The sequence below is a fragment of the Populus trichocarpa genome, chromosome 17 (genome assembly GCF_000002775.5).
Source record: "Populus trichocarpa isolate Nisqually-1 chromosome 17, P.trichocarpa_v4.1, whole genome shotgun sequence".
Classification (NCBI taxonomy): Eukaryota; Viridiplantae; Streptophyta; class Magnoliopsida; order Malpighiales; family Salicaceae; genus Populus; species Populus trichocarpa.
Window position 1 is genome coordinate 5,907,743 of NC_037301.2, and position 60,948 is coordinate 5,968,690.

Sequence of the window (60,948 nt, forward strand, 5' to 3'; positions counted from 1 at the left end):
TCAGGGAACTGATACGCGGAACAGAGACTCGTTAGTGGACTGATTCGATGCACCACTCAACCTTGTCACCAAACTTATTCGCTAAAGTACAAACTACTCAGGGAACTGATTTGCGAAGCGCAGACTCCTCAGCGAATGAATTCGGTGATGCATATGCTCGTCAGCGAACTGATTCCTTACTCCACACAACCTCGTCAGGGAAGTGATTCGCTGAAGCACAGACTCGTCAGCGAACTGATTTGATGCACCACAAAACCTCATTAGCAAACTGATTCGCTGAAGCACCAACTCGTCAGGGAACTGGTTCGCTGAAACATGGACTCGTCAGCGAAATGATGCGCTAAAGTACAGACTAGTTAGGGAACTGATCGGCGAAGCGCAGACTCCTCAGCGAATGGATTCGGTGATGCACATGCTTGTCACTGAACTGATTCCCTACTCCACACAACCTTGTCAGGGAAATGATTCACTAAAGCACAAACTCGTCAGCGAATTGATTTGATGCACCACACAACCTCCTCAGCGGACTGATTCGCTGAATCACTAACTCATCAGCGAACTGATGCGCTAAAGCACCGACTCGTCGGCGAACCGATTCCCTAGACCACACAACCTTGTCAGGGAAATGATCGGCGAAGCACAGACTCGCCAAAGAACTGATTCGGTGATGCACATAATCGTTAGAGAACTACTTCTCAAGACCACACAACCTCGTCAGCGAACTGATTCGCTGAAGTACATACTTGTGACCGAACTGATTCGCTGAAGCACAGACTCGTCAGCGAACTGATTCCCTAGACCTCATAACCTCGTCAGGGAACTACTTTGCTGAAGCACACACTCGTCAGCAAATTGATTCCCTAGACCTCACAACCTCATACGCGGAAGCAAAGACTCGTTAGTGGACTGATTTGATGCACCACATAACCTCGTCACCGAACTTATTCGCTGGAGCACAGAGTTGTCATCGAACGGATGCGGTTAAGCACAGACTAGTCAGGGAACTGATCGTGGAAGCGCAGACTCCTTAGCGAACGGATTCGGTGATGCACATGCTCGTCAGTGAACTGATTCCCTACTCCACACAACCTCATCAAGAAAGTGATTCGTTGAAGCACAGACTCATCAGCGAACTGATTTGATGCACCACAAAACCTGATTAGCGAACTGATTCGCTGAAGCACCGACTTGTCAGGGAACTGGTTTACTGAAACACGAACTCGTCAGCGAACTGATGCGCTAAAGCTCTGACTCGTCGGCGAACTGATTCCTTAGACCACACAACCTTGTTAGGGAATTGATTGGCGAAGCATAGACTCGTCATTGAACTGATTCGATGATGCACATAATCGTTAGCGAACTCCTTCCAGACACCACACAACCTCGTCAGTGAAATAATTCGAAGAAGCACATACTTGTGAGCGAACTGCTTCCCTGAAGCACAGACTCGTTAGTGAACTAATTCGATGAAGCACAGACTTATGAGCGAACTGATTAGGTGAACCACAAACTCGTCAGTAAACTCATTTGATGCACCACACAACCTCGTCAGCGAACTGATTCGCTGAAGTAGAGACTCGTCACCAAATTGATTCCCTACTCCATACAACGTCGTTAGGGAACTGATTCGCTGAAGCATAGACTTGTGACCGAACTGATTCGTTGAAGCACAGACTCGTCAGCGACCTGATGCCCTAGACCTCATAACCTCATCAGGGAACTACTTTGATGAAGCACACACTCGTCAGCAAATTGATTCCCTAGACCTCACAACCTCATACGCGGAAGCAGAGACTCGTTAGTGGACTGATTCGATGCACCACACAACCTCGTCACCGAACTTATTCGCTGAAGCATAGAGTCTTCATCGAACCGATGCGCTGAAGCACAAACTAGTCAGGGAACTGATTTGATGCACCACATAACCTCCTCAGCGAACTGATTCCCTACTCCACATAACCTCATCAGGGAAGTGATTCGTTGCAGCATAGACTCATCAGCGAACTGATTTGATGCACCACAAAACCTCATGAGCGAACTGATTCACTGAATCACGGACTCGTCAGCAAACTGATGCGCTAAAGCATCGACTCGTCTGCGACGAGATTCCCTAGACCACACAACCTCGTCAGGGAATAGATCGGCAAAGCACAGAATCGCCAAAGAACTGATTCAGTGATGCACATTATCGTCAGAGAACTACTTCGCGACACCACACTACCTAGTCAGCGAACTAATTCGATGAAGCACAGACTTGTGAGCGAACTGCTTCGCTGAAGTACAGACACGTCAGCGAACTAATTCAATGAAGCACAGACTTGTGAGCGAACTCCTTCGCTGAAGTACAGACACGTCACCGAACTAATTCAATGAAGCACAGACTTGTGAGCGAACTGCTTCGCTGAAGTACAGACATGTCAGCGAACTAATTCAATGAAGCACAAACTTGTCAGCGAACTGCTTCGCTGAAGCATAGACTCGTCAGCAAACTCATTCGATGAAGCACAAACTTGTGTGCGAACTGATTCGCTGAAGCAGAGACTCGTCACCGAACTGATTCCCTACTCCACACAACGTCGTTAGGGAACTGATTCGCTGAAGCATAAACTTGTGACCGAACTGATTCGCTGAAGCACAGACTCATCAGCGACCTGATGCCCTAGACCTCATAACCTCGTCAGGGAACTACTTTGATGAAGCACACACTCGTCAGCAAACTGATTCCCTAGACATCACAACCTCCTCAGCGAACTGATTCGCTGACGCACCGACTCGTCAGGGAACTGATTCGTTGAATCACGGACTCGTCAGCGAATCGAAGCGTTGAAGCACCGACTCGACGACGAACTGATTCCCTAGACCACACAACCTCGTCAGCGAACTAATTCGCTGAAGCAGAGACTCATCACCAAACTGATTCCCTACTGCACACAACGTCGTCAGGGAACTGATTCGCTGAAGCACAGACTCGTCAGCGAACTGATTCCCTAGACCTCATAACCTCGTCAGAGAACAACTTTTCTGAAACACACACTCATCAGCAAACTGATTCCCTAGACCTCACAATCTCGTTAGGGAACTGATACGCAGAAGCAGAGACTCATTAGTGGACTGATTCGATGCACCACACAACCTCGTCACCTAACTTATTCGCTGAAGCACAGAGTCATCATCAAACTGATGCGCTGAAGCACAAACTAGTCAGGGAACTGATTTGATGCACCACATAACCTCCTCAACGAACTAATTCGTTGAAGCACGGACTCGTCAGGGAACTGATTTTCGACACCACACAACCTCGTCAGCGAACTAATTCGATGAAGCACATACTTGTGAGCGAACTGCTTCACTAAAGCACAGACTCGTCAACGAACTAATTCGATGAAGCACAGACTTGTGAGCGAACTGCTTTGCTGAACCACAGACTCGTTAGTTAACTGATTTGATGCACCACATAACCTCGTTAGCAAACTGATTCGCTGAAGCAGAGACTCGTCACCGAACTGATTCCCTACGACACACAACGTCATCAGGGAACTGATTCGCTGAAGCACAGACTTGTGACCGAACTGATTCGCTGACGCACAGACTCATCAGCGAACTGATTCCCTAGACCACATAACCTCGTGAGGGAACTACTTCGCTGAAGCACACACTCGTTAGCGAACTGATTCCCTAGACCTCACAACCTCGTTAGGGAACTGATTCGCTAGATCACATAACCTCGTAAGGGAATTGATAGGCAAAGCACAGACTCGTCAAAGAACTGATTCGGTGATGCACATAATCCTCAGCGAACTACTTCCCGACACCACACAACCTTGTCAGCGAACTAATTCGATGAAGCACAGACTTGTAAGAGAACTGCTTCGCTGAAGCACAGATTCGTCAGCAAACTGATACGCTAAAGCACTGACTCGTCGGTGAACTGATTCCCTAGAGCACACAACCTCGTCAGGGAATTGATTGCCAAAGCACAGACTCGTTAAAGATTTGAGTCGGTGATGCACATAATCGTCAGCGAACTATTTCCCGACACCACACAACCTCGTCAGCGAACTAATTCAATGAAGCATAGACTTGTGAGCGAACTGCTTTGCTGAAGTGTAGAATCGTCAGCAAACTACTTTGATGAAGCGCAGACTTCTAAGCGAACTGATTCGCTGAACCACAAACTCGTCAGTATATTGATTTGATGCACTACACAACCTCGTCAGCGAACTGATTCGCTGAAGCAGTGACTCGTCACCAAAGTGATTCCCTACTCCACACAACGTCGTCAGGGAATTGATTCACTTAAGCACAGACTTGTGACCGAACTAATTCGCTGAAGCACAGACTCGTCAGCGAACTGATTCCCTAGACCTCATAACCTCGTTAGGGAACAACTTTGCTAAAGCACACACTCGTCAGCAAACTGATTCCTTAGACCTCACAAGCTCGTTAGGGAACTGATACGCCAAAGCAGAGACTCGTCAGTGGACTGATTCGATGCACCACACAACCTCGTCACCGAACGTATTCACTGAAGCATAGAGTTGTCATCGAACTGATGCGTTAAAGCACAGACTAGTCAGGGAACTAATTTGATGCACCACATAACCTCCTCAGCGAATTGATTCGCTAAAGCACTGACTCATCAGGGAACTGATTCCCTGAATCACGGACTCGTCAACGACTTGAAGCGCTGAAGCATTGGCTCATCGACGAACTGATTCCCTAGACCACACAACCTCGTCAAGGAATTGATCGGGAAGCACAGACTCGTCACTGAACTGATTTGAAGATGCATATAATCATGAGCGAACTAATTCCCGACACTACACAACCTCGTTAGTGAACTAATTCGCTGAAGCACAGACTTGTGAGCAAACTGCTTCGCTGAAGCACAGACTCGTCAGCGAACTCCTTCCCGATACCACACAACCTCGTCTGCGAACTAATTCGATGAAGCACAGACTTATGAGGGAACTGCTTCGTTGAAGCACGCACTCGTCAGCGAACTACTTCGCTGAACCACCGACTTGTCAATAAACTGATTTGATACACTACACAACCTCGTCAGCGAAATGATTCCCTAGACCTCATAACCTCGTCAAGGAAATACTTCGCTGAAGCTCGGACTCATCAGTGAACTGATGCGCACACAACCTCGTCAGCGAACTACTTCGATGAAGCACATACTTGTGAGCGAACTGCTTCACTGAAGCACAAACTCGTTAGTGAACTAATTCGATGAAGCACAGACTTGTGAGCGAACTGATTCGGTGAACCACAAACTCGTTAGTAAAGTTATTTGATGCACCACACAACCTCATTAGCGAACTGATTCGCTGAAGCAGAGACTCATCACCGAACTGATTCCCTACTCCACACAACATCGTCAGGGAACTGATTCGCTGAAGCACAGACTCGTCAGCGACCTGATGCCCTAGACCTCATAACCTCGTCAGGGAACTACTTTGATGAAGCACACATAAGTTAGCAAACTGATTCCCTAAACATCATAACTTCCTCAGCGAATTGATTATCTGACGCACCGACTCGTCAGGGAAATGATTCGTTGAATCATGGATTCGTCAGCGAACCGAAGCGCTGAAGCACCGGCTCGACAGCGAACTGATTCCCTAGACCACACAACCTTGTTAGCGAACTAATTCACTGAAGTAGAGAGTCGTTACCGAACTGATTCCCTACTCCACACAACGTAGTAAGGGAACTGATTCGCTGAAGCACAGACTCCTCAGTGAACTGATTCCTTAGACCTCATAACCTCATAACCTCATCAGAGAACTACTTTGCTGAAGTACACACTCGTCAACGAACTGATCCCTTAGACCTCACAACCTCATTAGGGAACTGATACACGAAAGCAAAGACGCGTTAGTGGATTGATTCGATGCACCACACAACCTCGTCACCGAACTTATTCACTGAAGCACATCGTCGTCATCGAACGGATGCGCTGAAGCACAGACTAGTCAGGGAACTGATCGGGGAAGGGCAGACTCCTCAGCGAATAGATTCGGTGATGCAAATGCTCGTCAGTGAACTGATTCCCTACTCCACACAGCCTCGACAGGGAAGTGATTCGCAGAAGCACAGAATCATTAGCGAACTGATTTGATGCACCCCACAACCTCATCAGCGAACTGATTCGCTGAAGCACCGACTCGTCAGGGAACTAATTTGCTGAATCACGGCCTCGTCAACGAGTTTATGCGCTAAAGCACAGACTCGTCGGCGAACTGATTCCCTAGACCACACAACCTTGTTAGGGAATTGATCGGCGAAGCACATACTCGTCACTGAACTGATTCGATGATACACATAATCGTCAGGGAACTACACCTCCCGACACCACACAACCTTGTTAGGGAACTGATACGCGGAAGCAGAGACTCGTCAGTGGACTGATTCAATGCACCACACAACCTCGTCACCGAACTTATTCGCTGAAGCACAAAGTCATCATCAAACCAATGCGCTGAAGCACAAATTAGTCAGGGAACTGATTTGATGCACCACATAACCTCCTCAGCGAACTGATTCGCTGAAGCACAGACTCGTTAGGGAGCTGATTCCCGACACCACACAACCTCGTCAACGAACTTATACCCGACACCACACAACCTCGTGAGCGAACTAATTCCCGACACCACACAACCTTTTCAGTGAACTAATTCGATGAAGCACATACTTGTAAGCGAACTGCTTCACTAAAGCACAGACTCGTCAACGAACTAATTCGATGAAGCACAAACTTGTGAGCGAACTGCTTCGCTGAACCACAGACTCGTTAGTTAACTGATTTGATGCACCACACAACCTCATCAGCGAACTGATTCGCCGAAGCAGAGACTCGTCACCAAACTAATTCCCTACGATACACAACGTCGTCAGGGAACTGATTCGCTGAAGCACATACTTGTGACTGAACTGATTCGCTGACACACAGACTCATCAGCGAACTGATTCCCTAGACCTCATAACCTTGTGAGGGAACTACTTCGCTGAAGCACACACTCGTCAGCGAACTGATGCGCTAAAGCACTGACTCGTCGGCGAACTGATTCGCTAGACCACATAACCTCGTCAGGGAATTGATAGGCGAAGCACAGACTCATTAAAGAACTGATTCAGTGATGCACATAATCGTCAGCGAACTACTTCCCGACACCACACAACCTTGTCAGCGAACTAATTCGATGAAGCACAGACTTGTAAGAGAACTGCTTCGCTGAAGCACAGATTCGTCAGCGAACTGATACGCTAAAGCATTGACTCGTCGGTGAACTGATTCCCTAGAGCACACAACCTCGTCAGGGAATTGATCGGCAAAGCATAGACTCGTTAAAGATTTGAGTCGGTGATGCACATAATCGTCAGCGAACTATTTCCCGACACCACACAACCTCGTCAGCGAACTAATTCGATGAAGCATAGACTTGTGAGCGAACTGCTTTGCTGAAGCGTAGAATCGTCAGTAAACTGATTTGATGCACCACACAACCTCGTCAGCTAACTTATTCGTTGAAGCAGAGACTCATCACTGAACGGATTCCCTACTCCACACAACATCGTTAGGGAACTGACTCGCTGAAGCAAAGACTTGTGACCGAACTGATTCGCTGAAGCACAGACTTGTCAGCAAACTGATTCCCTAGATCTCATATCCTTGTCAGGGAACCACTTTGCGGAAGCACACACTCCTCAGCAAACTGATTCCCTAGACCTCACAACCTTGTTAGGGAACTGATACGTGGAAGTAGAGACTCGTCAGTGGACTTATTCGATGCACCTCACAACCTCGCCACCGAACTTATTTGTTGAAGCACAGAGTCGTCATCGAACTGATGCTCTAAAGCACAGACTAGTCAGCGGCAAAGCGCAGACTCCACACCGAACGGATTCGGTGATGCAAATGCTCGTCAGCGAACTGATTCCCTACTCCACACAACCTCTTCAGGGAAGTGATTCGCTGAAGCACAGACTCATCAGCGAACTGATTCCCTAGACCTCATAACCTCGTCAGGGAACTACTTCGCTGAAGCACAGACTCGTCATCGAACTGATGTGATGAGGCACCTACTTGTCCGTGAACTTATTCCCTAGACCACACAACCTCGTCAGGGAATTGATCGGCGATGCACATACTCGTCAACGAAGTGATTCGGTGATGCAAATAATCATCAGCAAACTAATCCCTGACACCACACAACCTCGTCAGCGAACTCATTCGATGAAGCACAGATTTGTGAGCAAACTGCTTCGCTGAAGCACAGACTTGTCAGCGAACTGATTCGATGAATCACAGACTTGTGAGCGCACTGATTCGCTGAACCACAGACTCGTCAGCGAACTGATTTAGTGATGCACATAATCGTCAGCGAACTAATTCACGACACCACACAACCTCGTCAGAGAACTGATTCCCTACTCCACACAACCTCGTGAGGAAACTGATTCGCTGAAGCACAGACTTGTGACCGAACTGATTCACTGAAGCACATACTCGTCAGCGAACTGATTTGGTGATGCACATAATCATCAGTGAACTAATTCCCGACACCACACAACCTCGTCAGTGAACTGATTCCCTACTCCACACAACCTTGTCAGGGAACTTATTCGCTGAAGCACAGATTTGTGACCAAACTGATTCGCTGAAGCTCCGACTCATCAGCGAACTGATGCGCTTCAGCACCGACTCGTCAGCAAACTGGTCGGCAAAGCATAGACTCCTCAGCGCATTGCTTCAGGGATGCAAATATTCATCAGTGAACTGTTTCCCTAGACCTCACTACCTCGTCAGGGAATTGATTCCCTACTCCACACAACCTTGTCTGGGAAGTGAGTCGCTGAAGCACAGACTTGTCATGGACTTGATGCTCTAAAGCACAGACTAGTCGGGGAACAGATCGGCGAAGCACGGACTCCTCAACGAACTGATTCGGGGATGCACATACTGTTGCGATGTCACGGTCGCACAAATTAATTACCCTAGCTTCAAACACAACACACAAGATAGTATAGAGCAAGCAAGGGGTCGATCCCACAAGGAAGATTCAAGTCAGATTTTTATGCTAGATGATATGCAATTTGGGGGGGGGGGGTTGGACGTTATCTAGGCTAAAGTAAAAGAAAACAAAAATTTATCAAACAAAATTTAATAAAATCAGAAAATTATCAAGACAACAAACCTTGGTTGCAAGTACACATGCACCTACAGAAATCAGAACTGATCATGGAAACGAAACATCAATTTATATTCTGAATATTTATCTCTTCTTAACATTGGTTAATTAACGGATCCGCCGTATAACTAACCCTAACCATCAAACAACCACAGTGTCCGCGCTAGTAATTTAATTCAATGGAAGCCTTAAGAACTAGATAAGTTGATTAATCAAGAAAACATAACTGTCCGTAGTCTATGTTTGATTTGATTGAATGTTCTCCCTAAGATTACTAACGTAGATTCGCCACAATTATTAAACTCAGTTGCTTCACAAGTTCATATACCACAACCCCGGTTTTGATATTAAACTTAGCAATATATTGTCTACAATAATAACTTAGAGTCCGCTCTAGCAATTAAAATAAACAATCATAGGAAAAATAAGCATAGGAGAACAAACATATTCATCATATAAACTGAAAAGAAAAGGTAAAATAAATCTCACAGTTCTTGAAATCCGAAGGTTTCCGTGTCCTTGCAACCAAGAAAAAGAGTTTAGCCTTGCATGTTTGTTGAACAACTAAAAAAGAAGGAGGAATGCATAATTTCGAGTTTCTTAGAGGAGGGGGGGTGTTTTTCTCCTCTTGGCTGGCTGCCCCCCTTCTCTTCTCTCATTCTTTTTATATCCTAGGAAACCCTAGTCTCTATTTTACAAAATAGTCCTCCCTTAAGTAGACTGTTTACATTTAAGTACTTCAATAACTATTTTCCTAAAAAAGAAGAAATAGCCTTGCATGAAATCTTCAAACTTTGACTTAGAGGAGCTAAATTGCTAGAATAAAAACTTGGATATCAGTTTAGATGCTTCGGAACATAATTTGGACTCGTTTCTTCACGAAACCTGTTTGCTGGCAGAATTTAGTTGTCATCTTTGAAAAATCATATCTCCCTCATATGACATCATTTTGGTATGACAATTTGAGCGTTTATAGGCCTTTGATTCAGTAATCCAAAAACATTGAGTTTGCATCAATTGGACTTCTGTAGCTTCAGATATTCAAGTTGGAATGACCAAAGGTCAACACTGGCAAATTGCAAGATTTGACTTTGAAGGCTACGATTTCCATGCTCTTTCTTATTTTATTTTCTTGCCTTAGATGTCCAGAAAGGTATGGGTGTTATCTTTTTAATGCCACTGGAATCACTTCATTTCAACCTCTAGAGCTCACGCTCTGCACAAAACATCGACTGAAGGTCAAATCTGCCAATTATCTCTAATTTACTTATTTTTGCATATTTCATCCAAAAGTGCCTTCAAAACATAAAACAAAGAATATGAAGGCATTTTATATATAAAACATAGGCAAAACACTAGTTAAATGTGGGTGAAACTATCGAATAATATGGTTGCATCATATACCCCCACACTTAGCTCTTGCTCGTCTTCGAGAAAGGATAGGTAAAATCAAATAGAAAATAACTATGATCAACCTCTTAATCCCCCATAAAATTTCCAAGAATTTATGCATTATAAACAAGAATACAATCAAGAAGGATAAAGAGTATAAATTCTCATGAATTTATTTACATGCAAACTTCAAAACTCAATTAATCGTTAGGATTCAAATGAAATCTATGTCATGCCAAAGTGATAGGTCCTCTCATTGATATACACTCCAACACTCACGTGTTTAAGGCTTATGTGTTTAAATCTCTCAAATTCAATCAATGAATATGTTCTACCATAAGCTTGCTCTTCAATCTCATCTCCATTACTAACATATTACAAACAATGCATGAATCAAAAGGTCTTATTTTCTAGTTGTAATAGGGCTAAGGTTAAGGTGAGGTAAAAGAGAGTAAAAGAAAAGGTTCAAACCAAATAAAGTAGAGCATTCTGAAAAAATAATATTTCAAACAAGATATTCCATCAAAGCACATAAATTTTCCATCTTTAATCACCAATGCTTAACTTCTTTTGATTTCAAGCTTTTTCAACATAAAATCTTAAGAACATAAAGGAACACTTTTTTCTTTTTTTCTTTTTTTTTACCTTTGGCAACTTTGCCCATCTTTTCATCAAGCATCACTTCTTCTTTCTTTTCACATAATTTCCAACCATAATTCCATGAGATATCATAAGTATATGCTCTACTAATCCTTGGCCAGGGGAAAAGGAAAACATATATAAAGTTAAGGCTTATACATGGATAAAACAAATAAAAGATAAACAAGCTCAAAAGGGGCTTACTAACGATAATATGCTTTAGGTTGGCTTTTTGGCTCAAGTGGTTAAAATTTCTAATGCCTTTATCATCTTCATGTATATATGTAATGCGAATGTAATCTCAACAAGATATGAAGCAAGTTCTAGAGATACATATCATTGAAAGAATGCACAATCAAAGAATATAATGTTGAAGGCTCAAAAGCTTGCATTGGTATAACACTATAAAGTCAACATGACATATTCTCAAAGTCAATCCCTAAACCAATTAAACCTTAAAACTTGCATGCACACTCCTTCATTCAATTCATATCTCCATCTATCTCAATTAATTCTCATATGTAATACTCACATTCTCATAAACCAATAGGAGTTCAAAAGATCAAACATAGAAATTTTTTTTTTTTTAACAACAAAAAAAACCAAAATAAGAAAACCAACATTCTCCCAATACCCCCACACTTAAAATACAACATTGTCCTCAATGTTGAAATAAAAGAAAAGGAATATAGGAGAATGACAAAAATAAAGTAAAATGCGAAAAATAAAAGATAAGGGAAAAAGAAAGCAAATCTGTTTTTTTTGTGTGCTGGGTTGCCTCCCAGTAAGCGCTTTTGTTTTATGTCATTGGCTCGACATGTTGCATGCTCATTCTTCATAGATTGGTTTAGCTAACTCCGCAGAAGCGGTGAGTTCTGTCGTCCAACCTTCATAGAAAGGTTTCAAGCGATGCCATTGACCTTGAGTACTTTGTTGGTTTTTAAACTTGTAATTTCAACTGCACCATAAGGAAAAATATTAGAAACAACAAAGGGTCCAATCCAACAAGAGCGCAACTTTCCAGGAAAAAGTTTCAAACGTGAATGATAAAGAAGGCCTTTGTCTCCAACATTAAACTCTTTTCTTGTAATCATTCGGTCATGAAGACTTTTGATCTTTTCTTTGTAAATCCTTGCATTCTCATAAGCATCATTTTGTATTTCTTCCAACGCAATTCCAATCTTTTTGGGCAGCAAGAGGATAGGCGCCACCCATTCACTATCCATGATGGGGTGAATGACTCCTGCATCATAGGGAACAATTTGCAAAGCTTGCAAAGCCAATGCTGATTCATGCACGTTTTGGGGAACACCTATATGCCTCTCCATCTCTTCTATCTTGGTAAAATCATAGCCATAGCTCAAAGTTATGCTTAATCCATCCTCACTATCAAAATCACAAACTTGCTGCACACACTTATCAACTTGGTCATAACATGTGATAGAATAAACATTGCTATAAGGATATGTCATTGCATCATGAAAATTAAATTCAATTTTTTCATCTCCTACCTCCATAGACAAAGTATCCTTACCATAATCAATTTTTGTATTGGCAGTTTTCAAGAACGGTCTCCCAAACAATATAGGAGTGTTGTTTGATGAATCACAAGAATCATGTTCCATATCAAGAATATAAAAGTCACATGGAATGACCAAACTATCAATCTTGACTAGGACATCTTCTATCACACCAAGTGGGTAAACAAAACTACGATCCGCAAGTTGTATTACAATGCTAGTTTTATTCAAAGGCTCAAGACTAAGAGAATCATAAACATGTTTAGGCATAACACTAATGGATGCACCTAAATCGCACAAGGCCCTTTTGAAACCAGCATTACCAATAACACATGGGATAGTAAACGCACCTGGGTCTTTTTGCTTCAAAGGCATATTCTTTTGAACAATAGCAGATACAACTTCACCCATACTTACCATTTCATGACCTTTTAGTTTGAAAGCTCTCTTGGTAGTACACAACTCCTTCAAGAATTTGGCATACTTGGGAATTTGCTTGATAGCATCAAGCAAAGGAATGTTAAGTTCTACTTTCTTGAAAACCTCTAAAATCTCTTTTTCTTTGTCCACTTTCTTTGACCTAGAAGAACTCACAGGAAAGGGTGGAATTGTTTTAAAACTGGAATTCATTGAGTGAGGAGTTACCTTTGGAGTGTTGGTCGATGTTTCAGTTTGTGGAGGAGGAGGATGTTCCTTCTTTGTAATCAATTCGGTTTCTATCTCTTCTTCTTTCTCCATCTCAATTTGTTTCGACCTTTTCTCTTCAAATTCTTTCCCACTTCGTAGCATGATCACACTAACATTCTCTATTAGATTCAATGCTTGGGAGGACAATTTTCCATTCATTTGTGCTTCTAATTTCCCCACACTTGAAGCTACTTGCCTCATTTGCTTCTCCAAGTTGTGAATACTTGACCTTGTTTCTTGTTGAAAAGTCATGACATTTTGCTGCAAGGTCACAGTGTTAGAGGCCAAAGTTTTCATCATCTCACGAAGATCATCATTGGATGACGACCCCTTAACATTGGAGTTTGTGAATGGAGGGGGCTGTCTCGCTTGATAATTCTGTTGGGGCTGAAATCCATGGGGATGGAACTGTCGGCCTTGATTGCCTTATTGAAGTGGGTTCCCATGACATAAGTTTGGATGATCTCTCCATCCGGGATTGTACATGTTGGAAAAGGGATCATATTTACACTGGGACTGTCCGTTGAATCCTCCATCAACTGCATGAACCTGTTCAATGTAATCTTCTTGCATTGTTGGGCACATATCTGAGGTATGTCCTTGTAAGGAACATATGATACAAACTTTCACCTGCTGTACATTTCCACAAGCCAAAGAACGCACAAGAGAAGTAAGATCATTAACTTTATTTTCAAGGTTAGAAATACTTACCTCATTTACTTGTTTTTTTACAAAGTCTCCACGCGTGCCAAATTGTTTCGAGTTGGCTGCCATGTTTGAGATTAATTGACGTGCAGCCTGGGGTGTCTTATCTACCAATGCCCCTCCACTTACAGCATCAATGATACTACGGTCAGTAGGCATCAATCCTTCATAGAAATATTGAATGAGCAGCTGATCGGGTATTTGATGATGAGGGCATTGAATGCACAGTTGCTCAAATCTTTCCCAATACTCGGAAAGTGTCACTCCATGAGATTGTCGAATCCCACATATTTCTTTCCTTATGTTGGCAACTCGAGATGCTGGGAAATACTTTTCAAGGAAAATCTTCTTCATGGCATTCCAAGTTCCAATGGAACCTGGGAGAATAGAGAAAAACCATGTCTTTGCTGCCCCTTTTAAAGAGAAAGGGAAAGCTTTCAACTTAACCTGTTCTTCGTCAACTCAATTCGGTTTCATGCCACCACAAACCATATGGAACTCCTTAAGATGAGTATGAGGATCTTCACCTGCAAGACCATTGAATGTTGGTAGCAAATGTATAAAACCAGATTTGAGCTAGAAGTTTACATTATAATTGATGTTGATGCACAATGGTTGATTTTCCACGTTAGGAACAGCAAGCTCCTTGAGTGTTTGTTGTCGTTCAACAGCCATGGTGTTGACGCGAGCTTCCTTTCGTAACCTACGTAAAGTGTTTACCTAATTCCACCAAAAAATCTGTTTTGAACAGTATCGCTGCCGTAAATGAACAGTACTGCAGCAAGTAAAAATTCTATTTCTTTTTTTTTAGAAAAATAAATAATAATCACAGCAAATAAAAATAATAGCACAAGAATTAACTAAAATTACTTCCCCGGCAACGGCGCCAAAATTTGTTGCGATGTCGCGGTCGCACAAATTAATTACCCTTGCTTCAAACACAACACACAAGATAGTATAGAGCAAGCAAGGGGTCGATCCCACGAGGAAGATTCAAGTCAGATTTTTATGCTAGATGATATGCAATTTGGGGGGGGGGGTTTGGACGTTATCTAGGCTAAAGTAAAAGAAAACAAAAATTTATCAAACAAAATTTAATAATATGGGTGAAACTATCGAATAATATGGTTGCATCACATACCCGTCAGCAAACTGATTCCCTACTCCACACAACCTCATCAGGGAAGTGATTCACAGAAGCATAGACTCGTCAGCGAACTGATTTGATGCACCACACAGCCTCATCAGCGAACTGATTCGCTGAAGCACCGACTCGTCAGCGAACTAATTCCTTACTCCACACAACCTCATCAGGGAACTGATTCTCTTAAGCACAGACTCGTCAGCAAACTGATTCCCTAGACCTCATAACCTCGTCAGGGAACTACTTTGCTGAATCACAGACTCATCAGCGAACTGATTCGATGCACCATACAACCTATTGAGGGAACTGATTCGGTGAAGCATAGACTCGTTAGGGAACTGATTCGCTGAAGCTGGGACTTGTCAACGAACTGATTCGCTGAAGCTCGGACTCGTTAGCGAACTGATGCGCTTAAGAACCGACTCGTCATGGACTGGTCGGCAAAGCATAGACTCCTCAGCGAACTACTACAAGGATGCACATACTCGTCAGCGAACTGATTCAGAGACGCACAACCTCGTCAGGGAACTGATTCATTGAAGCACACACTTGTTAGCAAACTGATTCACTAGACCTCACAACCTCGTCAGGGAACTGATACGCGGAAGCCGAGACTCGTCAGTGGACTGATTCGATGCACCACACAATCTCGTCAGCGAACTGATTTGATGCACCACACAACCTCATCAGCAAACTGATTCGCTGAAGCACCGACTCGTGAGGGAACTGATTTGCTGAATCACAGACTCGTCAGCGAACTGAAGCGCTGAAGCACCGACTCGTAGGCGAACTAATTCCTTAGACCACATAACCTCGTTAGGGAAGTGATCGGCGAAGCACAGACTCGTCAACGAACTGATTCGGTGATGTACATAATCGTTAGCGAACTATTTCCAGACACCACACATCCTCGTTAGAGAACTAATTCGATGAAGCATAGACTTGTGAGCGGACTAATTCGCTGAAGCACAGACTCGTCAGCGAACTGTTTCCCTAGACCACACAATCTCATCAGGGAACTGATTCGCTGAACTACAGACTCGTCAGTGAACTGATTGGATGCACCACACAACCTCGTCACCGAACCGACTCCCTATTCCACACAACCTCGTCGGCGAACTAATTCGATGAAGCACAGACTGTTGAGCGAACTGATTCGCTGAAGCATAGACTCATCAGCGAACAGATTCGCTGAAGCAGAGACTCGTCAGCGAACTGATTCCCTACTCCACAGAACCTCGTCGGGGAACTGATTCGCTGTAGCACAAACTTTTGACCGAACTAATTCGCTGAAGCATAGACTCGTCAACGAACTGATTCCTTAGACTCCTCAGCGAACTGATTCGATGTACCACACAACCTATTTAGTGAACTGATTCGCTGAAGCTCGGACTCGTCAACGAACTGATTCGTTGAAGCGCGGACTCGTCAGTGAACTGATGCGCTTAAGCCCTGACTCGTCAGCGGACTGGTCGGCAAAGTATAGACTCCTCAGCGAACTGTTTCAAGGATGCACATACTCGTCACCAAACCGATTCAGGGATGCACAACCTCGTCAGCGAACTGATTCATTGAAGCACACACTCGTCAGCAAACTAATTCGCTAGACCTCGCAACCTCGTTAGGGAACTGATACGCGGAAGCAGAGACTCGTCAGTGGACTGATTCGATGCACCATACAATCTCGTCACCGAACTTATTCGCTAAAGCATAGACTCGTCATCGAACTGATGCGCTGAAGCACAAACTAGTTAGGGAACTGATCGGGGAAGCGCAGACTCCTTAGCGAACTGATTCAGAGATGCACATGCTCGTCAGTAAACTGATTCCTTACTCCATACAACCTCATCAGGGAAGTGAGTCGCTGAAGCACAAACTCGTCATCGACCTGATGCTCTGAAGCACAGACAAGTCAGGGAACTGATCGGCGAAGCGCTGACTCCTTAGCGAACTGATTCCCTACTCCACACAACGTGGTCAGGGAACTGATTCGTTGAAGCACAGACTTGTGACCGAACTGATTCACTGAAGCACATACTCGTCAGCGAACTGATTCCTTAGACCACACAATCTCCTTAGGGAACTGATTCGCTGAACTGCAGACTCGTCAGTGAACTGATTTGATGCACCACACAACTTTGTTAGCGAACTGATTCGCTGAAGCACAGACTCGTCAGCGAACTGATTCCCTACTCAACACAACCTCGTCAGGGAACTGATTCGCTGAAGCACAGACTTGTGACCGAACTAATTCGTTAAAGCATATACTCGTCAACCAACTGATTCCCTAGACCTCATAACCTCGTCAGGGAACTACTTTGTTGAATCACAGGCTCGTCAGCGAACTGATTCGATGCACCACACATCCTATTTAGAGAACTAATTCGCTGAAGTTCGGACTCGTCAGCGAACTGATGCGCTTAAGCACCGACTCGTCAGCGAACTGGTCGGCAAAGCATAGACTCCTCAGCGAATTTCTTCAGGGATGCACATACTCATCAACGAACTGATTCAAGGATGCACAACCTCATTAGTGAACTGATTCGTTGAAGCAAACACTCGTCAGCCACTTGATTCGCTAGACCTCACAACCTCGTCAGGGAGCTGATACGCAGAAGCAGAGACTCGTGAGTGGACTGATTCGAGGCATTACACAACCTCGTCACCGAACTTTTTCGCTAAAGCATAAAGTCGTCATCAAACTGATGCGTTGAAGCACATACTAGTCAGGGAATTGATTGGCGAAGCATAGACTCCTTAGCGAACTGACTCGGTGATGCACATGCTCGTCAGCGAATTGATTCCCTACTTAACACATCTTCGTCAGGGAAGTGAGTCGCTGAAGCAAGGACTTGTGAGCGAACTGATTTGATGCACCACACAACCTCGTCAGTGAACTGATTCGCTGAAGTACCGCCGCATTAGGGAACTGCTTCTCTGAATCATGGACTCATCAGCGAACTGAAGCACTGAAGCACCGTCTCGTCAGCGAACTGATTCAGTGATGCACATATTCGTTAGTGAACTACTTCCTGACACCGCACATCCTTGTTAGAGAACTAATTCGATGAAGCATAGGCTTGTGAGCGGACTGATTCGCTAAAGCATAGAGTCGTCACCAAACTGATTCCCTAGACCAATGAAGCATAGGCTTGTGAGCGGACTGATTCGCTGAAGCATAGAGTCGTCACCGAACTGATTCCCTAGACCACACAATCTCATCAAGGAACTGATTTGCTAAACCATAGACTCATCAGGGAACTGATTTGATGGACCCCACAACCTCGTTAGTGAACTAATTCGTTGAAGCAGCGACTCGTCAGCGAACTGATTCCCTACTCCACACAACCTCGTCAGGGAACTGATTCGCTGTAGCACAGACTTGTGACCGAACTGATTCGCTGAAGCACAGACTCGTCGGCGAATTGATTCCCTACTCCACACAACCTCGGCAGGGAACTGATTTGATGCACCACACAACCTCATTAGCAAACTGATTCGCTGAAGCAGAGACTCGTCAGCGAACTAATTCCCTACTCCACTCAACCTTGGCAGGGAACTGATTCACTGAAGCACAGACTCGTTAGAGAAATGATTCCTTAGACCTCATAACCTCGTTAGGGAACTACTTCACTGAAGCACAGACTCGTCAGCGAACTGATTCGCTAAAGCAAAGACTCGTCAGCGAACTGATTCCCTACTCCACACAACCTCTTCAAGGAACTGATTCGCTGAAGCACAGACTTGTGACCGAACTAATTCGCTGAAGCATAGACTCATTAGCGAACTGATTCCCTAGACCTCATAACCTCGTCAGGGAACTACTTTGCTGAACCACTGTTGCGATGTCGCGGTCGCACAAATTAATTACCCTAGCTTAAAACACAACACACAAGATAGTATAGAGCAAGCAAAGGGTCGATCCCACAAGGAAGATTTAGTTCAGATTTTTATGCCATACGTTATGCAATTGGGGGGGTTTTGATTTGTGATGATCTAAACTATGGAAGAAATTAAACTAGCAAACAAAATCAATTGAAACCAAAATTTATCAAGAAAACAAATCTTGGTCGCAAGCACACATCCACCAACAGAAATTAGAACCGATCCTTGAAACGAAACTTCAATTTATATTCTGAATTTTTATCTTTTCTTAATGTTGGTTACTTAACGGATCCGCCGTATAACTAACCCTAACCAACAAACAATCACAATGTCCGCATTAATGATTTAGTTCAATGGCAGCCCTAAGAACTAGATAAATTGATTAATCAAGAAAACATAACTCTCTGCAGTCTATGTTTGATTTGATTGAATGTTGTCCCTAAGATTAATAACGTAGATCCGCCACAATTATTAAACTCAATTGCTTCATAAGTTCATATACCATAACTCCGGTTTTGATATCAAACTTAGCAATAGATTGTCTACAATAATAACTTAGAGTCCGCTCTAACAAATAAAATAAACAATCATAGGAAAAATAAGCATAGGAGAATAAACATATTCATCATATAAACTGAAAAGAAAAGGTAAAATAAATCTCACAGTTCTTGAAATCCGAAGGTTTGTTGTGTCCTTACAACCAAGAAAACGAGCTTAGCCTTGCATATCTATGGAACAACTACTCTTAAAGATAGAAGAAAGCATTATTTCTGGTTTGTAGAGAGGAGAGTTTGTGTTTCTTCACTTCTGGCTGCTGCCCCCTTTCTGCCCTCTTTCCCTTCTCTCTTTCTTTTTATATGCTAAGAAACCCTAGTCCCTATTTTACAAAATAGTCCTCCCTTAAGTTGACAGTTTACATTTAAGTACTTCAATAACTATTTTCCTAAAAAGGAGAAATAGCCTTGCATTAAATCTTCAAGCTTTGACATAGAGGAGCTAAATTGCTGAAATAAAAACTTAGATGCAGGTTTAGATGCTTTGAAACGTAATTTGGACATGTTCCTTCACGAAACCTGTTTGCTGGCAGAATTTAGCTGTCATCTTTGAAAATTAATATCTCCCTCATATGACATCGTTTTTGGCTGACATTTAAAGCATTGATAGGTCTTTAAGGCAGGCATCCAACAAAATTGAGTTTGCATCCATTGGACTTCTGTAGCTCCAGATATTGAATTTTGAATGGACAAAGGTCAACATTGGCAGAATGCGAGATTTGACTTTGAAGGATGTGATTTCCATGATCTTTCTCCTTTTATCTTTCTTGCATTAAATTTCCAGAAAGGTATGGATGTTTTCTTTTTAGTACCACTAGAATCACTTCATTTTGACCTCTAGAACTCACTCTCTGCACAAAACATCGACTGAACATCAAATCTACCAATTACCTCCAATTTACTCCTTTTTGCATCTTTCATCCAAAAGTGCCTTCAAAACATAAAATAAGGAATATCAAGGCATTTTATATATATAACATAGGCTAAACACTAGTTAAATGTGGGTGAAACTATCGAATAATATGGTTGCATCAATCACAGACTCGTCAGCGAACTGATTCGATGCACCACACAACCACTTCAAGGAACTGATTCGCTGAAGCTCGGACTCGTCAGCGAACTGATTCGCTAAAGCTCAGACTCGTCAGCGAACTGATGTACTTAAGCACCGACTCGTCACCAGACTAGTTGGCAAAGCATAGACTCCTCAGCGAACTGATTTGGTGATGTACATGCTCGTCAGCGAACTGATTCCCTACTCCATACAACCTTGTCAGGGAACTGATTCAATGAAGCACAGACTGTTGAGCGAACTGATTCGCTGAAGCATAGACTCGTCAGCGAACAGATTCGCTGAAGCAGAGACTCGTCAGCGAACTGATTCCCTACTCCACAGAACCTCGTCGGGGAACTGATTCACTGTAGCACAGACTTTGAAACGAACTAATTCGCTGAAGCATAGACTCGTCAACGAACTGATTCCTTAGACTCCTCAGCGAACTGATTCGATGTACCACACAACCTATTTAGTGAACTGATTCGCTGAAGCTCGGACTCGTCAGCGAACTGATTCGTTGAAGCGCGGACTCGTCAGTGAACTGATGCGCTTAAGCCCTGACTCGTCAGCGGACTGGTCGGCAAAGTATAGACTCCTCAGCGAACTGTTTCAAGGATGCACATACTCGTCACCAAATCGATTCAGGGATGCAAAACCTCGTCAGCGAACTGATTCATTAAAGCACACACTCGTCAGCAAACTAATTCGCTAGACCTCGCAACCTCGTTAGGGAACTGATATGCGGAAGCAGAGACTCGTAAGTGGACTGATTCGATGCACCATACAATCTCGTCACCGAACTTATTCGCTAAAGCACAGAGTCGTCATCGAACTGATGCGCTGAAGCACAAACTAGTTAGGGAACTGATCGGGGAAGCGCAGACTCCTCAGCGAACTGATTCAGAGATGCACATGATCGTCAGCAAACTGATTCCTTACTCCATACAACCTCATCAGGGAAGTGAGTCGCTGAAGCACAAACTCGTCATCGACCTGATGCTCTGAAGCACAGACAAGTCAGGGAACTGATCGGCGAAGCGCTGACTCCTCAGCGAACTGATTCCCTACTCCACACAACGTGGTCAGGGAACTGATTCGCTGAAGCACAGACTTGTGACTGAACTGATTCGCTGAAGCACAGACTCCTCAGCAAACTGATTCCCTAGACCTCATAACCTCGTCAGGGAACTACTTCGTTGAAGCACAGACTCATCAGCGAACTGATTCGCTGAAGCAGGGACTCGTCAGCGAACTGATTCCCTACTCCACACAACCTTGTTAGGGAACTGATTCGCTGAAGCACAGACTTGTGACTGAACTGATTCGCTGAAGCATAGACTCATCAGCGAACTGATTCCTAAGACCTCATAACCTCGTCAGGGAACTACTTCGCTGAATCACAGACTTGTCAGCGAACTGATTCGATGCACCACACAACCTATTCAAGGAACTAATTCGCTGAAGCACAGACTCGTCAGAAAACTGATTCACTGAAGCTTGGACTCGTCAGCGAACTGAGGCTCTTAAGCACCGCCTTGTCAACGGACTGGTCGGCAAAGCATAGACTCCTCAGCGAACTGCTTCAGGGATGCACAACCACGTCAGCGAACTGATTCGTAGAAGCACACACTAGTTAGCAAACTGATTCGCTAGACCTCACAACCTCGTCAGGGAACTGATACGCCAAAGTAGAGATTCGTTAGTGCACTAATTCGATGCACCACCCAACCTTGTCAACGAACTTATTTGCTAAAGCACAGAGTCGTCATCAAACTGATGCGCTGAAGCACAGACTAGTCAGGGAACTGATCGGCGAAGCGCATACTCCTCAGCGAACTGACTCGGTGATGCACATGCTCGTCAGTGAACTGATTCCCTACTTAACATAACCTCATCAAGGAAGTGAGTCGCTGAAGCAAGGACTTGTCAGCGAACTGATTTGATGCACCACACAACCTCGTCAATGAGCTGATTCACTAAAGCACCGACTCGTCAGGGACCTGATTCGCTGAATCACAGACTCGTCAGCGAACTGAAATGTTGAAGCACCGATTCATCGGCGAACTGATTCCCTAGACCACAGAACCTCGTCAGCGGACTGGTCGGCAAAGCATAGACTCCTCAGCAGAATGCTTCAGGGATGCACAACTCGTCAGCGAACTGATTCACTGAAGCACACACTCGTCAACAAATTGATTCCCTAGACCTCACTACCTCGTCAGGGAACTGATACGCAGAAGTAGAGACTCATCAGTGGACTGATTCGATGCACCACACAACCTCGTCACCGAACTTATTCGGTGAAGCAAAGAGTCGTCATTGAACTATTGCGCTGAAGCACAGACCAGTCAGGGAACTGATCGGCAAAGTTCAGACTCCTCAGCGAACTGAGTTTGTGATGCACATGCTCGTCAGCGAACTGATTCTGTAAACCCCCGTAAATAAAAAAACAAATAATAATAATAATAATAATAAAACACATAGGATCGAAGTAATGGGGTTTCGACGAGTAATGGATATTCGGTATGAAAGAAATGAATAAATAGTAGGAATGACAATAAATGTGTCATGTGAGAGAGAGAATGATCTTCATAAACAAATTTAAAGGTATTGTTGAAGTCGAAAAGAGAGTCATGATTTTTAGTTTAAAACTTGTAACGTTGGCGAAACCAATGACGAGTTTCAATGGATAAAAGAATAAGAAAAAAAACCAGAAGATATGTAAACCCTGGTCAAAAAACTTATTTTGACAAATTAATGATAAATGTGGTAATATTGAATTTAATGAGTATAAATTAAGGGGAAATGTCATGAGGATCTAAGTAAATAAATTAATGCATGAAATTTAGATTTTAGCGTAAAAGACACTAATTGTCTAGTTTTACGGTATCGATGATATATCTCAATCTGACCATTGGATTGGGCTGAAATTTTATAAGAAATCTCCAGACATATTGTTTTATATGAGGTTAAAATTGCATGTCAATCGGAGTTTGGAAAGGCTTTACGAGAATACTGAAAATTGAGTAAATTGAAGAAGATGACACAAGGGGCATTAATAAAGGCATTTTTGTAATTTTATCAAAACAAATACTCTCCTCTCCTCCTTTAAAGACAGAGCACGTCCTCAGTAAAAGGAAAAAACAGGAGGGAGACCGTTTGTTTTGTCCCATTTTCTTCATTTTCTCTTCATTTCTTCAAGCTAAATCAAAAGGGAGTGTTCTTAGAAGGATTTTATCTAAGAAAAATAATTAAGTGACAACTTAGAGAGTTATAGAGCTTGAGAGAAACAAAGAGAAGAAGTTGGAAATTGGAAGAGGAGGACATGATTTTTGTAAATTTTTGCAAGAATTCATTGAAATAAGTTAAAGTAGCAAAGGTAAGCAACATACCCTTTAGTAATTTCATTTTTCTCTCTTGTTCTTGCATGAGGAGAAGAAAACCTCCAAGTTTAAAATTCTAGGGTTCATGTAAATATTTTGGGGGAGTAATTGTTCTTGTGAATTTGAAGATTAATTGCATGATAATGGCTTGATTTGCTGAAAAATAGAAGGAATAAATTGATTTGAAACTATGGGTTTTGGGATTGCAACAAGGCAGGAACTTCGACAGCCATATTTTGACTTTCCACCGCTGGATTAGATTGATTTTTGGATATATTATTATTCTCAATGTCACCTACATTCTGACCGGAGGGATTGTCAATAGCAGACTTCGTTTGAGGGCTGTCACCGGAGGAACATTTCTGGAAAATCAAATTTCAAGACAGCCTTGTTCGTCGGCCGTTTTATCATCTTTTCACCGTTGGATTGGTCTGGATTTTGGATACGTTGTTCATACCGATGTGATATAAATGCTGAATGGCTAAGATCGGAAAAAAAACACGCCTACCAGAAATTGTACTTCCCGAACAATAGGTCTCCAAATTTCAGGTCAATCCGGTATTGTTCTGATATCGGGAGATTTAACCGTTGGATGTATGTTAATTTTGGATATGTTATTCTAATGATGATTATGTATAATTCCACTGTTTGGATTTATTGAATTCTAAATTTACATAATGATGTTTTAAGTTTGGTTTGAGAAATATTGAATGAGAATATGAGGTTTAGCATAAAAAGTAGGTTTTGGGACTAAGGATAATGACAATGGGTTTAATGATGATGGTTGTATTTGTGTTGTGTTTGAGCCATGTTTGATGTGTTGATAAGTGATGGTATAGTTAAATTCTATAAAGAATAGTGATTGACTAATACTTTGGTTGTGTTGGAATGGGAAATCATGGTAAGGGATGTTGTAAGTTGAATTATGATATAAGGAATCATTTTGAGTGTGCTTTTGGAAAAATTTGGCATGTGTAGTCATTGATGAAATTTAAGTTAAATTACATTGTTTGGTGATAGATTAAATGTCTTGGGACATTAGAAAATTGGTGACAAGAAAAAAAAAGAAAAAAATAATAAAATCGGTAACGAAAAGTCATGCCCTTTGGACATTGAAAATCATTGATGAAGAATTGAATTAAATGGACGTTTAATGTTAGTGTAAATAAATTCTAATGTAAATGAATTTAAATGACAAGTAAGAAAATAAAATACATTCATGGAAATTGTTTACGGAAGTAGTTGATCTTGTGAATTTATGAATATTATGAATAAATCGAGAAGATTCAAATATTGATTCAGGATGTTACATTAAAAATGTAGGAGAAGCATTCACTCGACTTCTCAGGAGCTCGTATAGTAGGAGCTTAAGGAGGGACTGCAGGAGGGGCACAACAACAAGAAGGAAGAGCAAGTTGAGCTTCTGCAGCTGGTAGGTGTTCTATACCTACACTTTTTACGTAGCGTTAATTCACTAACTTATTAAATTCTTGGTCTTTGTGTCTATGGGTGAAACCACAAAGAGAAAGGATAAAGTGAAATAAACGAGAAATTAAAAATGGATTTGAGTACTCGATTGGGTTAAGAATATGAATTACATTAATAGACTTCGTTGATGATCGTTCCACGAAACTTGATTGGCCGATCCCGAATGCGGAGGCTAATGATGTTAGTAAGGTTTACTAACATCGGCATAATCATCCCTGAAAATGAGGGATGTTGAACTTGATTAACTATTCGGGTGAGAATAGTTAATGATATCGACTGGTGGTGTCGATATCGGCAATCACACGAAACTTGATTAGCCGATCCCGAATGCGGAGGCTAATGATGTTAGTGAGGTTTACTAACATCGGCATAATCATCCTTGAAAATGAGGGATGCTAAACTTGATTAACTATTCGGGTGAGAATAGTTAATGATATTGACTGGTGGTGTCGATATCGGCAATCACATGAAACTTGATTAGCCGATCCCGAATGCGGAGGCTAATAATGTTAGTAAGGTTTACTAACATCGGCATAATCATCCCTGAAAATAAGGGATGCTGAACTTGATTAACTATTCGGGTGAGAATAGTTAATGATATCGACCGGTGTTGTCGATATCGGCAATCACACGAAACTTGATTAGCCAATCCCAAATGCGGAGGCTAATGATGTTAGTAAGGTTTACTAACATCGGCCTAATCATCCCTGAAAATAAGGGATGCTGAACTTGATTAACTATTCGGGTGAGAATAGTTAATGATATCGACCGGTGTTGTCGATATCGGCAATCACACGAAACTTGACTAGCTATTCCTGAAGTGAAAGCTAATGATGTCAAGAATCTTGACATCAACATTTCCAGAAATATTCCAAGGTATTATGGAAAGAAAAATATGATTGGCTATTTCAGGTTAGAAATAGTCGATGACATCAATCAGTGGTATTAATTTTGACATTTACAATGAACTTGATTAACCGGTCTTGATATGAGAGACTAATAACACTAATGAAAATTTATAGTGTCAGCATTCCCTTCCAAGTTTAGGGGAGAGGTATTATAATGACATTTTTGATAGGGAATACTTAAAAATATTAATGAAATAGGGATTGACATCTTGATAGGATTATTCATTCGACCTTGAAGAGGCGGATATTGATTGGAAATTATGGAATAAGATGGGCGGAGGAACTAGTTACCCGGTGATGGGCTAGTGGCATCAATTTTGTTTTCTAATGACCAGAATATGCAACTTAAGTTAAACTTACTTGTATGGTGTTAATATTGTCGAGATGACTGACTTGTCAGATTATAAATGGAATGTTGGATGATACCTAACTGTTAAACAAAAATGGTAATTTTTGTTTATGCTATGGATTATTGAAGAAAAAAAACAGAAAAAGAAACTGATGAAGACCTAATTCTTGTGAAGGATGGAGGCAAATATCGTATTGCTTGGTACGTGAGAATAGAAGTTCATTAACCATGGTAGGTGTTATACACTTAAGGAATGCAATGCTATATATATATATATATATATATATATATATATATATATATATATATATATATATATATATATATATGATGTATTTTGAATTAATTGATGAATTGTAATTGATATAATTTGAGAATCATGCACTGCGCACATGGAGGATGTCAAAGAAATTATGACTAATAATGTAAATATGTTGTATTAAGGTTTTGTGTTGTTGCTGGCATGATAAGAATTTGATGATAATTATAATAGTGTAATAAAATGCCAATAATAGTGATAGATAATGAAATTTGGCCTTAATTATAGTGGTCGAATGAGATTGTTGATGAATTAAATAGAATGATGTATGTATGGTATTCATATTATTTAAAGATGGATCGGATGTGAATATTGTGAAAATGATGGTAGGCTCCATGATAATGAGAGATTTTACTGAAAATCTAAAGAAACATTGGAATGTGTCGAAATGGGCACAAGAAATATGTAAGTTGAATATATTTATAAACTAAAATTGGACCGAAATCATGACGAGTTTGACAATTTATATGGAAAAGCCATAATGAGTATAATAGATGTTGGGATTGAAATTGATATAAAGAGATAGAGTACGAGAGAGAGAAATCACATGGTAGATATTATAACGAATTAAATGCGCTCATGAGGTGAAACAAGACACAAAATGAAAATGTTGAATGATTCTAGGAAGGATGAATAGAGATGTAATAATGGAAGGATAAATGAGAATTTCAAGGAACTATGATTGCATATCGTTGAATATATGTTTAATTACTTGTGCATGTATTGTGTGATTTTCCTTTTATGCTATATTTATTATATACATTATGAAATTGCAGGTCCTTCAGATTCACGTTAGGAGTAGCGTTTTAGGTCCTCTAGTCTCCTTTTATATGATTGAATAAGAAGATGAACATTAATGTATTTTGTCTTTAAGGAATTAAATGACTTAATATGTAATGGTACTCCTTTTACATTAAGTGTCGGGACACAAAAATGTACTATTCTGTAATTATAATATTAGTTTGTTTACTTACAATTATTATGAATTATGTGTGTTCATGGGAAAGAAATGAACATGCGAAATGTGAGGCATGTACCATGAATGATGTGCTGTTGAGGTTCTACATGATTATGATATGATTGAGAAATGAGTAACTGTACAGGATGATTGTCGATAACTTGGGACCTCCAGGTATAAAGGAAACTCTGCTGAAATTTCATTGGGAATTTCGGCAAGTCTCAGATAAGTTTGGTGGGAGAAAAAAAAATACCCATTTTTTTAAAAGTTAAGGCTCAAAGTTCTTTTATGAATGTACTAAATTACAGGGTGTTACAGATTCCCTACTCCACACAACCTCATCAGGGAAGTGATTCGCTGAAGAACAGACTCGTATGCGAACTAATTTGATGCACCAAACAACCTCGTCAACGAACTGATTCGCTGAAGCACCGACTCGTCAGGGGACTGATTCGCTGAATCATGAAATTGTCAGCGAATTGCACCCGTGAGGAGGATAGCAGAGCGATGGCAAGCGTCGCGGCGGTTCGAGCACCGCCGCAGAGGGGTGCCAGCTCGGGGAAGCGTGACCGGGACCCCGGAGAGGGCCGGTTCGCGCCAGGCAAGAACAACGGCTCAAAAGAGCCATAACCCGCGATCCGACAGTCAGATCGCGCCCATATTTTATAGCAAAGTCTGTTTCCCTTGTAGCAGCAATGGAATCGCTATGCCGACCGCCGGATCTTTAGATCTTGACGTCCTCGCCCCGGAGCCATGGGCCTTTCACTCTTTTGCCCTGTCCCTTGCTCCTCTCGGGTGAATCACCGCGCTCCTCCCCTCGGCGGGCAGGGGATGCCGTGCGGGAAAGGAAAGGTGAGGAAATGAAGGGTAGGGGAGTAGGAGACCAAAAAAAGAAAGAAAGAGAGGGGAGGGGCGGGTCGGGGAACTGGCAAAAAGAAAGGGTGCAACACGAGGACCTCCCAGGAGATCACCCATCCTAATACTACTCTCGCCCAAGCATGTTTGCCTGCGGAGTTCTGATGGGATCCGGTGCATTAGTGCTGGTATGATTGCACCCGTCAACCCATGCACGCGCAATTCCAATAAGCGATTTGAAGGTGCCCGCGAGGAGGATCGCAGAGCGATGGCAAGCTTCGCGGTGGTTCGAGCACCGCCGCAGAGGGGCGCCGGCTAGGGGAAGTGCGACCGGGACCCTAGAGCGGGCTGGTTCGAGCCAGGAAAGAACAACGTCTTAAAAGAGCCATAACCCGTCGGATCGCGCCCAGATTTTTACAGGAGCTTCCGAAGTCTGTTTCCCTTATTGTAGCATGGAATCGCTACGCCGACCGCCAGATCTATAGATCGTGATGTCCTCGCCTCGGACCCATGGGCCTTTGACTCTTCTGCCCTGTCCCTTGCTCCTCTCGTACGAATCACTGTGCTCCTCCCATCGGCAGCAGGGACGCCGTGCGGGTAAGGAAATGTGAGGAAATGAAGGGTAGGGGAGCAGGAGACCAAAAAAAGAAAGAAAGAGCGGGTCGGGTCGGGGAACTGGCAAAAAGGAGAGGTGCAACACGAGGACTTCCCAGGAGGTCACCCATCCTCATACTACTCTCGCCCAAGCACGTTTCACTGTGGAGTTCTGATGGTATCCCGTGCATTAGTGCTGGTATGATCGCACCCGTTAGCCCATGCACATGCAATTCCTATCAACGCTTCGAAGGCGTCCGGGAGGAGGATCGTAGAGTGATGGCAGGCGTCGCGGCGGTTCGAGCCCCGCCGTAGAGGAGCGCCGACTAGGGGAAGCGCGACCGGGACCCCAGAACGGGCCGGTTCGAGCTAGGCAAGAAACGCAGCTCAAAAGGGCCATAACCCGCGATCCGACTGTCGGATCGCGCCCAGATTTTTACAGGAGCTTACGGAGTCCGTTTCCCTTGTAGTAGCACTGAAATCGCTAAGCCGATCGCTGGATTTTTAGATCTTGACGTCCTTGCCCCAGAGCCATGGGCCTTTCACTCTTTTGCGCTGTCCCTTGCTCCTCTCAGGCGAATCACCACGCTCCTCCTCTCGGCGGGCAGGGGACGTTGTGCGGGACAGGAAAGGTGAGGAAATGAAGGGTAGGGGAGCGGAAACCAAAAAAAGAAGGGTTGGAGCAGGTCGGGGAACTGGCAAAAAGGAGGGGTGCAACATGAGGACTTCCTAGGAGGTCATCCATCCTAGTACTACTCTCGCCCAAGCTCGTTTAACTGCAGATTTTGATGGGATCCAGTGCATTAGTGTTGGTATGATCACACCCGTTAGCCCATGCACACGCAATTCCTATAAGCGCTTCAAAGGTGCCCGCGAGGAGGATCGTAGAGCGATGGCAGACGTCGCGGCGGTTCGAGCACCACCGGCTTGGGGAAGCGCGACCGGGACCCTGGAGCGGGCTAGTTCGCTCCATGCAAGAACACTAGCTCACAAAGGCCATAACCCGTCGGATTGCGCCTAGATTTTTACAGGAGCTTCTGGAGTCCGTTTCCCTTATAGTAGCATGGAATCGCTACGCCGACCGCCAGATCTTTAGATCTTGACGTCCTCGCCCCGGAGCCATGGGCCTTTCACTCTTCTGCCCTGTCCCTTGCTCCTCTTAGGCAAATGATCACGCTCCTCCTCTCGGCGGGCAGGGGATGCCGTGCGGGAAAGGAAAGGTGAGGAAATGAAGGGTAGGGGAGCAGGAGACCAAAAAAAAAGGGTTGGGGAACTGGAAAAAAGGAGGGGTGCAACATAAGGACTTCCCAGGAGGTCACCCATCCTAGTACTACACTCGTCCAAGCACGTTTAACGTGTGGAGTTCTGATGGGATCTGGTTCATTAGTGCTTGTATGATCGCACCTGTTAGCCCATGCACGCGCAATTCCTATAAGCGCTTCGAAGGTGCCCGCGAGGAGGATCAGAGCGATGGCAGGCATCGCGGTGGTTCGAGCACCGCCGGCTCGGGGAAGCGTGACTAGGACCCTGGAGTGGGCCGGTTCGTGCCCTGCAAGAACACCGGCTCAAAACAGCCATAACCCGCGATCCGACCATCGGATCGCGCCCAGATTTTTACAGGAGCTTCTGATGTTCGTTTCCCTTATAGTAGCCATGGAATCGCTACGCAGACCGCCGGATCTTTAGATCTTGACGTCATCGCCCCGGAGCCATCGGCCTTTCACTCTTCTGCCCTGTCCCTTGCTCCTCTCGGGCGAATCATCGCGCTCCTCCTCTCGGCGGGCAGGCGACTGATGCAACCATATTATTCGATAGTTTCACTCACATTTAACTAGTGTTTTGCCTATGTTTTATATATAAAATGTCTTGATATTCTTTTTTTTTATGTTTTGAAGGCACTTGTGGTATATGAACTTGTGAAGCAACTGAGTTTAATAATTGTGGCGGATCTACGTTACTAATCTTAGGGAGAACTTTCAATCAAATCAAACATAGACTGCGGACAATTATGTTTTCTTGATTAATCAACTTATCTAGTTCTTAAGGCTGTCATTGAATTAAATTACTAGTGCGGACACTGTGGTTGTTTGATTGTTAGGGTTAGTTATACGGCGGATTCGTTAACTAACCTATGTTAAGAAGAGATAAATATTCAGAATATAAATTGATGTTTCGTTTCCATGATCAGTTCTGATTTCTGTAGGTGGATGTGTGCTTGCGACCAAGGTTTGTTCTCTTGATAATTTTCTGATTTTATTAAATTTTGTTTGATAGTTTTTTATTTTCTTTTGCTTTAGCCTAGATAACGTCCAAACCCCCCCCCCCAAATTGCATATAATCTAGCATAAAAATCTAACTTGAACCTTTCTCGTGGGATCGACCCTTTGCTTGCTCTATACTATCTTGTGTGTTGTGTTTGAAGCTAGGGTAATTAATTTGTGCGACCGCGACATCGCAACAGGGACGCCGTGCGGGAAAGGAAAGGTGAGGAAATAAAGGGTAGGGGAGCAGCAGACCAAAAAAAGAAGGGTCGGGGAACTAGCAAAAAGGAGGGGTGCAACACGAGGACTTCCAAGGAGGTCACCCATCCTAGCACTACTCTCACCCAAGCACGTTTAACTGCGGAGTTCTGATCGGATTCGGTGCATTAGTGCTGGTATGATCGCACCCATTAGCCCATGCACGTGCAATTCCTATAAGCGTTTCGAAGGCGCCCGCGAGGAGAATCGCGGAGCGATGGCAGGCATCACGGCAGTTCGAGCACCGCCGGTTCGGGGAAGCGCGACCGGGACCCCGGAGCAGGCCGGTTCTTGCCGGGCAAGAACACCAGCTCAAAAGGGCCATAACCTGCGATGCGACCGTCGGATCGCGCCCATAGTTTTTACAGGAGCTTCCGGAGTCCGATTCCCTTATAGTAGCCATGGAATCTCTATGCAGACTACCGGATCTTTAGATCTTGACGTCCTCGCCCCGGAGCTATGGGCCTTTCACTCTTCTGCCCTATCCCTTGCTTCTGTCAGGCGAATCACCGCGCTCCTCCTCTCGGTGGGCAGAGGACGCCGTGTGGGAAAGGAAAGGTGAGGAAACGAAGGGTAAGGGAGCAGGAGACCAAAAAAAGAAGGGTCGGGACGGGTCTAGGAATTGGCAAAAAGGAAGGGTGCAACACGAGGACTTCCTAGGAGGTCACCCATCCTAGTACTACTCTTGCCCAAGCACGTTTAACTGCGGAGTTCTGATGGGATCCCGTGCATTGGTGCTGGTATGATCGCACTCGTTTGCCCATGCACGCGTAATTCCTATAAGCGCTTCGAAGGCGCCCGCGAAGAGGATCACAGAGCGATGGCAGGCGTCGCGGCGGTTCGAGCACCGCCGGCTCAGGGAAGCGCGACCGGGACCCCGGGGCAGGCCGTTTCGCGCCGAGCAAGAACACCGGCTCAAAAGGGCAATAACCCGCGATCCGACCGTCGGATCGCACGTCGGATCGCGCCCATAGTTTTTACAGGAGCTTCTGAGTCCGATTCCCTTATAGTAGCCATGGAATCTCTATGCAGATCGCCGAATCTTTAGATCTTGACGTCCTCGCCCCGGAGCCATAGGCCTTTCACTCTTCTGCCCTGTCCCTTGCTGCTGTCGGGCGAATCACCGCACTCCTCCTCTCGGCGGGCAGCGGACGCCATGCGGGAAAGGAAAGGTGAGGAAACAAAGGGTAGGGGAGAAGGAGACCAAAAAAGAAGGGTCGGGGCAGGTCGGGGAACTGGCAAAAAGGAAGGGTGCAACATGAGGACATCCTAGGAGGTCACCCATCCTAGTACTACTCTTGCCCAAACACGTTTAACTGCGGAGTTCTGATGGGATCCCGTGCATTAGTGCTGGTATGATCGCACCTGTTTGCCCATGCACGCGCGATTCCTATAAGCACGTGTGCGGCGTGGCGGCGAAAACATCCACCCTCAAAATCTTATCTAATGTGGCAAATGTTTGGAGACAAGGAATTCTCGTCTTTTATTAGTGGAAAAATGGAATGGGAGTCGCAACCTAGTATTTTGGTCACTAGGAACCCTAACTGGTCTAAGAGATCGGGTACGGGGACTGGTTGCATAAAGAGAAGGTATTAGCACCCCAAATACGCCTTACCTAAGGTAAGCTGCATTGTTTTATTGTCTGATAAAATCTAAGATCTTGTCGTGTTTTCTAGTTGTTGGTCCGTCTATGATTTAAGAAAAGTCCTCCTCGGTAAGGAGATCCTTATCTTATCGGATAATTCTAACGTCAACAAAAGAATTTAATATCCGGAATACGTCTTACGTATAAGGTCATAACCCCAGATATTAAAAGAAAACAAAATAATTTTTTTGGAATATTTGAAATATTGGCCTAGTTCTCGTGACTTTAATAAACTGGTTATTAAAGCCAAAATGCATGCTAATATATATTTTTGAAATTTTCTTTGTTATATGAAAATACAATATGATTTTTTTTATTATTATTTTTGAGATTCTTGGTCGTATGTATGAAAACAAAAAATATATTTTTTTTAATGTTTCGACAAAAACCGGGTATTTTAATATTGGATTTGTATCTTTACAATATAAAAATACAAACCAATATTAAGCAAAATTCAATAAAATTATACGCGGAAAAATCAAAAACTTCCAAAAATATTTTTAATTTTTTTTACTGGGCCGGACCTGGCCCACTCATTTTGGGCTGGGCCCGACTTGTCCGGCCTAGTGAACAGTGGAGCACTCTCCACTATTCACATGCTACGTGAAGGGGAGGAAGGCTGACCTGCTGACGCTCACAGTGATGCTGGTGGCGGTGGAGAGGAAGCCGGCGATGGTTCACGGTGGTTATGACGGTGGCGGGCAGTGTTTGCTGCAGCTTTTCTTCTTCTTCCTCGTGTAGAGACACCAGCCTCTGTTTTTTTTTTTGCCTTCCTCGTCTGCTTCTGTTTTGTTCTTCTTCTTTTGGTCTCTGGTGGGGGTGGAGCTGCTGGTGGCTTTCAGACGGTGCAGTGGAGGTTGCTGGCCGGTGGAGTTGTTGTGGGGGGCGACGGTGGCTCTTCTCCTCTTTGTGCAGAGGCGTGAGCCTCTGTTTTCTTTTTTTATGTTGATCGATACTCCTTTCTCAGTGGCGGCGTTGTGGCAGCAATGGAGAGGAAGACCAACGGTGGTTCTCCTTTTTCCTTCCTTCTTCCTCTATAACTTTCTTTCCCCGTCTCTCTGTTTCTTTCGTTCTTTTCAAAAGATTTCCCACCCTCTGTTTTCTCCTTCTCCCTTTGTTCTCTCTTTCCTTTCTGTCCCCCTCCTGTTTTCTCTTCTTCTCCTCTCTCGTTCCTTTTCTCCCCCCTGTCTCGTTCTTTTTCTCCTGTGTTTCTGCCCCTGGTTCTTTTTTCTTCCCCTCTCTATGTCGTCTTTCTTCCCCCTCTTTGTGCAGTACACCCTCTGGCTTTTATAGCCAGAGAATGCAAGCGTTTTCCTTTGCAGGGACGGAGTAACGGTCGGAGAGATATCAGTCGTGGACATGGCCCCTTGATCAGCGCCTTCCCTGCTGCAACCATTTCTCCGCCAGCTGCAATGTAACGTCTTCTGAAGAAGACAATGAACAAGGTTGAGCGAAACGACGTCGTTTTGCAATTTTAAATAATATTTCCAATTTGATCCTTGGATGTTTATGTAATTTTGTAATCAAGCCCCCTGGAAAAATTGTAATTAGACCCCTTGATTTTAGCGCCTTTTCTGATTTGGTCCTTGGTTTTGGATTGTTTCAATTAAGTCCCTAATTGGCCATCAAACTTCAATAATTATACAATTAAGCCCCTGATTTGACCAAATCAACTCTTCAAAATTATAATTGGACCCTAGAACTTTAATTTCTTCCAATAAAAGCCTAAATTGACTTAAGAAATCAATTTTCTTGCAATCAAATCCTCTATAAATTCAATTAAACCTTGGATAAAATTTAATTGAGTCTATAAACATCTGATTTTGGACTTTTCTTCCTCAAATTGAATTTTCCTTATCAATAGGGTTCTTATTGTCAAATTTCAACCTTTTGCATTTTTGAATATACTCAACCAATTTTGGCATTTTTTCGGCATTCCAGCATCCTTTTCTCGCTCCTATTATTTTTTGGATTTCTTCTGAATATTTTTTTGATATTTTTTTTTGTATTTTCTCATTTTTTTTGTGTGAACCCAAAAATGGGTAACAACACAGGGAACTGGCAAAAAGGAGGGGACAACACGAGGAGTTCCCAGGAGGTCACCCATCCTAGTACTACTCTCGCCCAAGCACATTTAACTGTGGAGTTCTGATGGGATCCAGTGCATTAGTGCTGGTATGATCACACTCGTTTGCCCATGCACGCGCAATTCCTATAAGCGCTTCGAAGGTGCCCGCGAGGAGGATTGCAGAACGATAGCAGGCGTCGCAGCGGTTCGAGCTCCGCCGGCTTGGGGAAGCACGACCGGGACCCCGGGGCAGGCCGGTTCGCGCCCGGCAAGAACACCGGCTCAAAAGAGCCATAACTCGCGACCCGACCATCGTATCGCGCCCAGATTTTTATTGGAGCTTCCGGAGTCCATTTCCCTTATAGTAGCAATGGAATCGCTACACGCTCCTCCTCTCGGCGGGCAGGGGACGCCGTGCGGGAAAGGAAAGGTGAGGAAATGAAGGGTAGGGGAGCAGAAGACCAAAAAAAGAAGGGTCGGGGAACTGGCAAAAAGGAAGGGTGCAACATAAGGACTTCCCAGAAGGTCACCCATCTTAGTACTCCTCTCACCTAAGCACGTTTAACTATGGAGTTCTGATGGGATACAGTGCATTAGTGCTAGTATGATCGCACCCGTTAGCCCATGCAGGCACAATTCTAATAAGCGCTTCGAAGGCGCCCGCGAGGAGGATCACAGAGCAATAGCAGGCGTCACGGCGGTTCGAGCTCCGTCAGCTCGGGAAGTGCGACTGGGACCCCGGGGCAGGCCGGTTCGTGCCCGACAAGAACACCGGCTCAAAAGAGCCATAACCCGCGATTCGACCGTCGTATCGCGCCCAGATGTTTCCTAGAGCTTCCAGAGTCCGTTTCCCTTATAATAGCAATGGAATCGCTACGCAAACCGCCGGATCTTTCGATCTTGACGTCCTCTCCCCGGAGCCATGGGCCTTTCACTCTTTTGCCCTGTCCCTTGCTCCTATCGGGCGAATCACCGCGCTCCTCCTCTCGGCGGGCAGGGGATGTCGTACGGGAAAGGAAAGGTGAGGAAATGAAGGGTAGGGGAGCAGCAGACCAAAAAAAGAAGGGTCGAGGAACTGGCAAAAAGGAGCGGTGCAACACGAGGACTTCCCAGGAGGTCACCCATCCTAGTACTACTCTCGCCCAAGCATGTTTAACTATGGAGTTCTGATGGGATGCGGTGTATTAGTGCTTGTATAATCGCACCCGTTAGCCCATGCAGGCGCAATTCCAATAAGCGCTTCGAAGGCGCCTGCGAGGAGGATCGCACAACAATACCAGGCATCGCGGCGGTTCGAGCTCCGTCAGCTCGGGAAGCTCGACTGGGACCCCGGGGCAGGCCGGTTCGCGCCCGGCAAGAACACCGACTCAAAAGAGCCATAACCCGAGATCCGACCGTCGTATCGCGCCCATATTTTAACTGGAGCTTCTGGAGTCCGTTTCCCTTATAGTACCATGGAATCGCTACGAAGACCGCCAGATCTTTCGATCTTTACATCCTCGCCCCGGAGCCATGGGCCTTTCACTCTTCTGCCATGTCCCTTGCTCCTCTCAGGCGAATCACCGCACTCCTCCTCTCGACAGGCAGGGGAAGCCGTGCGAGAAAGGAAAGGTGAGGAAATGAAGGGTAAGGGAGCAAGAGATCAAAAAATAAGGGTCGGGGCGGGTCGGGGAACTGGCAAAAAGGAAGGGTGCAACACAAGGACTTCCCAGGAGGTCACCCATCCTGTACTACTCTCCCCCAAGCACGTTTAACTGCAGAGTTCTGATGCGATCCGGTGCATTAGTGTTGGTATGATCGCACCCGTTTGCCCATGCACACGCAATTCCTATAAGCGCTTCGAAGGCGCCCGCGAGGAGGATCGCAGAGCGATGGCAGGCGTCATGGCAGTTCGATCATCACCGGTTCGGGGAAGTGATTGGTACTTAAAAGTGCATTTTTATCAAGGTTTTATATCATCATTTTGCACTTGAAGTATCAATAACTCCTTAACTAAAGCATGTTTTATAATAACAAGTCTGATACCATAAGATACCTTTAATTTATGGTAAATGTTCATCTTAAATGCAGGCCTATCACATAAATGAAAGGATTGATTGATGAGTTTAAGTACGGAAATTGAAATGACAAAGAAAGGGCCAAACTTAGAAAAGAGATGCTGGTTCAGTCCAAACTGGAACACTATTCGGTCATTGGGTTATATCTAGAGTTGTAGATCTTGGATTTAGGTCTGCCTTATATGGATGGAAAGCTAAGACATATGCCTAAAACTTTCATGGGGAGTCCAAGATTTAAAAAGGTCGTTTTAAGTCCAAATTGTAGCAACAACGGAGAAGTCTGAATCTGTCCTGCAACCCAGATACTATTCAGTGTTCAGCCCATATCTCGAGTTCTAGAAGTCCAAATGACCTCAATGTTTTTTTCTGGAAAGTTGAGACAATTTCCTAGAACTTTCATGATTTAAGTCTGTTCAAATTATGACGTTATTAATGACGTTTTTGGCAGACAAAAAGATAAGGATTGTTACCAAGTCAAGATGTGGCCACCCACTCAACAATTAGTCAATAAATCAATAGTTTTGAATTTTGGCCTATAAAAGGAGGCATTTGCCATGTATTTAGATATCTTGGTTTTCAGATCAAGATCATGCTCTTGCTCTCTCTTTATATTTTGTAATGCTTAAGTTTTGCTTATATTAATCTCTTGCTTATGCTTTTCATTTCCTTTACTTGTTTATTTATGTTTCTCTCTTTCATTAAGTTTAGCTAAGTTTATCATGTGAAGGTGAAAAGGTTACACTAATAATGTAAGAATAAGTATAATATAAACTCAACATAGACCTTAATGCTTGATACTAACATGTTTTATATTTGTTATCTTGTTCACTTTTAATACTTTGCTTGTTAAATGGTTAATCTAGATTTATGTTGTATAACCTTTGGTATAACAAATACTTGGCACTTTCATAGCCCAACCGTATGGTATAACCGACACCTGTGCTATGAAAGGAACTTGATTTGTTGTTAACATAAGTTATAATCATGAATGCCTGACAACATTTACAAGTATTAACAATATTCGAATAAGATAACTAATGTAATCATGTTAACAATTTATAATCCGATTGGAACTTCCTTTGTGTGTGGTTTCCAGTTGAGTAATAAAAAGAATTTATACTATACTTGTTTGAAATACCATTAGTGGATCCTCTAACCTTGACAATTATTTTATCCTTGTTTAATCCTTACATCAATATCACATCTCAAAGCTCTCTTTAACTTATTATTGTTGTTGTTATTGTTGTTATTTATAATTTATATAGTTAACCTCCATGTGGTTCGACCCCAGTCTTGTTGGGTTATTTATTACTTCGAAACTCCTACACTTGGGAGAAGACATCAATCTTTTGGTCGTGTCAAGTTTTTGGCGTCGCTGCCGGGGAGGTAAATTCTTGTATAAATTATAATATTTATTTTATTTTCTCTTTTCACTTTTCGTGTATCTAACTTTGTTTCTTTTCTTTTGTTTTGTTTTCTTTTGCTTTCTTCTTCCTTTTATTCTCTTCCTACACGTTCATGAGAGTTTGGTCACGTACATTAAGTGGTAGACTTTGTAGGGTATCCTCATCATTTTCAGAAAATATGGCCGAAGAAGATAATCAGTCGCTTCATAATGAGAATAATGAGAATATTCGTGTGAGAACACTTAGAGACCACATGAAACATTGCATGCATTCATGGAAAAGCAGGAGACAATCAACACTCAACTTGCTCAAAGCATGACAGATTTTAAAGATACTCTTGCAAAATTGACATCTGCTCTCAGTTTTCAAGAGAAAGGTAAGTTTCCATCTCAACCACAGCAAAATCCAAAGGGGCAATACAATGTGAATGCAAGTAGTTTTGGAAGCCAACACATGGATCAAGCCAAATCAGTCATCACTCTTCGTAGTGGTAAGGTTATTGAAAAACCCATTCTTGAACCTTGTGAGAAAGATGATGAGTCAATCTCTGAGGGTAAGGAAGGGGTTGAATCTGAACAATGTAAAGAAAAGACTGATTCTTCGCCAGCACTTCCATTTCCTCATGCCATGACCAAACAAAGGAAAGTCAATCACAACTCTGAAATCTTTGAAACTTTCAAGCAGGTAAGGATCAATATACCTTTGTTGGATGCTATTAAACAGGTACCTTCTTATGCTAAATTTTTGAAAGATCTGTGCACTGTGAAGAGAAAACTGAATGTGAAAAAGAAAGCCTTTTTAGCCGAACAAGTAAGTGTCATTCTTCAGAACAATAATGCTTTGAAATATAAAGACCCTGGTTGTCCTACAATTTCATGCTTCATTTGAGAACATAAAATTAAAAGAGCTTTACTTGATCTTGGAGCTAGTGTGAATTTACTTCTATATTCAGTTTTTCAAAGTCTCAATCTAGGTGAGTTAAAACCAACTTCTGTAACTCTTTTACTTGTCGATAGATCTGTAAAAGTGCCTAGAGGAATAATTGAAGATGTGTTAGTACAAGTCGATAAATTCATTTACCCTGTGGATTTTATTGTCTTGGATACACAACCTGTTGAAGCATGTAATTCATTTCCTGTTATTTTAGGACTTCCGTTTCTTGCAACTTCTAATGCATTAATTAATTGTAGGAATGGACTGATGAAGCTATCATTTGGAAACATGACATTGGAGATGAATATTTTCAACATTTGCAAGCAACCTGAAGATGATAATGATTTACAGGAAGTGGACTTTACTGAAATATTAGTTCATGATCAATTTCAAACCACTTCCAGTGAAATTGAGATTGATGAATATGACGATTTGCAAATGGTTTATTTTCAGGAAGAATCAAAGGCAAATAGTTGGAGACCAAAAATTGAGGAATTGCCACCACGATCAATTGAGTCCATACCTTCAAGTGTTCAACCACCAAAATCTGATTTGAAGCCGTTACCATTCAATCTCAAATACTATTTTTGGGAGAAAATGAAACTTTTCCGGTAATAATCTCTTCAAAACTTAATGCACATCAAGAAGGTAAGTTATTACAAACTCTGAAAATGCACAAAAATGCATTAGGATGGACCATAGCTGACATAAAAGGAATTAGTCCTTTGATTTGCACACACAAGATTTATTTGGAGGAAAATGCTAAACCCTCTAGAGAAATACAACGAAGGCTTAATCCTAATATGAAAGAAGTAGTGAAAAATGAAGTCATTAAGCTTCTAGATAATGGAAACATTTATCTTATTTTTGATAGCAAATGGGTAAGTCCTACCCAAGTTGTACCCAAGAAGTCTGGAGTCACTGTGATAACAAATGAGAAAAATGAGTTAATTCCAACTAGGACTATTACTGATTGGTGCATGTGTATTAACTATAGGAAACTTAATTCAATGACTAGAAAAAATCATTTTCCTTTACCTTTCATGGATCAAATCCTAGAAAGAGTTGCAAGTCATGAATTTTATTGTTTCCTAGATGGCTATTCAGGTTACAACCAAATTGAAATTGCATTGGAAGATCAAGAAAAGACTACTTTTACATGTCCATTTGGTACTTTTGCATATCGAAGGATGCCTTTTGGATTATGTAATGCACTAGCCACGTTTCAAAGATGCATGCTCAATATATTTAGTGATATAGTTGAATGTTTTCTTGAAATTTTTATGGATGATTTTTCTGTTTTTGGTGATTCATTTGATGATTGTTTGACTAACTTAGAAAAGGTTTTGAGCAGGTGTGAAGAGAAGAATCTTGTACTGAATTGGGAAAAATGTCACTTTATGGTAACAAACAGCATTGTACTTGGTCACATTGTTTCATCGAAAAGAATTGAGGTTGACAAATCTAAAATCGAGTTAATTACTAACTTGCCAACACCAAAATCTATTAAAGATGTTAGATCATTCTTAGGACATGCTGGTTTTTATAGAAGGTTCATCAAATATTTTAGTGTAATATCTAAGCCCTTGAGTAACCTTCTAACAAATGATAATATTTTTGAATGGACTGAACATTGTGAAGAAGCCTTTGTTAAACTTAAAGACTTGCTTACTTCTGCTCCTGTCATTCAACCTCCTGATTGGTCATTACCTTTTGAAATAATGTGTGATGCTAGTGATTATGCCGTGGGTGCTGTCTTGGGACAAAGAAAAGATAAGAAACCTTATGTGATTTACTATGCAAGTAATACTTTAAATAGTGCTCAAATGAATTACACCACCACTGAAAAAGAATTACTTGCAGTAGTATTTGCATGTGAAAAATTCAGGTCTTATCTTGTTGGCTCACCTGTTGTTGTTTTTAGTGATCATGCAGCATTGAAATATCTTCTTTCTAAGAAAGATTCTAAGGCTAGATTGGTTACTTCAAGAATTTGATATCACAATCAAAGACAAGAAAGGCACCAAAAATGTTGTCGCAGATCATTTGTCAAGATTGACAACAGATTTGAAATCTAACATCACACTAATCGATGACTACTTTCTTGATGAATCTTTATTTTCTGTCTCTACAATGCCTTGGTTTGTTAATATTGTCAATTTTTTTGTTTCAGGACAATTGCCAGCTCATTGGAGTACCTAAGATAAAAGAAAGTTCTTGAACGAAGTGAAGAACTTTTATTGGGATGACCCTTATTTATTCAAATATTGTCCTGATCAAATATTTCGAAGATGCATTCCTGACAATGAGGTTAGTAGTGTCATTAAATTCTGTCATTCTAAGGCATGTGAGGGTCATTTCTCATCAAGAAAGACCACTGTAAAAATCTTACAAAGTGGATTTTACTTGCCCATCATGTTCAAGGACTCACATGCATTCTGCAAGACTTGTGAAAATTGTCAAAAGTTAGGATCTATTTCAAAATGTCACATGATGCCTTTAAATCCTATTCTTGTCATTGAGATCTTTGACTATTGGGGTATAGATTTCATGGGTCCATTGCCTCCATCATTTGGTTTTTTGTACATATTAGTCGTAGTAGATTATGTTTCAAAATGGATAGAGGCAATTCCAAGTCGAAACAATGACCACAAAACAGTGATAAAGTTCTTGAAAGAAAATATTTTGAGTCGATTTGGAATCCCTTGAGCCATGATAAGTGATGATTGAACACATTTCTGCAACAAGCCATTTGAGTATTTAATGAAGAAATATGGAATCACACACAAAGTTGCCACCCCTTATCACCCTCAGACAAGTGGACAAGTAGAACTTGCTAATAGGGAGATCAAACAGATCTTGGAGAAAACAGTGAACCCTAATAGAAAAGACTGGTCTTTAAGACTTAATGATGCACTTTGAGCTTATCGAACTGCTTATAAAACATCGTTAGGCATGTCACCTTATAGATTAGTCTATGGAAAACCTTGTCACTTGCCTGTGGAACTTGAACATAAAGCTTATTGGGCTATTAAAGCTTTAAATTCTAACCTTGATGATGCTAGTCAACTGCGCAAATTACAAATAAATGAGCTTGAGGAAATAAGAAATGATGCATATGAAAATTCAAGAATTCACAAAGCAAGAATCAAAGAGTTTCATGACAAGAAAATCTTGAGAAAAACATTTGATGTTGGTCAAAAAGTTTTGCTTTATAATTCTCGACTCCATTTATTTCCTGGAAAGCTAAGATCAAGATGGAGCGGTCCTTTTATTGTGAAACATGTGTATCCATATGGGGCCTGTGATATTGAGAATCCAAAGAATGACGATGTTTTCAAGGTAAATGGACATTGTTTGAAAGTTTTCTTTGACAATTTTTCAGTTGAAAATTACTCTATTGAATTAAGTGATCCTATATATAAAGATTGATTCTTTTTCTCACATTGTTTTGTGTTTCGTTCTGGTGTGAATTTTTTTTTGCTAGTCTCTCTCACCCCGGTCAAATGGCAGATAACGGTACTCCGTGACTTAAGTTGGTTCTTTTAGTTTCCCATAATAACTGATATCTGTATATATTTGTGCAATTCTTTGCTCTTTCTCCCTTCTTTGAATCTCTTCTCCAATTCTCATTTGAAAATGGACACCACTCTTGAAAAATTGAAAAAGTATTTTCCCACTTTGCCTCCAAATGCGATTGCAAAATTTTACCGTGTTAGGTGTGCAAGATTGAGGTTGTTAATGAATCATGGAATTCCTGAAGATATTCGCTGGGTGATTAAAGCAAAGGTCCGATTATCAGGTGAGTCCTCCAATTCTTTCATCTCATACATGCCTAGAACAGGTAAAAACACTTTTGCAAAGAAACGCCGTGCAAAACGACTGAAAGTCTGTCACATCTGGACTTGTAATGTAACATGTCGTTCTTTAGGAATGGTATCTGTAAACTGTGAAGATAAAATAGAATTCATTAAGGATGGCATGAGTAAGGGGTCTTTAGATAATCTTCTATTGACCCTTGAGACGCATCCTAGTGGAGATGTGCATCGTGCAATTCATGATTTATGGCCACAATTCCATAAAGAACATGATTGACTTAGTCTTGAGAATCTGACTATAAAAGACCATGTTTGCCAATTTTTAAGAAAACTGGATGGGAAGCCTATCCCCGACCCATAGAGGGCGTTTAAGCCGTTTTTGGACATAAAACCAAGGGAAGATGTCAGCCACAATCACAACTACCTGTACATACACATGTTTTTTTAAAAAAATAAATAGAGAGAGAGAGAGAGTGAAACTCCAGCTGGCCTACATATAGGTGGTATGATTGCATTTTCAATTTCTCATCTATAAAATCTGCTATTCCTTCCCTTCATTTCTACTCAACCCATACATTCAATAAATATAGAAGTGTGTAGAAATGGTAGGTTCCTCAAGTCATCATATAAGAAATATTTGTGTTTTCGGTGGATCCAGTCATGGGAAAGAAAGAGTTTTTAGAATCAGCAAATCATCTTGGTCAGGTACTAGTTGAGAGAAAGATTCATTTAGTGTATGGAAGAGGCAGCCTTGGGTTAATGGGGGGGGTGTCAATAGCTGCATTTTTAGGAAGTAGTCAAGTTTTGGGGGTCGTCCTCAAAGTTTTAGCAAAAGGGGACATCATTGGAAAAACAATTGGAGAGGAACTACAGGTCTCTACAATGTCTGATCGATTGAATGCAATGTTTAACCATGCTTACGCCTTCATTGCCTTACCAGGTGGTCTGGGCACATTGGAAGAGATCTTTCATATTTCCTCTTGGGCCCAACTGCACACTCACCATAAACCCATAGGTCTGTTAAAGTTAATGGTTTTTATGATAATTTGTTGTCTTTTCTTGATCAAGCTGTGGAACAGGAATTTCTAACATCTTCGGCACAACAAATCATAATCTCTGCTGCTACTGCTAAACAATTGATTGACCAACTACAATCTTTCATCCTTGTAATTGATCCTTCCATGAGTCACATAAATTGGTCAACTAAGGAAAGATGAAAAAAGCTTAGATTGGATTTAAGCCTTTATTTGTGAATCCTTGTGTCTTTTGGTTTTATTAATAGCATAGTATTTTGTTTTGTTATTTCTTATATTTGTTTAAGTGTGTTTCAGGTTTGTCAGTGTTCGTTGTTTCAGGTGATGTCTTCTATACTCTATCTTTCTACCTTATAACATTGAGGACAATGTCTCGTTCTGGTTGAGGGGAGAGGGTAGTAGTTGACATTAAAAAAAAAACCTAACTTACTAACTGTTTTTGCTATTATTAAAACCATTTGACAAAACTCTTATTAGGATGGCAGAGTAAGGACGAATTTTGTTGACTCTTGAGACGCATCTTAGTAAATAGTCTTATCAAGGCCTATCAGAATACTTTTTGAAATATTCAGGTTTACAAACTCTCGCATTGTTATCACTTGATTCTGCTCATATACTCATTTAACAAGTATTCTTAAACCTTCATTTTCACACACACACACACACACACTAACATATGATTGTGGGTTGCACATTGGATTATTACATTATTTATATTCTTTTGTTAAAGGTGACAACTAAGGGAAAGGGATAGTATATAATTTGCAAAAAAAAAACAAATTGATAATATTGATGATAATAAAAACGTAGATAAGTTTGGTTTCGTAGCCTCCCTAACCTAAGCAATTAAGCCCGAAGGGGTGTTTTAACACCTAATACCCTAAAGTCAACTGACTTGGGAGCTATTGGCCTAAAGCTTGTTACATGGGTTAGGGAGAAAAGCTTAAGGGAATCAAACATTGCACTATCTACGTATCAGTATCTGCAACCCGAGTTACTAAGCTCGTAGGGGTGTCTCAACACCTAATGCCCTAAGACCAACTGGTCTGGGAGTCATTAGCCGAAAGCTCGTTACATGGGTTAAAGATGCATTGTGTTTTAAGTATATGTATATATATATTGAAAAAAAAGACAAAAAAAGAAAAAAGAAAAAAAGAAGATAATAATCCCAACCCAAGGAAGTTAACCTTAAACATTAGAATAGAATATTGTTTTCTTCCAATAAAAGCCCCATCATCTATGTTTTCATACATTGAGCACATAAAAAGGAAGGTTTATTAATATTTTTTTTAAGAGGTATTGAGCATATATATAAATTTAATGAGAGTTTGTTTATCTGGATAGATTAATGGAAGTTGAATGATGAATGTCTTGCTTTGTGGAATTTACAAATTGTTTTTCTATTTTAACACTTTGATTACTAGGGACTAGTAATAAGCTGGTTGGGGGGGTGTGATTAGTACTTAAAAGTGCATTTTTATCAAGGTTTTATATCATCATTTTGCATGTGAAGTATCAATAACTCCTTAACTAAAACATGTTTTATAATAACAAGTCTGATACCATAAGATACCTTTAATTTATGGTAAATGTTCATCTTAAATACAGGCCTATCACATAAATGAAAGGATTGATTGATGAGTTTAAGTACGGAAATTGAAAGGACAAAGAGAGGGCCAAACTTAGAAAAGAGATGGTGGTTCAGTCCAAACTGGAACACTGTTCGGTCATTGGGTCATATCTGGAGCTGTAGATCTTGGATTTAGGTCTGCCTTATATGGATTGAAAGCTAAGACATAGGCCTCAAACTTTCATGCGGAGTCCAAGATTTAAAAAGGCCGTTTTCAAGTCCAAATTGTAGCAACAACGGAGAAGTCTGAATCTGTCCTGCAGCCCAGACACTGTTCAATGTTCAGCCCATATCTCGAGTTCTAGAAGTCCAAATGACCTCAACGTTTTTTTCCTGAAAAGCTGAGACAATTTCCTAAAACTTTGATGATTCAAGTCTGTTCAAATTATGACGTTATCAATGACGTTTTTGGCAGACAAGAAGATAAGGATTGTTACCAAGTCAAGATGTGGCCACCCATTCAACAATTAGTCAACAAATCAATAGTTTTGAATTTTGGCCTATAAAAGGAGGCATTTGCCATGTATTTAGGCATCTTGGTTTTCAGATCAAGATCATGCTCTTGCTCTCTCTTTATATTTTGTAATGCTTAAGTTTTGCTTATATTAATCTCTTGCTTATGCTTTTCATTTCCTTTACTTGTTTATTTATGTTTCTCTCTTTCATTATGTTTAGCTAAGTTTATCATGTGAAGGTGAAAAGGTTACACTAATGGTGTAAGAATAAGTATAATATAAACTCAACATGGACCTTAATGCTTGATACTAACATGTTTTATATTTGTTATCTTGTTCACTTTTAATACTTTGCTTGTTAAATGGTTAATCTAGATTTATGTTGTATAACCCTTGGTACAACAAATACTTGGCACTTTCATAGCCCAACCGTATGGTATAACCGACACCTGTGCTATGAAAGGAACTTGATTTGTTGTTAACATAAGTTATAATCATAAATGCCTGACAACATTTACAAGTATTAACATTATTCGAATAAGATAACTAATGTAATCATGTTAACAATTTATAATCCGATTGGAACCTCCTTTGTGTGTGGTTTCCAGTTGACTAATAAAAAGAGTTTATGCTATACTTGTTTGAAATACCATTAGTGGATCCTCTAACCTTGACAATTATTTTATCCTTGTTTAATCCTTACGTCAATATCACATCTCAAAGCTCTCTTTAACTTATTATTATTGTTGTTGTTGTTGTTGTTGTTATTTATAATTTATATAGTTAACCTCCCTGTGTTACGACCCTGGTCTTGCCGGGTTATTTATTACTTCGACACTCCTACACTTGGGAGAAGACATCAATCTTTTGGTCGTGTCAGAAAAACACCGAGCAAGAACACCGGCTCCAAAAGGGCCATAACCCGCGAACCGCCGTCGTATCGCGCCCAGATATTTACTGGAGCTTCCGGAGTCTGATTCCCTTATAGTAGCCATGGAGTCGCTACGCATACCGTTGGATCTTTAGATCTTGACGTCCTCGCCCCGGAACCATGGGCCTTTCATTCTTCTGCCCCGTCCCTTGCTCCTCTATGGTGAATCACCGCGCTCCTCCTCTCGGCGGGCAGGGGATGCCGAGCGGAAAGGAAAGGTGAGGAAATGAAGGGTAGGGGAGCAGGAGACCAAAAAATGAAGGGTCAGGGCGGGTTGGGGAACTGGCAAAAAGGAGGGGTGCAACACGAGGACTTCCCAGGAGGTCACCCATCCCCGTACTACTCCCACCCAAGCATGTATAACTACGGAGTTCTAATGGGATCCGGTGCACTAATACTGGTATGATCGCACTCGTTAGCCCATGCACGCGCAATTCCTATAAGCGCTTCGAAGGCGCCCGCGAGGAGGATCGCAGAGCGATGGCAGGCATCGCGGAGGTTCGAGCACCGCCGGCTCGGGGAAGCGCGACCGGGACCCTGGGGCAGGCTGGTTCTCATTGGACAAGAATACCGGCTTAAAAAAACCATAACCTGCGCGCCCAGATTTTTACAGGAGCTTTCCCTTATAGTAGCCATGGAATCGCTACGCATACCGCCAGATCTTTAGATCTTGACGTCCTCACCCCGCAGCCATGGGCCTTTCACTCTTCTACCCTATACCTTGCTCCTCTCGGGCGAATCACCGCACTCCTCCTATCGGCAGGCAGGGGACGCCATGCGGGAAAGGAAAGGTGAGGAAATGAAGGTTGGGGGAGCAGGAGACAAAAAAAAAGGGTCGGGGAACTGGCAAAAAGGAGGGGTGCAACACGAGGACTTCCCAGGAGGTCACACATCCTAGTACTACTCTAGCCTAAGCACGTTTAACTGCGGAGTTTTGATGGGATCTGGTGCATTAGTGATGGTATGATCGCACCCCTTAGCCCATGCACGCGCAATTCCTATAAGCGCTTCGAAGGCGCCCGCGAGGAGGATTGCACAGCGATGGCAGGCGTCGCGGAGGTTCCAGCATCGCCGGCTCGGGGAAGCGCGACCGGGACCCCGGAGCGGGCCGGTTGGCGCCGGGCAAGAACACCGGCTCAAAAGGGCCATAACTCGCGATCCGACAGTCGGATCGAGCCCAGATTTTTACAAGAGCTTCCAGAGTCCGATTCCCTTATATTACCATGGAATCGTTACGCATACCGTCGGATCTCTAGATCTTGACGTCCTTGTCCCGGAGCCATGGGCCTTTCACTCTTCTACCCTGTACCTTGCTCTTCTCGGGCGAATCATTGCGCTCCTCCTCTCGGCAGGCAGGGGACGCCATGCGGGAAAGGAAAGGTGAGGAAATGAAGGGTAGGGGAGCAGGAGACCAAAAAAAGAAAGATCGGGGAACTGGCAAAAAAGGTGGGGTGCAACAAGAGAACTTCCCAGGAGGTCACCCATCCTAGTACTACTCTCGCCCAAGCATGTTAACCTGCGGAGTTCTGATGGGATCCGGTGCATTAATGATGGTATGATTGCACTCCTTAGCCCATGCACGCGCAATTCCTATTAGCGCTTTGAAGGCGCCCATGAGGAGGATTGCAGAGCGATGGCAGGCATCGCGGAGGTTCGAGCACCGCCGACTCGGGGAAGTGCGACAGGGACCACGGACCGGGCCGGTTCGTGCCGGGCAAGAACACCGGCTCCAAAGGGCCATAACCCGAGTGCCCAGATTTTTACAGGAGCTTCTGGAGTCCGATTCCCTTATAGTAGCCATGGAATCGCTATGCATACCGCCGGATCTTTACATCTTGACGTCCTTGCCCCGGATCCATAGGCCTTTCACTCTTCTGCCCTGTCCCTTGCTCCTCTCGGGCGAATCACCGTGCTCCTCCTCTCGGCGGGCAGGGGACGCCATGCGGGAAAGGAAAGGTGAGGAAATGAAGGGTAGGGGAGCAGCAGACCAAAAAAAGAAGGGTCGGGGAACTGGCAAAAAGGAGGGGTGCAACACGAGGACTTCCCAGGAGGTCACCCATCCTCGTACTACTCTCGCCCAAGCACGTTTCACTGTGGAGTTCTGATGGGATCCGGTGCATTAGTGATGGTATGATCGCACCCCATAGCCCATGCACGCGCAATTCTTATAAGCGCTTCGAAGGTGCACGCAAGGAGGATCGTAGAGCGATGTCAGGCATCGCGGTGGTTCTAGCACCGCCGGCTCGGTGAAGCGCGACTGGGACCCCGGAGCGGGCCGGTTCGCGCCAGGCAAGAACACCGGCTCCAAAAGGCCATAATCTGCGATTCGACCGTCGGATCACGCCCAGATATTTACAGGAGCTTCTGGAGTTCGATTCCCTTATAATAGCCATGGAATCGCTATGCATACCGCTGGATCTTTAGATCTTGACATCCTCGCCCCGGAGCCATGGGCCTTTCACTCTTCTGCCCTGTCCCTTGCTCCTCTCGGGAGAATCATCGCGCTCCTCCTATCGACAGGTAGGGGACGCCGTGCGAGAAAGGAAAGGTGAGGAAATGAAGGGTAGGGGAGTAGGAGACCAAAAAAAGATGGGTCGGGGAACTGGCAAAAAGGAGGGGTGCAACACGAGAACTTCCTAGGAGGTCACCAATCCTAGTACTACTCTCGCCCAAGCACATTTAACTGCGGAGTTTTGATTTGATCTGGTGCCTTCGGGAACGCGGACACAGGTGGTGCATGGCTGTCGTCAGCTCGTGCCGTAAGGTGTTGGGTTAAGTCCCGCAACGAGCGCAACCCTCGTGTTTAGTTGCCACCGTTGAGTTTGGAACCCTGAACAGACTGCCGGTGATAAGCCGGAGGAAGGTGAGGATGACGTCAAGTCATCATGCCCCTTATGCCCTGGGCGACACACGTGCTACAATGGCCGGGACAAAGGGTCGCGATCCCGCGAGGGTGAGCTAACTCCAAAAACCCGTGAGCCCGTGAGCCCATGCATGCGCAATTCCTATAAGCGCTTCGAAGGCGCCCGCGAGGAGTATCGCACAGCAATGGTAGGCGTCGCGGCGGTTCCAGCACCGCCGGCTCGGGGATGCGCGACCGGGACCCCGGAGCGGGCCGGTTCGCGCCGGGCAAGAACACCAGCTCAAAAGGGCCATAACCAGCGATCCGACCGTTGGATCGCGCCCAGATTTTTACAGGAGCTTCTGGAGTTCGATTCCCTTGTAGTAGCCATGGAATCGCTACGCAGACCGCCAGATCTTTAGATCTTGACGTCCTCGCCCCGGAGCCATGGGCCTTTCACTCTTCTGCCCTGTCCCTTGCTCCTCCCGGGCGAATCACCGCGCTCCTCCTCTCAGCAGGCAGGGACATCGTACGGGGAAGGGAAGGTGAGGAAATGAAGGGTCGGGGAGCAGGAGACCAAAAAAACAAGGGTCGGGGAACTGGCAAAAAAGAGGGGTGCAACACGAGGACTTCCCAGGAGGTCACCCATCCTAGGACTACTCTCGCCCAAGCGCGTTTACCTGCGGAGTTCTGATGGGATCCGGTGCGTTGGTGCTGGTATGATCGCACCCGTTAGCCCATGCACACGCAATTCCTATAAGCGCTTCGAAGGCGCCTGCGAGGAGGATTGCACAGCGATGGCAGGTGTCACGGCGGTTCCGGCACCACCGGCTCAGGGAAGCGCGACCGGGACCCCGGAGCAGGCCGGTTCGCGCCGGGTAAGAACACCGGCTCCAAAGGGCCATAACCCACGATCCGACCGTCTGATCGCGCCCGGATTTTTACAGGAGCTTCCAGAGTCCGATTCCCTTATAGTAGCAATGGAAGCGCTACGCATATCGCCGGATCTTTAGATCTTGACGTCCTCGCCCCGGAGCCATGGGCCTTTCTCTACTGTTACCACTACAATAATGTTCTTGAACGTCTTCATTATAAAAAAAAAACACATGCAGTTTTGGCTATAAAAGGTGAGAGGGAGGCAAAGCATAAGGGAGGAAGGATGAGGGAGAGCAAGGGTAGAAAGAAAACGGGGAGAACAAAGCAGGAGAGAAAGTGAAAAAAAAGAGAAACAACAGAGAGGAGCCGGGAGGAAGAAGGAAGAAAACAGAAGGGGAACGCGACAAAGAAAAGAAAAAAACAGAGATGAGCTGGGAAGAGAGGAGGCAGAGAGTGAGCAGAACATGAGATAAAGAAAAGAGTAGTAAAAAAGAAAAAAATAGAGAAGAGTAACAGAAGAGATTCAGGGGCGACAGAGTAGAACAGAAGAAAAACTAAGAAAAGAAACAGAGAGAAGGAGAGAACCAGACATAGAGAGAGGAGAATAGACAGACACGAGGAGAAGATAGAACGGAAGGGAAGCTAGGTGCAGGGAGTGGCATCATAGCTTCTTCCCAAAATCCCAGCGGCAAGCTCAAGGGGGATTTCTCCCAGCAGCGACCGTGAACCAGGTAAGCTTTTCATTCCTCCTTCCGTTTGTAATTGCACAAACATTGTGCAGGTGCAATTTAATTACATTGTGGTTGCAGCAGGCGTGCGTGAAGTGTTCACGCACGCTTGTGTTTTACGGCTGGTTTGCGGGGTCCAACCCTGCCATATGGGCCGAGTTGGGCCGAGCTCGAAAAAAAAATAAAAAAAAAATTCTTCAATTTTTTTTTCAAAAAGTTGTGATTTTCTGCAAATATTTTACTGCATTTGGATCAATATTGGTTTGTATTTTTATATTGTAAAGATACAAATCCGGTATTAAAATACTCGGTTTTCATCAAAACATAAAAAAATAAAATGTTTTGTTTTCATGCATACGGCCAAGTCACTCAATAATAATAATAATAATAATAATAAATCATATTGTATTTGAATATAAAAAAAGAAAATTTCAAAAATATGTATTAGCATGCATTTTGGCTTTAATAACCTATTTATTAAAGTCGCGAGAATTAGGCCAATATTTTAAAATTTTCAAAACAAAAATTATTTTGTTTTCTTTTAATATCTAGGGTTACGACCTTATACGTAAGACATATTCATGTTATTAAATTCTTTTGTTGACATTAGAACGATTAGGTTTTACCCGATAAGATAAGAATCTCTTTACGGAAGAGGACTTTTCTTAAACCATAGACGGACCAACGACTAGAAAACACGACAAGACCTTAGATTTTATCAGATAATAAAACAATGCACCTTACCTTAGGTAGGGCCTATTTGGGGTGCTAATACCTTCCCTTTACGCAACCAGTCCCCGTACCTGATCTCTGAGACCAGCTAGGGTTCCTAGTGACCAAAATACTAGGTGGCGAATCCATTCCATTTTCCCCCACATTTGCCACATAGATTGATAGAAGATAACTGAATTTGAGGGTGGATGTTTTTTTTGCCGCGACGCCGCACACGTGCGACACATCCCATACTTTAATTTTTGAAAAACACACACAAGCTAATAAGTTAGGGGGGTTAACGATCTACCCTATGACTATTGGTCAGGGTTCAGATGCGTGAAACACCCAACTTATATCTGAGTGTCTTCTTGGTAATGGTGGGCATACATGCCTTATCTGTTTCTCGCAACGCCCCTATACTGTCTTTATGAAGACCGTCACTGGGCAGATATGAGACCATTTTGAGACCAGGTAGAAAGCCTACCCATCGTGTAATGACCTAGAACCTTTCTTTAGAGTATGGGCTCCCCAAATACAGGGTGAACATGGAAGATGTAATGGTAAAATATGTTGTTATTAATATTGTTATAGATTAATTATGTATTCCTTATATGAGGGGAAGAATGATTATGGTGTAAGAATAAGAAGGAACATTGCTATATGAACATGTTGATTGAATAAAAGGCTAACTTGTTGGTTGTGTGGATACAAATGGGGTGGAACCATGAAGAAATTGAAATGAAAGAAAATTGGAAAATAAAACATATTTAAGGCTAGCCATAAGTATATTTTTGGCAAATTGATTAGTTAATGAAGAGTGTCATGATTCCAACTAGTAGGGTGAAGTTATTGTTGTGATAATGATGCATGAATATTAATTGTTAAGGTTTGTTGCATATGTTTAATTGCACGAGGAGATAGTGAAAGAAAATGAATGATTCATTGTTTTGTTGTATTAATAATGCTAAACAAGGATAATAACATATGTAGTGGGTGTAAAAAAAAAATATAGGAGAAATCCCAAAGGGATGAGTTTCCCTATTTTGGCCGAATCTTGCTATATTGTAGAGGTAGGGAAATTGTTTGAATGTTTTGTTGTAGAATTGGTTTAAATTTATGATTTAATGATGCCAAATGACCTTGGCTAATGTTGCTTATGCATGAAAATAAGTTGGAAGTTGAAAAGGATTTCCAATGGATGAAAATCCTCGTTGGCCAAAATTTTAGCTATAAAGGAGGGGCTATTGTGATTGTTGATTTTGAGCCTTAAAACAAAATAATTTGGAGTTGATTTCTTTATGAAGTTGTATTTCTATGTTTTAGCCTTTTATAGAAACAAAATCATGCCCAAAACATAGTTTTTCAGCTTTAGTTATGATTAAAACACTAGATAGTGTTCTGGGTTGGTTAAGCTAAATTGATCAGAATTAGACAATTTTCAATCTTTGCTTGGAATTGCTATTGAGTTATGGTTTTAATAAGAAAATTATAAGAATGAGAATTAAATGAAGTTGCTATTGACTGTTACTTTTTTCTCAATACAAGTCTAAGAACCCAAATCTATAATTCAACATCCAAGCATCAATTCATAATCAACTTTGAAACGACTCGTGAGACCATGTTTAGAACACCTTACCTGGTAAGAATCAAGGTTTCGATCTTCAACTCCCTCCTTTTCTTTCTATTGACAACCGGCCCTCCCTTCTTCTCTTTTTGTTCAAATTTTCTTGTTAATCCCTTGCCCACAAGTGTTTATTCTACCTATAACCCTTAATCTTGGATGGGTTCTTGAAATTTTGGTGTTTCTCTCTTGATTTGCAAAAATGGATACAAAAACTCCCTCTTTTCTTTCCTTACGGTTCCTACAAATTTTTGGTGAGAAAAGCGTATTTATGCTCTATAATTATTCTTATTTGCATCTAGGCCCCATGTTCTTTAAGTGTATTATTTTTGCTCCCCACATTAATTTTTCTTCTTATATTTAAGTTATACCTCCTTTCTTTTCTTATAATTTCACCCCACAACTTTTAGTTTAGTTTATTTTCTTTAATTTAATCCAGTCTTGATTTTTCCCGGGGTTTACATTTCATGACCCATACCTTTCAAATCTAAGTAAGTTTGGGGAAGGTTTAGATGTGTTCTTATCCTTGTTTGGTCTCTCCAAAACCGGTTTTACCCCTCCCTCCCAGCTCTTTAAGACAATCCAATTTGTTTGCCTAACTTTTATAAAATTATGTCGCTGCCTATTCAGAAATCTGCAGCGACGGTGGAGTCATCAATTATATATATATTTTGGGTGTTTACATTCTCCCCCTTTTTACATGAATTTCATCCTTGAAATTTAAGAGGTCTCATACTCCATACCTGGTAGTTCAAATAATTTGAGGTACTTTTTCCTCATCTCGGCTTCCCTCTCCCAAGTTTCCTCTTCTATTTGAGCATTTCGCCATAAGATTCTGACGATGGGGATCTTTTTGCTTCGTAGCTCTTTCATTTCCCGATCTAGTATCCTTATGGGCCTCAATTCGAGTGTTAAGTCTTCCTTGACTTCTACTGGAACTTGGGGTAGGATCTGGGCGGGGTCCATGTTAGCCTTTCTTAACAAAGAGATATGGAACACATCATGGACCTTGGCTAACTGCGGGGGCAAGTCCACTTTGTAGGTTACTAGCCCTTCTCGCTGCAAGATTTTGAAGGGTCCGATGAAGCAGGTGGTTAACTTCCCTTTCAATCTGAACCGTAACATGTTCTTCCATGGGGCTACCTTTAGGAACACCTGGTCCCCCGTACTAAACTCAAGAGGTGTTCTCCTCACATTAGCATACTTCTTCTGTCTATCCTGTGCGGCTTTGATGCGATCCCTGATAGTTCTCACTTTCTCCGTGGTAACTTGGACCAACTCTGCGCCATATAACTTCCGGTCCCCAATTTCCTCCCAACATAAAGGAGTCCTGCACCTCCTACCATACAAGGCTTCATATGGGGCCATCCCTATTGTGGCTTGGTGACTATTGTTATACGTGAACTCCACCAACGCCATGTGTTCCTCCCAGTTTCCTCCAAATTCTAGCACACATGCCCGTAATAGTCTTCCAAGACTTGGATGACTCTTCTTTACTAGCCATTAGTTTGAGGGTGAAACGCAGTGCTCATGTCCAGTCTTGTCCCCAAGGCATGTTGTATGCTTGACCAAAGTCAAGAGGTGAACCTGGGATCTTGATCCGATACAATGGATACTGGAATCACATGGAGCCATACCACCTCGTTTATAAAGATCTTGGCAAGTTGTCTACTGAGTTGGTCATCTTTATAGGCAAGAATAGTGTGGATTTCATCAACCGATCTACGATGACCCATATCGCATCATTTCCTTTCCTCCCTTTGAGAAATCCCGACACAAAATCCATGGTGATCATCTCCTACTTCCATTCTGGAATTTGTAATGGTTGTAATGGTCCTGCAGGCCTTTGGTGTTCAACCTTGACTTGTTGACATATCCCACACTTAGACACATACCCAGCTATTTCCCTTTTCATATTAGGCCACCAATAGAGGTGTTTTAGGTCTCAATACATCTTAGTGCTACCAGGATGTATAGAGAACTTGGACTTATGTGCTTCTTGTAGGACCATCCGTTTGACTATTTTGTCATTAGGCACGTATAATCGTTGTCCCATCATCAATGATCCATCATCCGCTACCTGGAATTTAGTTTCTACTCTGGCCCCCACATTCTTCCTAAACATGGACCCCTCCTTGTCACGGAATTGGGCATGTAGTATTTGTTCTTGATACGTTGGTCGCACCAATAGTTGGGCTACTAACCCATCTCCTGTATTAATGCTCAAATCTACACCCATCTCTTTCAATTCCACCAATTGTCGATCCTTTCCCACTGTTAACCTTCCCAGGGTGGTTTTATTTTTGCGACTGAGGGCATCTGCCACCATGTTGGCTTTCCCCGGGTGGTATTCTATGGTGCAATCATAATCCTTAATGAGCTCTATCCACCTTATTTGTCGCGTGTTCAACTCCTTTTGCGACATCAGATACTTCAGGCTTTTATGATCAATAAAAATTTAGTTTCGAGACCCATACAAATAATGTCTCCATATCCTTAAGGCAAATACTACAACAACCAACTCCAGGTCATGCACCGGGTAATTCACCTCATGAGTCTTTAACTGTCTTGATGCATAGATGATTACCTTCCCATGTTGCATCAAAACACACCCCAATCCCTTCCCCGATGCATCACTATAGACCACAAAACCCTCGGTCCCTAAGGGAAGGATTAATACTAGAGCAGTGGTGAGCCTCCTTTTCAATTCTTAGAAGCTTTTCTCACATTCTTCTGACCACACCCATTTCTAATTCTTCCTAGTTAGTTGGGTCAAAGGGGTTGCAATCAAGGAAAAACCTTCGATAAATCTCCGGTAGTATCCTGTGAGTTCCAGGAAGCTATGTATTTCAATGACCAAAGTCGGTCTTTCCCATTTCAAGATTGCTTCGACTTTCTTAGGGTCTATAAAAACACCTTTGGCTGAAATGACGTGTCCCAGAAATGTCACTCTTTTCAGCCAAAATTCACATTTACTCAGTTTTGCATATACTGGTGATCTCTCAAGGTTTGTAAGGTCTATCTCAAGTGTTCTTTGTGTTCCTCAAAAAAATTCAAGTATACCAGTATATCATCAATAAATACCACCATAAACTTATCAAGGTATGGTTGGAAAACCCGGTTCATCAAGTCCATGAAGAGGGATGGGGTGTTTGTCAACGCGAACGGTAGCACCAAAAACTCATAGTGTCCGTAACGAGTTCTAAATACAGTCTTTGCTACATCCGCTTCCTTAATATTCACCTGATAGTACCCTGATCTCAGATTTATCTTCGAAAATGCCCTCGCTCCCATTAATTGATCAAACAAATCGTCTATTCAAGGTAACAGATACTTGTTTTTCATTGTTATTTTGTTCAACTGTCGATAGTCAATACAAAGTCTATGGGTTCCATCTTTCTTTCTTACAAATAGAACCGACGCTCCCCAAGAAGAATTACTGGGTTGTATAAACCCTTTGTCTAACAATTCCAGTAGTTGAGTCTTTAACTCATTCAGTTCTGCCGGAGCCATCCGGTACAGTTGTTGGGCTATGGGTGGGACTCCAGGAAAAGTGTCTATAGACACCTCTACCTCTCGCTCCGGGGGTAGTCTTGGTAGTTCTTCGGGAAACACATCTGGGAATTCCTTCACCACAAGAATATCCTTCAGTCGTGGACCTTCGTCATTAGAGTTTAAGATGTATGCGAGGTATCCCATACATCCCTTTCTTAGAAGTCTTTGGGATGTTACAACCGATATTAAGGCGATCGGTTTGAGAATTTGCTCTCCCTCAAAAATCATCCTCTCGCCCTCATGTGTTTGGAATGTAACAGTTTTAGCATAACAATCTATTAGAGCCTTGTATTTACTTAACCAATTCATGCCTAGGATTATGTCAAAATCATGCAGCTCTAAGGGAATCAAGTATACTTCTGTTTCATACCCAGATAGACTAACCCCCACATCCACATACACAATATTTGTTTCAACCATGTTTACCATTGGAGTTCCAATCACGAACCCCTTCTTTACTATTTCTACTCCTTTTCTCAATTTAGTGACAATTCTCCTAGCAATGAATGAGTGGGTGGCATCGGATCAAGCAACACATGCATATTAAAATTATTCATTAGTAGTGTACTTGCCACCACATTCGATGCAGCCCTGACCTCCTCCTGTGTTAGGTAGAAGACCCTCCCCGGGGTCCGATCATTTTATGCCCTCGGTCTCCCTCGACTGGAGTTTGCTCCTGATTTAGAAGATCTCACTGGCCTATTCACGGTGACTAACTGTTGGGGGCTCTAACTCGGTTGCTTATAGCTTTATACATGTCCAGTGTTCCTTTTGGGGCAGTCTCTCTTGTAATGACCTCTTCCACCACAGTAATGACACCCTTGACCCAGATACTGGCAATCCCTCCATCTAGACCTTCTCATTTTCACACGAAGCATCGTCTGGGGGAAACTGAGCAGTCCCCAGGGTGTTTTTGTCCATATTTTACACAAAAAGGATAGTCAACACCCTCACGGTCACCGGTCCTAGTTGAAGAGTTTGCCCTTGAGTGCGATTGCCCAACCATCACTCTCCCACCTGACTGTTGGTGGGGCGGTAACATCAAACTCCCCCGTTTTCCTGTACTTCTCAAACACTCCACTTTTTCCTTTCTTCGGAAGTGGTGGTCTGCCGCTGAAATAGTCCCCATCTCTCTTTTTGCCTATACCCTGATATCCCCTGGGCTTTCTCCAATACAAGCCTCTAGAACTTGTGCAGCCTCAATCAACTCCCTCATGGATTTAAACCGCAAGACGATCAATCCTTGTCTCAAATCCTATCGCAAACCATCTCTCAACTTCTCAATCATATGTTCCTCTGTCGGCACATAGTGTGGGGCAAATAATGAGAGATCATGGAACCTCCTTTCATACTCCAATACCGACATATCACCCTGTCTTAATGCCAAGAATTCTTGTTCCTTCACCTTGCGATGGTACCTGGAATAAAACTGATTCTCAAACTCTATCTTGAAGTCACTCCAAGTTAGTGTCTCGGTTGCACGCCTCAGCTGAACTATTTCCCACCATGTCATGGCCTTATCAGACAGTAACTGGGTTGCACAATTTACCCTCATATCCTCGGGTATACTTATTTGAATCATGGTCTTTTCTACCTTCCTAATCCATCTCCTAGCCATCTCTGCATCTTGTTCCCCCATATACGGTTCACAACCCATTTCCCTCATACTCTTGACTAATTGCACCAGTAGCACCACGTTGTTCATGGTCGTGCCAGTCATAGGGGCTGCCTATGGAATCTGCATGGCAAGAGTTGTTTGTGTCGCCGAACCAGCCATGCCCTCCATCATTGCTTTAACTATTTGTACAAGGAGTCTCGCGTCTACATACTGCGGGGGCACACCAGTTGGAATTGTTGACAGTTGTGCTTTTGATCTTTCTTGTTGCTCTGCTGCAACTGGGGGTACTTCCTCTGTCTGGTTAGGTCCTAACTCCCCCCGCTACTGCGGCTTCCCCCTGCAAGGTTTTGGGTGGTATTACTGGAGCATGAGATGTCGTATCATCCAAGGGATCTTCATCTTGCCAACCTTGGGCACCTTGGTTCCCACCCCTCCTTTCAAAAGAGGGCGGCTCGGTTCATTTCCCTTGTCGGGTGAGTACCATTCTGCAATTCACGACAACAACACAATTATCACTGATCCTTAGGATCCAGACCAAGTGCTCTGATACCAACCATAACAACCCGACTTTTCAAGCCCAAACAACGATAAAAAAAAATTTGTACTTGACACACATCGTGTCGGTAATCGACGGACATGTTCCCTCACATCATCAAGATACAATCCATACATCGATAACAATCAACATTTCATTTAAAAGTGAATCTTACATAGACACATAATATTATGTTTGCATGACTAGAAGTTCACATTAAAAATATACATACATAAACATGAGTTTGTATTCTATCCTACAAATAGTCATCATGAATTTAAGCAAAAAGGATCTAATAATAGGATGGTCGGGTTTAAGATTATGACTGA

The 60,948-nt window shown here is 42.7% G+C and overlaps 12 non-coding genes and 4 pseudogenes across 12 annotated transcripts; all 16 read right to left on the minus strand.

Moving 5' to 3' along the window:
• Positions 1–29,123: 29,123 nt before the first annotated feature.
• On the minus strand, positions 29,124–29,242 carry LOC112324862 (5S ribosomal RNA). Its single transcript, XR_002978861.2, has one exon. It is a non-coding gene; the product is annotated as a 5S ribosomal RNA (ribosomal RNA).
• Positions 29,243–29,728: 486 nt separating this feature from the next.
• LOC112324868 (5S ribosomal RNA) lies at positions 29,729–29,847 on the minus strand. The gene has a single exon (XR_002978867.2). It is a non-coding gene; the product is annotated as a 5S ribosomal RNA (ribosomal RNA).
• A 495-nt stretch (positions 29,848–30,342) lies between these two features.
• Positions 30,343–30,460, minus strand: LOC112324880 (5S ribosomal RNA; annotated as a pseudogene).
• Positions 30,461–30,920: 460 nt separating this feature from the next.
• LOC112324810 (5S ribosomal RNA) lies at positions 30,921–31,040 on the minus strand (annotated as a pseudogene).
• Positions 31,041–32,185: 1,145 nt separating this feature from the next.
• Positions 32,186–32,304, minus strand: LOC112324870 (5S ribosomal RNA). The gene has a single exon (XR_002978869.2). It is a non-coding gene; the product is annotated as a 5S ribosomal RNA (ribosomal RNA).
• Positions 32,305–32,788: 484 nt separating this feature from the next.
• Positions 32,789–32,907, minus strand: LOC112325655 (5S ribosomal RNA). Its single transcript, XR_002979612.1, has one exon. It is a non-coding gene; the product is annotated as a 5S ribosomal RNA (ribosomal RNA).
• Positions 32,908–33,401: 494 nt separating this feature from the next.
• On the minus strand, positions 33,402–33,520 carry LOC112324858 (5S ribosomal RNA). The gene has a single exon (XR_002978857.2). It is a non-coding gene; the product is annotated as a 5S ribosomal RNA (ribosomal RNA).
• Positions 33,521–35,868: 2,348 nt separating this feature from the next.
• On the minus strand, positions 35,869–35,987 carry LOC112325656 (5S ribosomal RNA). The gene has a single exon (XR_002979613.1). It is a non-coding gene; the product is annotated as a 5S ribosomal RNA (ribosomal RNA).
• A 376-nt stretch (positions 35,988–36,363) lies between these two features.
• LOC112324867 (5S ribosomal RNA) lies at positions 36,364–36,482 on the minus strand. Its single transcript, XR_002978866.2, has one exon. It is a non-coding gene; the product is annotated as a 5S ribosomal RNA (ribosomal RNA).
• A 472-nt stretch (positions 36,483–36,954) lies between these two features.
• LOC112325647 (5S ribosomal RNA) lies at positions 36,955–37,073 on the minus strand. Its single transcript, XR_002979608.1, has one exon. It is a non-coding gene; the product is annotated as a 5S ribosomal RNA (ribosomal RNA).
• A 480-nt stretch (positions 37,074–37,553) lies between these two features.
• LOC112325651 (5S ribosomal RNA) lies at positions 37,554–37,671 on the minus strand (annotated as a pseudogene).
• A 10,754-nt stretch (positions 37,672–48,425) lies between these two features.
• LOC112325642 (5S ribosomal RNA) lies at positions 48,426–48,544 on the minus strand. Its single transcript, XR_002979603.1, has one exon. It is a non-coding gene; the product is annotated as a 5S ribosomal RNA (ribosomal RNA).
• Positions 48,545–48,986: 442 nt separating this feature from the next.
• On the minus strand, positions 48,987–49,105 carry LOC112325650 (5S ribosomal RNA; annotated as a pseudogene).
• Positions 49,106–49,578: 473 nt separating this feature from the next.
• LOC112325644 (5S ribosomal RNA) lies at positions 49,579–49,697 on the minus strand. The gene has a single exon (XR_002979605.1). It is a non-coding gene; the product is annotated as a 5S ribosomal RNA (ribosomal RNA).
• A 456-nt stretch (positions 49,698–50,153) lies between these two features.
• Positions 50,154–50,272, minus strand: LOC112325654 (5S ribosomal RNA). The gene has a single exon (XR_002979611.1). It is a non-coding gene; the product is annotated as a 5S ribosomal RNA (ribosomal RNA).
• A 1,312-nt stretch (positions 50,273–51,584) lies between these two features.
• Positions 51,585–51,703, minus strand: LOC112325648 (5S ribosomal RNA). The gene has a single exon (XR_002979609.1). It is a non-coding gene; the product is annotated as a 5S ribosomal RNA (ribosomal RNA).
• Between the last annotated feature and the right edge of the window lie 9,245 nt (positions 51,704–60,948).